This window comes from Lacerta agilis, chromosome 5 (genome assembly GCF_009819535.1).
Source record: "Lacerta agilis isolate rLacAgi1 chromosome 5, rLacAgi1.pri, whole genome shotgun sequence".
Lineage (NCBI taxonomy): Eukaryota > Metazoa > Chordata > Lepidosauria > Squamata > Lacertidae > Lacerta > Lacerta agilis.
In genome coordinates, this window is record NC_046316.1 from 71,682,344 (window position 1) to 71,754,432 (window position 72,089).

Sequence of the window (72,089 nt, forward strand, 5' to 3'; positions counted from 1 at the left end):
AGTGCATGAATATGGGTTCCTAATAGCCAGGCATCTATTTGCTCATGTCGAGCACCACGTATTACAGCCTGCAGCTTGCCCACTGCTGAACACGCTTCATTCCTCCGTATAGATGCTGTTACAAAGGCTGCATACTGGGGCCGGTCAGGGGACAGGATTGTGAATGTGTGTCATCTGACACTGACAAGGGTTACATCAGGAAGCGTTGCCAGCGATGCCTGTGTTGATGCCTGTCTGTTATTTCTTTTTTCCTAGGAGCAGCTGTGCACATCTGGTTTGTTGGCTGCAGCATCATGCACTGGGCTGGCAAGTGCGCTGATGAGTCTGCACTGGGGCGCCATCTCAACCATCCTGCCCATGTGCACGTGTCTTGGAGGTCCAGATGGCAAATGCTTTGGGAGGAGTACCTTCCCCCAGCATGTGCAGGTGTCCTGGTTGTCTAGACGGGGAATGTTGGGGGGGGGAGAATTTCTCCCTTTGATTCGTAATCGTGAGTCCAGGGAAGGCCCTCCCTCAGCAATTGTAGTCCAACTAGGCAGAATGACTTACCTGCTACTGACTGTCGAGCATTGCGTTCTGCTATCCAATCTGATTTGTATGAATTGGCGTCCCTCTTACCGGCAGTGAAGAATTTTTGGTGCATCTTTTGCAAAGGCAAGTCTGGCATGGAAGTCATTCTCTAGTGGCCACTGAGAAGGCTAGAAAACGTACTAATGGCGCCGCGATAAAAACAGTTCTTGAATTGGGGGGGGGGGGGTCAGTGATCGCTCATCCTGCTATCACGTTTAGAGCAATTCCCCTTTTCCACCATGATGGGGTGCATCTTTCCTCCTCTGGAAATGACACTTGGCTGAAAGCTATTGCGGATGGGCTGAAGGGTTGGTTAGGTATGTGAGTGGTTTGGCGGCGAGCCGGTCGGCTCTGGTGGCGGTTAGGCATTGGTTTCGTGTTCGTTGCTGGAGGGGTTATGATTGGCTGTGTCTGCCCCTCCAATGCTGCTGCTGCTGCGTGGGAATTCCGTTAAAGGAATCCAGGGGCTCGCAATGCTTTTGTCCGTATCCCCCGGTCGGGGGCCAGGGCCACGCAAGAGCCCCTGGGAGCATTTGGGAAGAGTCGTTGTGTCTGACCCCCCAGCTCCTATTCTCTCCCAAAATGCTTTCCCTTACTGACTGTCGTCAGTTCTGTCCCCAGTGGGTCAGATAGTCTAAACCAATGCCTACGCAACCACTCACATATCTTGTATTTTAATAAAGTTGTGGCCAAAATTTATCCCAAAAACCAAACCAAAATTAATGTTTCTGGTGTGAGTTATTTTACTGGAGGGTGGTTGGGGACCTCAACACGCAATGCGTGTTCTCCATCCTAGAGAGCACGGGTTGCGGTGGGGGCCAGAAAATCCACCCTTCCAGTGTGGGTTGGTTCTGAGTTAGTCGCTGTTTTGATTGGGGCATTACTTGTTGTTGGGGAGAAATTAACGTTGCAATTTTGGTTGATGGACAGTTACTGGATTAAAATCCTTGGCACGCCCTGTATTATTTCTCTTTGCTGCTTGCAACGGATCGCCCGCCCTCCCCTCCCTCGTTTTAGGCCTCTGCGTTGACCTTGCTATGCCTGTCATGGGGTGTCTGCCGTTGGTGCAGGGGCCTGGTAGGAATTTTTCCAGTTGGCTGATTGGCTGGTGCCTTCTGGTTTTCGCCTACTGCGTAGCAATTAGTCACAACTTGTAAGGTTGGCGGTTAGGCATTGGTTTCGTGTTCGTTGCTGGAGGGGTTATGATTGGCTGTGTCTGCCCCTCCAATGCTGCTGCTGCTGCGTGGGAATTCCGTTAAAGGAATCCAGGGGCTCGCAATGCTTTTGTCCGTATCCCCCGGTCGGGGGCCAGGGCCACGCAAGAGCCCCTGGGAGCATTTGGGAAGAGTCGTTGTGTCTGACCCCCCAGCTCCTATTCTCTCCCCAAAATGCTTTCCCTTACTGACTGTCGTCAGTTCTGTCCCCAGTGGGTCAGATAGTCTAAACCAATGCCTACGCAACCACTCACATATCTTGTATTTTAATAAAGTTGTGGCCAAAATTTATCCCAAAAACCAAACCAAAATTAATGTTTCTGGTGTGAGTTATTTTACTGGAGGGTGGTTGGGGACCTCAACACGCAACACTTGTCATTCAAATAAAAAGAAAGAGTGAATGAAAAACACACTTTTATGAAGGTGATATGACAGAGAAGAATAATGCTCTTGGTTTCAACTTTTTTTCTTCAAAGAATGTGGACTGAGGCATAACAATTTGCCCCACATAGTTTTCTGAGCAAATATAACATGCTTCATAAAATCAAAGGCTTCACCTCACTACAGGTCTGTGGTGGTTATCTGTACAGGGCTCAACCTGCAATGTAGCAATTGTAGAAACAATAAAGGTTGTTTCACTGCTATTAAAAAAGGTTAACAGCTGGTTTAATTTTTAAAATAAAAAATTGAATGAGTGATCACTTTGGAATGTTGATATGGTGCACTATAAAATTCCTTTGGGTCTGCATTTAGTATTTTGTTCACACAATACACTAAGTCATGCTTTGTCTTAACCATGATTTGTTCAACAAACCATGAATAATCTCACAGATGAGCAAGCAAATCATGGCTTGTTTATCCAAAGCTCCTCTTGCCTCTGTAGCTTGGAGAATTGAATGGTGGGGCCTAACAAAATGTGGTTAAGTAAGGCTGTTTGATTCAGACATGGTGCTAAACCATAATTAAAGCTACCCGTGGTTCATAGGTCAGCAACAAACCATGATTTTACATCATGGTTTGTTGCCAGAAGACATATGAAGCCAACTCCTAGGGGGCATGGGGACTTCATCCCACAAAAAATATTTGAGGGGCCCCTACAAAGTTGATGGGCATTCCCATTTAAATTGTGTGTGCTGTGTCATGTGATTGATTATGCAGGGCAGGGCTTACCTGGGCCCCCACAATATTTTATTCAAGTTAGAACTCCTGCCAGAAGACAAACCATGGGTAGTCTGCTGGGCTGGGTTTGGGCATTCAAGCAAACCACAATTTTTGGAGTTAACAAGGGTCAGTGTCTTGCTGTCTTTAGGCATGCAATGGCTTCCAATTTTGCCATATTAGAAAACAAATCATTTGTTTTGCTTTTATAACATTTAATATATATGGTACGGTGGTGATATAGGAAATCGAGTAAGGTGCAAAATGTGATATAATTTATGTGATCTAAAGAGCAGAGATACATCTGCACCATATTTTAATTTAAACTTCTCTTTACAGTAACTAGTCACAAACGGCTTCCTATTTATGCAATATGCTCCTGGTAATGTCACCTAAATTGAACAGACGAGTGGCTTCTAATAATGTATGTTTACTTCATGAATTTGTGAGCAATTACATTGCAATTATGTCTTTGTAGGTGCTTTTTTGCTGACATATAGAGCACCAGTGCCTTTTTAAGTGTAATTGCTGTTCTCTGTACCATTTAGCAAAGCTGAACCATTGTTATCATTTGGCAAATTACTCACACTTAGACCATAGGCAACTGGATAAATGAGGTGACTTTGTCACTAATGTTACAACATAAAATGCTACTGTGTAGAAATGCAAGGCAGATGTTTTCCCCCCCTGAAAGTGCAGACACTTTTAGACAGCATTTTAGGAGAATGAAAAAGAAAACACCAATCTCGCTGACACCTGATGAATATATAGATGGGTTTCCTCCAGCACAGACAATAAATTGAGGGGCTTTGCACATCTCTCAAATGAATGTAGAAATTCATGTCTCTTTGTTTATATACTCTTTGAAACTTTGAGGTCTGTTGCTAATTTCAGACTCCCAATCCAACTTTAATTGTGTGCAACAAGTCATGTGCAACGATTAGTAGCTCTGAAGGGGGAACGTACATTTTCATCTCCATCAAAAGATGCATCCAGCCATTTCAGTGGGGCCCAGATGAGCTCTGCACTGCAGCTGCCCATAGACATCTCGATGCACACCTGCATCTTCATTTCCTGCGTATAGCTAAACTTCATTCCACACGTGGGACTTTCATTTGTCTATGACCATACCTTGCACTGTCGTGCACCCAAAAGGTACATTATTGTAGTTTATTCACACCTCCTACAGGGCAGCTCCTGTTCAGCATTTCTATCAACCATGGTTTGCCCTTGATGCTTACAAGCTAGACCAGGAATGGGGAACCTATAGCCTTCCAAATGTTGTTGAACTAGAACTCCCATTATCCCAAGGCATTGGCCATGCTGACTGGTGCCGATGGGAATTGTAGTCCAATAACATCTGGAAGGCCACAGATACCCCAAACTTTCAATAGATAAAACAAAATAGAAATTCTTTCCAGTAGCACCTTAGAGACTAACTGAGTTTTCTTGGTATGAGCTTTCGTGTGCATGCACACGAAAGCTCATACCAAGAACAAACTCAGTTGGTCTCTAAGGTGCTACTGGAAAGAATTTTCTATTTTGTTTCGACTATGGCAGACCAACACGGCTACCCACCTGTAACTGTTTCAATAGATAGTTCAATAGATAGTCAAAGTCTGTGAGTACTGAGCATGCTCAAACCTCAGTTAGCAATTTGGGGTTTGTTTGTTAGCCCCTTAGCATTTTTTTTTTAAAGTTGGTTGTTGTATTTCTGTAAGCCTCCCTCTCATTTCCTGGTGGCCCCATTTTGACTTCTCTCAGCGCTCACCTCTTGAATTCACTATTAGAGGGGCAGATGTTAGTTATGGTGGAACTGCAGCAAATCAACAAAGAAACAGAATCTTAGTAGGCCATTCCAAACACGTAATTCCCAAAGAAAGAGACGACTTTCATTTCTGTCAGGATTTAACCAGTGTTGCTGGAATGCATTCTTTGGGGTGATAGACCGGAGAATCCTGTGTTCAGCCAAAGCACAGCCTCTGAACCATTTACACTTCAGTAAAGGGCTTGCATTCATGTCAACCTCTAAGGCTTGAGGGGGTTGTGATTCTTATACACAGAGAAATGTTCATTTAGCTTGCAAAACCAGTGTCCCACAGAGGTGACCATTCTAGGAAGACCAGCAATGTCACTTGAGTAAATTAATTTTGAAAGTACTGTCCTGTCACCTCATGCCTCTAGGCCAATCACTCATTGGTGGAGACAAGCTAGTTTTGGATTAAACCAGCTCAACCATGCAAGCAATAACTGCTGCATGAGAATAAACATCTAGGATTGACAGCTCAGGGGTCTTGGCATTACAGGCTTGTACCAGTCTTTATCCAGTCTGCTGACATCGTTTGTTCTTGGAAATAGAATCTGAATTGCATTCCAGTGTAGAATGATCTACAAATCTGCAGCAGAAATAAATGCAATCTCACTCTACCACCCGTCAAAGAAATATTACGTTTTTTATATAAGCTTAAAACATCTTAGTTCAGGATTGTCACCTTGAAGTTGGGTTTTGTATAATGAACATGTAGGTGCTAATATAGGTGATTTCTCCATTTAGAAAAAAGAAGGAAGCACAGTGTTTTGTGATCAATAACAAGATGAATGAACCTCCATAGCTTCATAAATACTGTTTTGCAAAAATGTACACATTATTTGAACAACCTCTAAATCTGAATTGTTAATTACCTCATCTTCTTGTAAGTAAAATAAATACTTTCATATTCAGTTGGGCTATAATAATACCTTCTATTCAAAAGATGTGAGAAGAAAAGGTAAATCAACACATTTCTGAAGATTTTGGACCTGGCTGTCTGAGAATGTATTTAATCAATTAATCACGTTAAACTGAAAGAATCATTTTTCACAGGTATCTTACTCCTTAGAGGTTTTATTAAATTTATCCCAATTTATCCTAATGCTACCAGTAAGTGTACAGTGTCAGACATATTCTGCTCTTGCCCAGCATTTGAATTAAAAAATTGATTAAAATTCAAGAGATGACAGTGTACATTATCCCATTTGATCTAAAGAAAATCTTATGGGATGCTTGAAGGAAGAAGAAATAGATGGTTAGGAATTTTTAGAAAAACTTGTTTGACACTGCAAGAACTCAGAAAGCATAAAAACAGAAATCTACACAAACACAATTATGGATTGATTAAGAAACAGGACACAGCATTGTTAAATAAACTAGCTTACTTCCCTAGAAGCTATTCATGAAGACAAATATATGGATTAACTGAAAATCATATTTGTTTATTAATTTCTGGCACAATTTACCAAGACAACATTAAGCCCTTTGCAGCAAAATCCAATTTTGGTGGCCACTAGCACAACAGCCATTGTGATAGCAGGTTTCCCATTCCTAACCAAGTACAATAGTCAAATCCAAAGGATGTTTGGGGCCAGTGGCAACATTGCACAATAGTGACCTCTCATTAGGGATGTAATCTGATTCTTGGTACCAGTTTGGATTATGATTTAGAAGATTCACTATCCATAATGTTTCACTTCTGTTCTGACTTTGCTATTTTTAACTATTCCTAATCTGGTCCTTTATCTTTATGAAAATAGTTTTAGGGTTTGCATTTTCTTTGATAATTTCAGAGGTGGCAGAAAACCCCCCAAACCAGTAATTAACACATTTCATAACTGAATATAATAAATAATTATTTGTTTTAACTGATTCTAAAATGTATTTTTAAAATGTTTTAAACTGCCCTGAGACCTTGGGGTGAAGGGTGGGTAAAAAAATGGAATAATAATGATAATATAAATACCGGTAATCTGAAAATTGGCTCCCAGTACGTTTCTGAGCACAATTCAAAGTGTTGGTGCTGACCTTTAAAGCCCTAAACGGCCTCGGTCCAGTATACCTGAAGGAGCGTCTCCACCCCCATCATTCAGCCAGGACACTGAGGTCCAGCGCCGATGGCCTTCTTGCAGTTTCCTCACTGCGATAAGCAAAGTTACAGGGAACCAGGCAGAGGGCCTTCTTGGTAGTGGTGGAACGCCCTCCCACCAGATGTTAAGCGAAAAACAACTACCAGACTTTTAGAAGACATCTGAAGGCAGCCCTGTTAGGGAAGCTTTCAATATCTGAAGGACAATTGTATTTTAATATTTTGTTAGAAGCCACCCAGAGTGCTGGGGAAACCCAGCCAGATGGGCGGGGTATAAATAAATTATTATTATTATTAAAAACGAATAAATGCATCTGCGTGTATTTGAGCCTTAGGGAGCAAATGTAAAGCTAGATCTGCCTGAATTAGGGTCCAGCAGATGTTTGGCTGACTCAGGAGGTTTCTGGGTCACTCAGCATATGCCAGTGTAACACCCTTATCCTGGCTCAGCTGGAAATACAGCATTGTATGATCTCTCTCATCTTGGTTCAACTGGGACCCAGCTGGTTGAGCCAAGCCCAAGGGCAGCTTGGTCACATGACCTGGCAACCAGGCATACCTTAAGCCAGCAAAAAGGGTAGTGTAACTCAAACTGTATTTTAATGGCTTGTTTTCCCTCTGAAAGTCATAGGCTGGACAGTCTGGATCTGGTGTACATCTTAACTTAAGCTGGCATTATTTACCCTGGCTTCCTGTACTTAAGTTTGCTCCCTAAATCGCACCAGGGTACATGAATTAGGAAACAGAGTGGAAGCAGGTGGCAGTACAATTGTAAGGATGTATATAAGCTAGGGAGGGACGCGGGTGGCGCTGTGGGTTAAACCACAGAGCCTAGGGCTTGCTGATCAGAAGATCGGTGGTTCGAATCCCCACGACGGGGTGAGCTCCCGTTGCTTGGTCCCAGCTCCTACCCACCTAGCAGTTCGAAAGCATGTCAAAGTGCAAGTAGATAAATAGGTACCGCTCCGGCGGGAAGGTAAACGGCGTTTCCGTGCTCTGTTCTGGTTTGCCAGAAGCAGCTTTGTCATACTGGCCACATGACCCAGAAGCTGTACGCCGGCTCCCTTGGCCACTAAAGCGAGATGAGCGCCGCAACCCCTGAGATGGACACAACTGGAGCTTATGGTCAGGGGTCCCTTTACCCTTTACCTAATAAGCTAGAGGAGTGTCATCAACATGAATTTATATTGTCAGTACCATTACTTTTGACAATTGTAAGTAAATTGGAAAAGGCAACCTCATATTTTACAGATGGGAGAATCCTCAGCCATGTAAAATGCATAACTTCCTATGTGAGTTTTGTAAAGCATTGCTTAGTGCCTTTGAACCAAATTGTTTAAACTAACAGTAGTAGTAGTAGTAGTAGTAGTAGTAGTAGTAGTAGTAGTAATATGTCAACACCTTGAAAAATAATAATTCTGCTTTTCTGCCAATATCACAATGACATTTTACAGGTCCATGGTGCAATGCATTTGCATTCTGTGTACAATTCCTCACCTCAAAGAGGATATTGTAGAGTTGGAAAAGGTTCCGAAAAGAGCCACTAAAATGATCAAACAGATGCAGTGACTTCCATAGGAAGAAAGGTTGCAGTGTTTGGGACTTCTTAGTTTAGAGAAGAGGCAAGTAAGAGGTGACTTGTTAGGAGTTTATAAAATTATGCAAAGCATGGGGAAAGTGGATAGATTTCCCCCCTCCTCCCTCTGTCAAAATGTATAAAAGAAAGTACTTCTTCACACAGCACACAGTTAAACTATGGGTGTCATTCCCACAGGAGGAAGTGATGGCTCTCAACCTAGATTACTTTAAAAGAGGGTTGGACCAGTTCATGGAGGAGAGGCCTATTGTTGGCTATTAGCCTTGATGGCTATGCTCTCCTCCACATTTGGAATCAGTGATGCTTCTGAATGCCAGCTGCTGGAAACCACAGGAGAGGAAAGTGATCTTGCAGTCGAATCCTGCTTGCAGGTTTCCCACAGGCAGCTGATTGGCAGCTGTGAGAACAGGATGCTGGACTAGATGGTCCATTGGCCTGATCCAGCAGGCTCTTCTTGTGTTCTTACATTCTTACATCTTTGCCCTGCTTCCCCTTAACCATATCAAACATGGAAGAAGGGGCTATTTATTGGACAACTCAAATGAATGTTGGCTACTCTGGTGTGGCTGATTGTTTGGGTGATTTTTCAAAGAGCTTTGTGCAATTCATCTCATTGTGAGCTGGAACTAAATATGGTGTATAAACTGACCAGCAGTGATGATGTCATAGTTTAGCGTTAGTGGACATGCAGGTTTAATCCTGTGAACAGTCGGTCGTCTTGACCTGTATAAGATAACTTCATAATATACCTTGAAAATAATGCATGACTGCTGCTGATGTTCACTCAGGTAACTTGACCTGTATTCTTATAAAACACAGTAGATGTCTATTATATTGTGTCTGGAATCTTTTCACAAGCTTGCTGTTGCTGTTTTAATATACATATATAATTATACTTTCTGAACTTAATCATGAATGCTGACTGAGGGATTTTCTTCTAAGTGGTTGGTGTCTCTGTGGAAGAGTTTCTGTGTTTTTGAACTGACTGCACTGGGCACTCTGGTGTCAAATACATTCCTAGCTAATGTTCTTTGGATTTTTCTTCTGTTGTACATACTGCTGTAATTTATATTCTATTGAAGAAACATAGTAAATAATTCAATTTAAAGGGCCAGTTGTTTCCCCCCCCCAGTCTGACATTTGTCACACACACTACAATTGTTGACACTTAAAAGCCTTTTCTTTTCTTTCTCTGAAACATACTTAGCAGCTTTCACCCTTTGTGTACTGAATACAGAAGACTTTTCAGGAAATGTCAAGCATGCTAACTGTTATGCCTTTAAATGGATTATATTCAATTACTGCAATTATGCAGTTACTGTAAAAAATGTAACTTTTAATCTGAAGGGGGAACATGGAAAGAACCTAACTCTGAACTTTAATTGACACATCAACCAACTATTCTTGGGATCAACAACTACTTGAAGAGCACTTGGAAGGCAATAGAAATCCTGCAGAATCCAGAATTTTGGGTTTCTTTCCAAATGCTACTCCTGCTCTATTACCTATTTAGCCACACCTTACCTATATTAAGGATTTGCAGAACTGACATTTTTGCAATTGCCACCTAATGTTCATTCTGCGCTTGCAAGGAATCGATCCTTCAGTGTGGCAGTGTCTACACTTTGGAACTCCCTGCCCATGGATATTAAGCAGACTCTTTCACAGTACTGTTTTTGGCACCTGCTGCAGACTATTTTTGTTTAAGCAATTTTACCCAGACATGTACCAGTACATCACACACACACACTCAAACTCTCTCTCACACACAGGGTTTTTCAGGGGGTACTCAAGGGCACACAGTACTGGCACCTCTTTTGTTGTTGTTAAAAAGTGTGGCACTGTGTGTATGTGTGTGATATATAGAGAACTTTCAATCCCTGGTTTTATTGTGAATTAGTTTTTTTTAAAGGGTAACTTGGTTTTAATATATATATTTTTGTGTATATATATGTGTGTGTGTGTGTGGTCTGGATGATTAAGTCACATATGAGTTCTGTTGTTGTTGTTGTTTGACAGGAACAAACAAAACTGAAGCACATTTAAGGTTGGGGAGTGAGTCCTATCAATGCCGGAAATAGCCATCGGAAATTATTTCAGCAGAAATAATCCGCTGAAAGCAAACTACCGTCTTTTGCTACAGTGTATGATAAAGCATATGTACAAATAAATAAAGTGTGTGCTTTCTCGAAATAGAAGATGTGAAACAAAACAAAGCAAAAGCTCCCTGCTCTTCACTGCAACTTTTTGAAAATCTCTAATGGTTCAGAGTCTATGTCTGACAACACTGGTAAGTAACCAAGTCGAGTGACTATTACAGCTAGTGTGTCCTGAAGGCGTTTCCTGTCAGAGAGGATGACAGTAACTTTTCCCATGCAGATTAAGCTTGTGTTTACATATTTGCCCTGGGTGTGCATTTTCATCCAGCTGTGATCAAGTAACACTGCCTGATGAGTGCCAGACAGATTTCTAGATATACAAAGCTTATGTGCCCGCCCTGTCTGCTGTGAGCATGGCCCTAAAATGTGGACACCATGTCAGAGATCACTCCTCTGTGCTTCCATTTTAGCTTTGTTTGTTTACTGCTCTACAGTTTTCAACTTGAAAGCTTACGGTGCCATCCTTGACGGCAGCAACGCTTCTGCTTCATGTAAATATATCAACGGTTGCTGAAATAAGCCGGCAGGTAATATGAAGTTAGCCCAGTGAAATCATTATGACTAGTTTGGAGTGTGTGGTCTCAGGATAGCAGCCTTTCAACACAATTCGACACATGTGTACTCAGAAATAAGCCCTATGGCATGGGTAGGCAAACTAAGGCCCGGGGCCGCATCTGGCCCAATCACCTTCTAAATCCGGCCCGCAGACGCTCCAGGAATCAGTGTGTTTTTACAGGAGTAGAATGTGTCCTTTTATTAAAAATGCATCTTTGGGTTATTTGTGGTACCTGCCTGGTGTTTTTACATGAGTAGAATGCGTCCTTTTATTTAAAATGCATCTCTGGGTTATTTGTGGGGCATAGGAATTCATTCTATTATTTTTCAAAATACAGTCCAGCCCCCACAAGTCTCTTTGCTTGAGTCTAACAGAGGAAGCCAAATCCCATATAGGCCTACACTGAGCTGGGGTGTTGGTGTTGAATTTGGTGGAGTTGTCCAGCACAGCCCACTGGTCACCTCCCAAGGAGGGGCGCAACTGTTTTTCCACTGAGACCAATCCAATTCCAACGTCCCCTTCTGCCCATGGAACAGGTGAGCAGGAAACCTGCTGGCAGTATCCCCACTGGTGTGGGCCAGAGGAAAGCCCACAAACAGTACTTCTACTATGGAATTTCTATTCGTTTTGTGGAGAGTCTGGCATAAGCCCAATTTAAATGAATAGATCCTACGGAGTATATATGATTGAGAGGTTGATTTCTTCATAGTTGAAACTGTATTCCCTTGCCAATGAACTATGAGCTTTTTTTGTTTAAGCCGTAGTTTAAAATAGCTCTGCTCAGCTTTTAATTTCCATACCCAGTAATGGTTAACTGATATTTCTTTTTAATTGTAATCTGTAGTTTTCGGTACTTTGGGAGCAATGCTTCTGTCTCGGAGAGAATTTTAATGCATGCCCAAGAGTGATTTCAAAATAACAACATAAATTTTTGATGTCACAGTTCTTGTCCCTGGAAGCATGCAACCTTCCTGTGCATAATTAAAGTGTGAGGTCAAAAGGATGACTGCCCTGGCAGGACTTGGAGCTATATATTACATGAGTACCACTTGATATTGTTGATTTTATATGAATTAGTAGCTGCTCTTAGTAAAGGAATGTGTAGAGATTCACAAACTTCTGGACTTGAACTTGATATGTTGCATGAATTTGAACCTATGATACTTGGATTCAAATCTTCACTCAATTATAAACCAGGGCTAAACAGAATTAAAATGGCATTTGTGTGTGGGGGGTGATTTTAAATTTGGGGAGCTTCATGAGGACTGAGGGGTGCGCCCTGTTTTGTATTCAGTGCAAGTGCTCTACCACTGAGCTATGTCTGAGTACCTTTTGCTAGAAAATTCACATCTCCTAGTATTCTTGCTCCTCCAGACTCTGAATTTTATAAAATATTCAAAAATTCTACTTTAAACATCTTATTCTACAACATTTATATTTGTGTTACAGTCATTGCTAAAAAATTCAAAAAGAGGTAGGATAACATATTTCCGGCCCAACTCCTTTGAACTCATGTAAATCATATTCAATGCATCAGCTTAAATTGGCCTGCGCGAACAGCTAACACAAAAATCTGTCAAATATCCTCCAATTTAATTAAATAGCTGCTGCAATTATGTATGTGACAATATCTGATCAACTTTTAATCTCTCCAACAGGGGAAAGTGTTTTAAGTCTTTCACATTATGCAGCTCTTTTAATTTTTTAATTTTAATTTTTGTATGTTCAAAAGAGGTTTCTTGCAAGAATCAAGAAAGGAAAGAATACGTTATAAATATTCTTGTTGGATTCCCCCTCCTTTTTTTGCATTAGTACACATGGAATACTTTCCTGTCAGATAACCAGATGAAACTGAATTATTAATATTGGGAAATATTTTCAGTCCGCACCAAAAAAGAAAAGAAAAATCTGAATGAAGGGGATGATTCATAAAACTGTATCATATTGTGGCTAACTCAGTGCATGGACCTTTGGTTCTTTTCTGACGCACTTAATTCATCAAAGCATGACATGCTGGGGAACGAGATGGCTCCAGGGAACATTATTGGTGTATAAAACCTTTCACCTTGAGGTCACAGGTTTGTGTCTGGACAGGTCCCTCTTGAATTAAAGACCCAGACCCCTGATAGATTTCTAGTGACCTCTGTGCAAAATGTTGGTGGGCTCAGTACAATTTTGTTAAGCAGGTGTCTCCAACATAATATCTACATCCTAAAGCAATCTTGAATCCTCATTGGCAAAGTGAACAGGAAAGTAGGATCAAATCTCCCTTTATTTTACTGGAAGAAGATTAAGATGGATTGGTATAGTGATCATTCAGCTCTTGGTTATTCATTATAGAAAAGTAATTAATTTGGCTTATGTAAGCTAGATCCTTTAATTTCAGTACGTCTACTTAAGTAAAACCACCCATAGTTCTGTGAGTGGGACTTGGAAGCTGTAACAAAGTACTCTGCAACAAATGACAATTGTTGGGATTCTTTGGGATAAATGATAGACAGTTAAAGTGGTATCAGTGTAGATCTGCCCTTTAATAAGAACATGTGTGGATTATCCTCACTTTAATTAAGCCCACAGGAAGGATCCACAAAATAATAATAATAATAATAATAATATAATAATAATAATAATAATAATAATAATAATATTATTTATACCCCGCCCATCTGGTTGGGTTTCCCCAGCCACTCTGGGCAACTTCCAGCAAAATATTAAAATACAATAATTAAAATACAAAGTAACTCTTGCCATGTATCTTTTTCAGATCAGGAAGTCAGCAAGGTTGCAGAGTGCATGCTTACTGGAATGAAAAAGACATTGTGCCCACCTCACAATGATAAGGTAAGGTCACTAAAGAAATTATTAAGTGTCCTGAGACGAGCACAGCCCTAAACACAACAAAGTTGACTTACCACATTTTGAAGTGAGTGAGGTGCCTCAGAATTCTGTCCTGGGCCCGTTGTTGTTCAACATCTTTATAAACAACTTGGATAAAGGGTTTAAGGGGTGCTCATCTGATTTACAGATGACACGAAGCTGGGATGGGTAGCTAATGATGCAGAAGACAGAATCAGGATTGAACTGATTGAAGAACTGGGCCCAAGCTAACAAAACAAATTTCAGTAGTGGAAACTGTAAGGTTCTGCACTTAAGTAGGAAGAACCACCTGCTCAGATATAAGATGGGGAACATGTAGATTGCCAGTAGTCCATGTGAAAAAGATCCAGGGGTCTTAGTAAACCACAATTTTAGCATGAGTCAACAGTGTGAAGCAGTTCTAGGCTGCATCAACAGAAGTATAGTGTCCTAATCAATGGAAGTAATAGTATGGCTCTATTCTGCCTTGGTCAAACCACACCTGCAGTACTGTATCCAGTTCTGGATCCCCCAATTTAAGAAGGATATTGACAAGCTGGAACGAATTAAGAGGAGAGCAACCAAGATGATCAAGTCTGGAAATCAAGCCTTATGAGAAATGGTTGAAGGAGTTTGGTAAAAAGGTAAAAAGGTAAAGTCCAGTCAAAGGGAACTATGGGGTGCGGCACTCATCTTGCTTTTCAGGCTGTTTGTCCACAGACAGCTTTCCGGGTCATGTGGCCAGCATGGCTAAACTGCTTCTGGCGCAACAGAACACTGTGATGAATGCCAGAGCACATAAAACACCATTTACCTTTCCACCACAGTGATACCTATTTATCTGCTTGCGCTGGCATGCTTTTGAACTGTTAGGTTGGCAGAAGCTGGGACAGAGCAATGGGAGCTCACCACTGTCATGCAGATTCAAACCACCAAGCCCAAGAGAGACTCAGTGGTTTAGACTAGATAAGAGGAAACTGAGAGGAGATATGTTAGTCATCTTCAAATACCTAGAGGGTTGTTACATGAAAGACTTACATGGAGCAAGTTTGTTTTCTCTTGCTCCAGAGGGTTGGATCTCAACCAATGAATTCAAAATACTGTACAAGAAAGGAGATTCCAACTAAATATCAGGAAAACCTTACTGATAGCAAGAGCTGTTTAACAGTAGAATGGACTCCTTCCTTGGTGGACTCTGCTTCTTTGGTGGTTTTTAAGCAGAGGTTGGATAGTCTTCTGTCATGGATGCTTTAGTTGAGATTCCTCCATTGCAGAAGGCTGGACTAGATGACTCTCAGGGATTCCTTCCAACCTACAATTCTATGATTCTACGCATTATCATCTAAAAAGGTGGGGAAATAAGACAACTAAAACAAGGGTGTAACATTACCTAACTACCTCACTAGTCGAAACAAAATAGGAAATTCTTTCCAGTAGCACCTTAGAGACCATGAGTTTGTTCTTGGTATGAGCTTTCGTGTGCATGCACACTTCTTCACTAGTGACAACTCTCAGTCCTCTTTTCCATTGGAAATTGGATGGCACCATCAAAATCCTCACCCCCAAAATAACAAATAATTCAGTCAGAACTATGGACATCCAGTTGAGAGCATCATTAGGAATAACAATTTTCTTCCCCCAGTCCTGTGTACTATCTTCAAATCAGCTTGTATTTAAGCAAATTCTGGGTAAAGGTGTTAAATAACTAAAGAGACAACTTTTATGTTTCATCTTTCAAATGGCCGTCACATTTACACCCACAATACTACATGTTTGTATCATATTTACTTGAGATATTTAAGTTCTCTACCAATTAATCATACTTGTGTATTTTCATAAATTTTACACTTAAAAAATAATCACTGAGGAACTTAATTCCTTCCTACAATAGTGTCTTCAATCTTCCTCTACTGATCTAAGACATAAACCAAATCCCATACTCCTTCATCCTGCACATCTCATTGAAAATATAATAAATTAAATGCCACAACTGACACTGGATATTGGCTGCCTTTTTCTATGGAGAATGGCTGGTGTCTGATCAGATCAGCTGCCCAGCCCCTGCAATGCCTTTCAAAAATTGGGATTAATCTCTTCATTGTCTGACTTCATGGCATGGTAGTACTGCCCTTAAAATAAAATAAAAACTTGCATAAAAAATGGTTAGTACAGCTGGTCAAAAAATGTGCTCAAAGTTTAGAATCACATATCATTGTTTATACAGATGACTGTTTGGGAGAGACTTCAATAGAAGCTGACTTTGCTAGCAAAGGAGTAGTCTTTGGCAATAACACTGGGTGATCAGCAACAGCGACTCATATTTTCCAACTGAGATCAATGTGGACTCTAATCCATTAAATGCAGACCGAAATATCACCCGACAGATATGAATAGATGACAGTGGAAATGGAGGGATAGAAAAGTATGGAGTAGTCAGATTGAAGAGCCTTGTTTCATATTGCAATCCATTTTAGTACTCAACAGGAAATCAGTCTGATTCCAGATTTTCAATTAACATACCCCAGATATGAGGTGAAAATACTTCTTTTCTTGCAAACACAAATGCTTTTTGTTCAGCTGTGTTTAGCCTCTGTTCACAGAATTGGTCCCCCCCCCTCTTCTTTTTACAGAATCTTTGGAAGCATGTTAGCAAAGCATCTTTTGAAATGTCAAGAATGGTTTTGTTAGGTATAGAAAGTGGCCGCAATCATTCAACTCATTCAGATGCCAATTTAGATATTTAAATACTAATGCCAGATGGAGGAAAGCGGGCAGGGGGAGGGAGGGGCAGAGGTGGGGAGAAAGCAGCATGTAACCCAAACTAGGAAACATGATGAGGGAAGTTCTCTGCAAGCAAATTGGGTGTTCAGAAAACAACTAGTCTTAATTCAGGATTTACAGTCAGTGCACAGCTGAACTTGGGTTGCTCTAAAAGAGGATTCGGCAAATTCATGGAAGTTAAAATTATGAATGGCTACAAGCCATGATGACCATGTTCTGCCTCTACTAGCAGAGGGGCAGTATGCCTCTGAATCACTGGGAATCACATTATTGCATTCTGCTCATACTGCTTCATTTCCAATCGGTTCATGCCCTATAGCTTTCTGGTGAAATCCTTTCATGTTCTGTGTGTTTCACTTCTGTTGAACTATTGTGCAAGAGTGGCCCTTCTGACAGCAATAACGCGGTAACAGTGTGGAATGATGTATGAATACTATAAATCCATCACTAATACACTACTTTTCCGTCAATGACATGCCACAGAACACAGCAGCCCAAAACCACCCATCTGGAGGGGCTCTAATTAGCCAATATTTAACGCTGCTGATCCATAACGTTATGATCCATAGGAATTAATTTTCATAGATGCACCTCCTCTTCTAGAACCAGCTAAGACCATTTAGATGTTCCAGGGCTTCTAGACAAAGTTGGGCATTTGTCCAGTGCTGGGAAATATTAAATTTCTTTGTATCACAAGAAACAAGAAATGGGTCAAAGGGGGATGCAGTTGAGGCTCTTTCTTACTATACTAATTGCTATGCTAATGTGGGGGCACATTTTTATGGTGGTTATATGGTCAGGAATCAAAACCCTGCCTTTCTTGACTTCTGTATCTGTGGCTGCTCAGCATGGAGATCTGAACAAACCAAGCATGGCCAAGTCCTTGAGCTCATCTAGGTAGTCCTTTATATCCTAGAACATACTTATTTTTTCATATGCTATTGTACTATTATTTATGAATATTATTCATTTATTATTCAGGTAGGTAGCTGTGTTGGTCTGACGCAGTCTAAAAAAAAAAATGTCTAGTAGCACCTTATAGACCAACTAAGTTTGTTCTGGTATAAGCTTTCATGTGCAAGCACACATATTAATTTATTATTAAATTAATAATGGGTCATGCCTTTCATACAGTGGATTTCCTGATGAACCCTAAAATAGGAAATTAAGGGCCAAACTGGATGTGAATCTGTATCTACCTTCATTTGTATCTACAGGAATCTGTATCTACCTCCATTTATTTTAAAGATCAGAGCAATTGCAAGGTTGGTTTTTTTTTTCTTAACATTTCTACTCTGTGCCATGTTATTACTGCACACTGCTTTGATTTTTTAAACACACAATTTGGGTAAAAATGTGGGTATATACATTCCAGTTGTTTCATCACTCATTTCAAACTCTTATTTGCTCCATGGGGCAAATAGGAGCTTCGGAATATGCATTTGACTTCAGCTGCCTTATACTTATATAAGCTGCCTTATATTGAGTCAGGTGACTGGTGCATGTAACTCACTGTTGTCTGCAATGACTGATGGCAGCTCTACAGGAATTCAGAGAAACGCCCCCCCCCCCATCGCTACCTGCTGATGCCAGGGATTGAACCTGAGACCTTCTGCAAGCAAAGCAGTTGCTCTACCACTGATCTGCAGCACTTCTCCAAAGTTGTCCACCACCACCACCCAGCCACAGTTTCCCAATTTCCCACCACCACCATTTGAGTTTAATAAAATACCCTTTTCCAAAAAAGGAAGGAGGGAGCTAAGGGTACTAATGCAGTCACTCATCACATCCTTTCCCTTTCCATGTGCAACAACACCTGCAAGCACACATTTGGGGTGCTGTTGATCAGGGATGGAGAACCTGTGGCCCTCCAGGTATTGTTGGACTGCAACTCCCATAATCCCTTACCATTGGCCATGCTGGCTGTGGATGATGGGAGCTGCATTACAGCAACATATGGGGTGGGCACAGGTTCCCCATCCCCTAACAATTTTTTGAAGCAATATTGATACCCACACTCTGCAAGTGTCATCAAGCGAAGAACCCTTGAAAAGCAATTGTATATTTTTAAAAACATGGTCACTATTTATGAATCTTAAATTGATTGTGCAGTTAATGAATTATGGGAATGGCATGGTGGTGGTGGGAAATCTTTGCTGAACATAGAGTTAAGGTTTGCTGATCTGGAAGCCAGGCATATGACATAGGTACATGTTACAGTATATGTTTATCCTGTCGATAACAAAACTTGAATTTTACTGCAAAAGAGAAAATTGCATGGGCAAGGAGCATAAATATTTGACCTGACTGAGTGTTCCATCTGTGTAATTCTTTGAAGTCCATGAAATAGGTCAGGTCTTGCATCTTTGCAGCTCATCCCTAATTAATAATCTCAATAACATGAATGGACATGAGCTTTGCATTGAATTTCCTTGTTTCTTTCCATATGTTCTCCTCCTACAGAAGTGTGTGGTAGACCTGAGTAGTGTAAGCCATTTATAGTTCATCAAAGACCGTAAGCTGCTCTTTTCAAGTTTTATTAACAACAAGACCCAGTTCCACACTGATTTTCCTGCTGCGCATTCAAAGAATGCCAAAAGCATTTTGGGTGGATATTAACAAATGTGAACAGTGCCAAACCCATCCCTTGCATTTTTGCAGATAATTAGTCAATCTGTAATGATTCCGAAAAGGTGGTTCCCTTTGTGATCTGTAAGTAATTCATTTTCACAGACACACATCCTGTCCCAGAATTGGCTAAGGTAATTTACACCTTACAGGGCTTCTAGACATTGTTGGCAGCAGCTCCAGTGCTAATAAATTGAATATTAGTTTTCCCCTGCAGTCGATAAAAAAATGTGAATACTATTAGTGATGTCGCTGAAATTTGAAATTGGTCAGTCCACAGGTTGAATCTGCTACGTTAAAAAATTCTCAGATGTGTGCTCAGCCCACTTCTCTAATGAATTTAAATATTTTCATTAATTCAAACCAAAATTGATTACAAGTCAATCTCTAGTTTTTGCTCATGTGTGTTCTGTACATTTCAGCATCATTTGGTGCCATCTTTGCACATGCTCAGTTGTTGATTGCTGTAAACCTTTACTTTCTGAAGGATCTGTAAACATCCCCTTTTCAATTCGGATGTAATGTTTTTACTAAAGTTATGTAACTCCTTGACTGACAAACCAATAAGTTAGTTTTAAAGTTTGGATCTGAAATTCTACCACAACCAATACATTTGAGAAACAGGAATGAGAGGTTGATCAGTGATCTGTTGCATGCCTGTCTCTCTCTCCACCAGTTATTAGACAGTGTACCTGTTCAGAACAGGGAAGCTTCTTAGCTGTGCGTATCGCAGATAACAACTGACACTTTGATAAAGGATGACAAATGGTGCAGATTGAGCTACCCCTTTCTGGACTCCCAAGGATTCCTGGGATAAGATGGCTGTTGGCATAGCAACAGTTGGCATAGTGTAATGGTCTCCCATGACTAGAACTCGCCACATCTTTTTCTTTACAAAAATAGCCATGAGAAATCCTGCCAAATTCAGGACTGTTGAGAGAGTGTTTAAAGATCTCCCGCTCAAGTTATTCTATTTTTGAATCTCTCTCTCTCTCCCCCCCCAGTGGTGCAACTAGTTAATTTTAGACCCTGAACGGTCCTATGGCCTCTTCCCCCAACCCTAGTGGGTCATGTGCATTATTAGAACTTCAACTGTAAAGCACACAATTAACATTTATCTTCTCCTCTGTCCCCGACCCTAATACCACCATTCTGTGCTTTAAAGCTGCTTCTACATGACTAATATGTTAGAGCCGAGAAGGGCAACTTCGTCCAATTGCCATCACCCCTGACCTTTAGCCTATGCAGCTAAGTCTTATGGAAACTGGAGTCCAGGAACAACTGGTGGGAGGGGGGCATAGTTTCCTCATCCTTCTCTTAGAGTAAAACCACAAGTAAGGTGTTGGAAGTGATGGGATCTAAACTCAGCTTGCTCCAAAGGCTGGTGTGTCTGTATGGGAGAGAGTAGATAGAGACGAACTCCAAGCATCCTAGATTGTCCTTCTGACCTAACCTGTGGTGAGTCTGATTTTAAAAAAGAAGTACTCTGAGCAATTTTTATTTTAAAAACTCACTCAAATCATGAGACCATTGTGGCTGCTGCCCTGACGCTGGACATGTTTACTTGTGAATGAGCACCAATTGGCTTTTAGAGATGGACAATTGGATTTATGGAGATTCGTACTTTGTGGGTTGCAGTTTAGATTTGGGTTGGATCAGAACGAGTCTGGACTGAACTGGATTAGGTCTGATTCAGATTTACAAATCAGGGCCACAAATCAGGTAGGGAGGGTCCATACACAGCCCTAATAACTGGTGTTATATGGTATGTTTTACTCTGTAGGGGAAATATCAACTCCTAGAAATACAGTAGATTTTTTTGGGGGGGGGAATATGGGAGAAGTGTTAATCTCCCCCGTTTTGTAGCTCTGATCTGATTCTGTTCTGCACCCATGCCTGTTTTTAACTACGGCCTGCCATGTGAAATTTGACCATGGATCTCCCAACATCTCACCTAGCTTGGCCTTGAGATACGCAGCTTAATAACATTTCCATATAGATTTGGTCTTTACTGCATGCATATTACATTCTTTTCACTAAAATACTCAAAGTTTTGGAGGGTCTGAACTATATGATATTGTTTGCAGAGCAACACAAATGCATTAGCCATTTTTTTTTTTAATTTCCAGACTTCGTGCAACCTACTGAGCACGACTGTTTGCTGTAGTGTTTAGTTCAGGTATCCTCACCCTCTCTGCTGGTTACTAATGTACAGAAACATATATGTATGTGCCATGCAACCCAGCCAGCAGCCTATCACCAAAGCAGTCATCTCATTACATCATAATCCATTTTGCTTATTCATGTATTTGGGCCCAGCAGGGAAGGAAGGAAGTGACTGCCAATCATAGTTTAGGGAAGCTTTTAATGTTTGATGAATTATTGTATTTTAATATTTTGTTGGAAGCCTCCCAGAGTGGCTGGGGAAGCCCAGATTGGCGGGGTATAAATAAATTTATTATTCTTATTCTTATTATATTTTGTTTTTAAAGAAAGGGGTGGAGTCTGCCATACTGCTGCTCCGCCAAATGGTAAGATTCTGCAAACTTAAAAACAAGATCTTCCTGAGCACCTAAACACCCTCTCCCATTCACTGCCACCTACCACAAACTTTGCCAATCTGGTCCCTTTCAGATGCTTTTGCACTCTTCAGCCTCAGCCAGCAAAGCCATGAATTGGGGAGGTCATTTTTCTTCATCACTAGCGACCCCTCCCAAAGAACTGAGAACTGCAGCAAATTACATGTGCATCAGTTCAAAAATCTGTTTGTTTGTTAAATTGATATCAGAAAGCCTCCAGGGGAGGGGAGTACTGTCCAAAGAGCACCCACAAAACAATTAGGAAACGGTGTGAGGAAATCTGCTCATCCCTAATCTTTTTTCACCTTCCAAATCCTGGAATTTTGTGGTAGCAGAATCCTTTTAACTGGGACAAGCTGCTTGTGACATGCCTGCCCCTACTGAGAATAGCCTCTGTCTGCATTATGGGGTGGAGTATTCGCCTTCGTATTTGATTAGCCCAGTGATCTCAATTGATAAATGTTCACAGGAATCTCTTTTGCTGATAAATATTCATTTGTATTTCATGAAGTGCTACAGAGACAGACACAGAGAGACTAATGCCAAATATTAAAAACTATTTTTTAAAATAAAAAAAGAAAGAAAAGGCTATTTTAAAGGTAAGTTGGCTATAATAGATCAGGGAACCCATGAAGTGGACGAAGAACGAACCAGCAGGGAATTAATGGAACAAATACCTCTTAACTCCTGTGAATAAAATCTTTAGAATCTGTCCCTGTTATATATATATGAGAGAGAGAGAGAGAGAGAGAGAGAGAAGAGAGAGAGAGGAAGGAAGGAAGGAAGGAAGGAAGGAAGGAAGGAAGGAAGGAAGGTCATGAAGAAGGAGAAGAAGGAGGCTGCCTTGTGCCTGGTCAGAATGTATTAAGTTCTTAACCCAAGGTACCACTGTAAATGAAGCTTTCAGAGGAACCTCCCTGGAGAGAGCATTGCACAAATTGGAGCCACTGCAGAAAAGGCCTGTTTTCATGTTAGTCACCCTCTAGACCTCCTGTGGAGGAGGCACACAAAGAAGGGACTCAGATGAAGATCTCAGGGTCCAGGCAGGATCACACAGAGAGAGGCGGTCCTAGAGGTATTGTGGTCCAGGGCTGTTTTCTACCTCAGAGGAATCAGAATCATAGAATGGCAGAGATGGAATGGACCTCAAAGGTCATCTAGTTCAACTTCCTGCAATGCAGGAATCTCAACTAAAAGCATCCATGACTGATGGCCACCCAACCTCTGCTTAAAGACCTCCAAAGAAGGAAAGTCCACAACCTCCTGAGGGAGCCACTCCACTGTTGAACAGCTCTTATTGCCACATATGCAACTTTATCCAAATTCCTTCTTCATCTATGTAGGTAACTTGAGAGTCAGTGGGTCACATTTGTTCCAGGGCCTTTCAGTTACTAACCTTAACTTTAGTCCACAATAACCAAAGACAGAACCACATAACAAATAAATAACCATGTCGTTATCACATTAGTTGCCTACATCTTCTGATTTTTCTCAGATGGTAATCTCCTTTTTACTCAAGATTTTTCTTATGCAAACTTTCTGATGCACACAGGTCTGTTAAAATAAATAAGGGCATATTATGCACAGCTGCCATAAATACTTTAAAAAAGCAAACAAAATTAAAAGATTTGTACATGTGCATATTGTCTCCCCTTGCCCTAGTTCTCTCGGTCTGTTCCACCCATTACTCAAGTCAGTTTAATTCTCATTTTCTTCCCTTGAAAGATTTCTTCTCAAAGGGTGGGCGGGACCACTTCCAGTTGCCCCTGCTGTGTGTCAATTGTTCCAGACTAGTCTGTCACTTAAGGCTCCTCTGAGTGATTCAGCACATCCTGACGCAAAGGAATATTTATTCCTATTATTACTACCACTCAGCCCAAGTTCCAACAGATGTCTCACCATTTTACAGGCAAGTAGCAAAGTTAAAACTGAATTCCACTGCTCCTTGCTCATGCACAAGTGATCATTTCGTGAGCATATCTGTATAGAGTTCTCTTCCCCCCGCCCCAAAAAAACACATAACTATGGCCCTTTTGTAAAACACACACACCATTCACATAGTTCACGTAAGTGAATGACTCCAAAACCCAGCACTTCTGAGGGTGGCGGGATTATCAAGAGAGCCACCTCTGCATATCTTAAGAGGTTGGTGGGGATGGAAGCAGTGTATCATATATTTGGTGCTTAAGTCATATAGGGCTTTAAACACTAACATCAACAACTTGAATTGGAAACAGACTGACAACCAGTCAATACAGTTGTTTTAAAACAAGGGTTGTATGAGGTCTGAATGGAAGCTCGTTCAGTAATTTGGCCCCTACATTTTGGATCAGTTTAAGTTTCCAAATTGTCTTCAGAGACAGCTCAATGTAGAGTGCATTTGCTATAGCCCAATCTGGAGGTTAGGAGAATGTGGAGTACAGTGGCCAAGTCATATTTTCCCAAGAGGGGTCAGAGATGGAAAAATGCACTCCTAGCCACCAAGGATATCTGATCCTCCAGTGACAGTGTTGGATCCAGGAGTACCTGTTCCAAGATTCAGCTTCAATTGATTGATTCATATCCAGCCTATCACTTTGTCCAAGCTCTGATCTAGCACTTCAGTCTAGCATGTTGGCACCTATCTGTGCTGGCCTCTGCAGGTGGTGGGGAGAGGCTCTGCATTGATGGCTAGAAAACTGCCACTGGTGGTTCTCCTGCTGGTAGTGGCAGAGATCCAAACCCCTTTGGATCCCCGAGGGACTAACTACACAGCCCCTTGACTGCACCAGCCTGGAGCTAGCAAAGTTTTTTTAAAAACAACAACAACAACAACAACAACAACAACAACAGAAACCCTTGAAACTTCTGCCCTAACTAGCACAAGCTGGCAAGGCTTCAGATATGGTGGTGTCTCTGCCATTCTGATCATCCCTGGCTACTGGTTAGGGTTGCTCTGTAATTTTGGGGTTAGACCTGAAAATCATATTCAGTAGACTCGTAATCTGGTGAACCAGATTCACATCCCCGCTCCTCCACATGCAGCTGCTAGGTGACTTTGGGCTAGTCACACTTCTCTGAAGTCTCTCAGCCTCACTCTCTGAGATGCCACAGAGTGTTTGTTGTGGGGGAGGAAGGGAAAGGAGATTGTGAGCAGCTTTGAGACTCCTTAGCATGGGCGTACCGAAGGGGGGGCAGGAGGGGGCAGATGCCCCCCCCCCCTAGAAGCCAGCTGCCCCCCCCCCAAAGCAGCCTTGAGTCCCTGGCAGGACATGGAAACGCAAACACGCTTCATGCCCCACCAACTATATATGTCTGGTGGCAGTTGCGGAGGAAGGGGGGAGCGGCAAAGCACCTGAAAGAGCTGGCTGGGTGGGGGGGCGCGCCAATCAGCACCCCCGGCAGCCGGGCGGATGGCGCAGCTGCGCCAATTGGCAGCCCCGGTGGCGCTCCTTCCCTCCCAGCAAAGTGGCTGCCCGTCCCCCTCCCTCCAGGCTGACTCTCTGGCAAACCAGCAGCTCGTGAGCAACAGCACCGGCAAAGCTCCTCCGTCTCCCCCACTCGCTGCAAAGCGGCTCCCCTGGCTTTTCTGTGCTTTTATCCTATGCTTTTCTTGGGAGGAAAACCCGCGGGGTTGACTTCCGAGTAAACCTGCTTGGAAGCCGCCTCACCCTCTGCTTTTGTCTTCCACAAAATCAACACCATTAAAGCTCCGCAGCAGCTACTTCCCACCTCCAGAAGATCCCGGTTTCAGCTGTGTATCCCCCACCACCACCTCACCCGTCTTTCAGATAATTCTTCCTGTTACAACCCTCTGCTCAGCTCCCGTGTTTTCCTCCTATTTTATTTTGTGTGGACCCTGATTTCCTCCCGCCCCTCATCCGTACGGAAGAGATTGGGAGGGGGTTGTTTAGGCTGTGAGGGTCAGGTATCGCGCACAACTGCCCCGGGATTGTTGAGCGAGGCAAACTCTCCTGTACATTTGCAAAGTCGTCATGATCTCCACCTCCCTCTCCCCACCCCCCCCCCCCTAGAATCCTAGAGTTGGAAGAGACCACAAGGGCCATCCAGTCCAACCCCCTGCCAAGCAGGAAACACCATCAAAGCATTCCTGACAGATGGCTGTCAAGCCTCTGCTTAAAGACCTCCAAAGGAGACTCCACCACACTCCTTGGCAGCAAATTCCACTGTCCAACAGCTCTTACTGTCAGGAAGCTCTTCCTAATGTTTAGGTGGAATCTTCTTTCTTGTAGTTTGAATCCATTGCTCCGTGTCCGCTTCTCTGGAGCAGCAGAAAAAACCTTTCTCCCGCCTCTATATGACATCCTTTTATATATTTGAACATGGCTATCATATCCCCCCTTAACCTTCTCTTCTCCAAGCTAAACATACCCAGCTCCCTAAGCCGTTCCTCATAAGGCATCGTTTCCAGGCCTTTGACCATTTTGGTTGTCCTCCTCTGGACACGTTCCAGCTTGTCAGTATCCTTCTTGAACTGTGGTGCCCAGAACTGGACACAGTATTCCAGGTGAGGTCTGACCAGAGTGGAATGCAGTGGTACTATTACTTCCCTTGATCTAGATGCTATACTGCTATTGATGCCCAGAATTGCATTGGCTTTTTTAGCTGCTGCATCACACTGTTGACTCATGTCAAGTTTATGGTCTACCAAGACTCCTAGATCCTTTTCACATGTACTGCTCTCAAGCCAGGTGTCACCCATCCTGTATTTGTGCCTTTCATTTTTCTTTTTGCCCAAGTGTAGTACTTTACATTTTCCCCTGTTAAAATTCATCTTGTTTGCTTTGGCCCAGTTCTCTAGTCTGTTAAGGTCATTTTGAAGTGTGATCCTGTCCTCTGGGTATTAGCCACCCCTCCCAATTTGGTCATCTGCAAACTTGATCAGGATGCCCTCAAGCCCATCACCCAAGTCATTGATAAAGATGTTGAATAAGACTGGGCCCAAGACAGAACCCTGTAGCACCCCACTAGTCACTTCTCTCCAGGATGAAGAGGAGCTGTTAATGAGTACCCTTTGGGTTCGGTCAGTCAGCCAGTTACAAATCCACTGAATGGTAGCATTGTCTAGCCCGCATTTTACCAGCTTCTTTACAAGAATATCATGGGGCACCTTGTCAAAGGCCTTGCTGAAATCAAGATAGGCTACATCCACATCTGTCAAAAAATGAGATCAGATTGGTCTGACATGACTTATTTTTCAGAAACCCATGCTGACTTTTAGTGATCACAGCATTCCTTTCTAGGTGCTCACAGACCATTTGCTTAATGATCTGCTCTAGAATCTTTCCTGGTATTGATGTCAGGCTGACTGGGCGGTAATTGTTTGGGTCTTCTCTCTCCCCCCTTTTGAAAATAGGGACAAAATTTGCCCTCCTCCAGTCTGCTGGGACTTCGCCTGTTCTCCAGGAATTCTCAAAGATTATTGCCAGTGGTTCTGAAATCACCTCTGCCAGTTCTTTTAATACTCTTGGATGTAGTTCATCTGGCCCTGGAGACTGTACATCTAAACTAGCCAAGTATTCTTGTAAACTAGTTAGCTGAGTTGGTTTTCCTTGTCTGGGTGTTTTGTACCTCAAAGGTTGTCACACTTTACAAAGCGGGCAGTCTTCGTCTTGCTGAGTTAGTTTTTAAATCAATTATTTCAGAAGGTCCAGTCCTAAAAAAAGCTCAACAACCCCCCAAAACTGCCAGATTTTAATTCTGAAAGTAGATCACAGTTGGCCACCCCTGGTATAAGACATGTAACTAGAATAAAAAAAAATAAAAAAATCAAGCAAATAATTGTAATAACTACCGTAATAAGCACTGCTATAATATATATAATTTTCCTAAAATTTTGGTTTCATTCGCCTTTCCGTGCTGAAATGTCACAACCTGAACGACCATGGCTTGCCCCCCCCCCTAGTTTTGATCCTGGGTACGCCCCTGCTCCTTAGGGTAGTGATAAAGCGGGGTATCAAATCCAAGCTCTTCTTACTTCTGAATAAAAGTTTATTGCCTCATCATGCATGCTTCCTGAAGTTCCTGGATTTTGCACCCAGATCCTATAGCTTCACTTTTGACATGGGATCATGGAACTCACACAGCCCTGGACAACTTTGGAAATCGGGGAGAAAAAGCAAAATGCTTGAACATCAGCATTCCTCATAACAACCTACCACAAACTTTTTTTTTTACTAAAAATCTTCAGACACGCATGCACCCACTCACCCACCCCCCACAGATTTCATATTTGATGCAAGAACTCAGATAACAGAGAAATGGTTCTCCCAAGTACAGTGTTGATTATTTATTTAAAATTGACATAAACATATGGACATATTTACTGATTGATTTCCTTCGATGCACATAAAATGTGCAGAACAAATCAGGATCTTAAAATCATGGCAATATTAAACCTTTTCAAAATATCAGATAACAATTCTGTGTGTAGTTCTGATTATACAGAAGGCAAGAACCCCCATTAGTGAGTGGCCTCACTAGATCAACCCACTGCAAAAGACTTGCTCCACTTTATCGGGGATTGCCAACATTTCACTCAAGCAAGACTGCTGATTTGTAAATTATCTATATCGTGCGGCATACAAAAACAAGTCATTGATTGCCATCAGCAAAGGCCCCTATTTAAGGGGAACCTTTTTCTTTTCTTAATGACAAGCAGTAGAGCATATTTTTGTCCATCATTTGACTTCCCAGTTTACGTTGCAGTCCTATTCATTGCGTCCCATCTGAGTCAAGCTTGCTCATGTACATAAGTAAGTGCTTGCCGGCTCAAGGTGTCAACCAGTCCATTAGTAATATGGCTGCGCTTCTGAAAATGTTTTCATGATTATAAATGAAGCTGGTAATCTGATTTAAATTAGGCAAGGCTGTCCACATATTGGGAACTGGCATTCTGTGCTGACATATCTATTTTGAAGACAGCGCCTCTTTGGGTTGCTGAGATAAAAGAGTATAAACTGGCCATTCTCCACTTGATGTAACTTCACTATGCAGCGATTTCCATCAATGTATAATTAAAAGTGGATTTCCTTTTTCCTCCTCTTTAGCCGAGGGGTTGGGGGGGAAGGGTCTGCTTAAACCTGGCTGACGTGAAAGGAACAAAGGGGACTTTCATGGGTTCTCATGCAAACAGTCTATCAGTTACAATTCTTAGTTGTTCACGCTGCCTCGCTGTTCAAAAGAAGCTGTAAAAAAAAGTCAAGCAGGGGGTCCTAGGAAAATTCAACCCGCATGCCAACTAAGGGGAAGAAAGAGAAGGCAGAGGAAGGGGGGGACCCAACCCTCTAGCTTTTGTTGTAAAAAGAACTAATGAAGCTGCTGTTAGTGCTGTCCTTAGTGACACAACAAGTCGTTGCACCCACACGCATGGTGAGAACGCTAGTCGCAGTCGCCTAGGGTAATGAGAGAGTGGGATGAAGCAGGCCGGCCAAGGAAACAAGGGGAGGCATTGCTTTCGTTGGGTTTCAGCAGAGGGAAATGCTCAATGGGCACATAATGGAAGAACCTGTGCCAAATGCTTGGTGCCAAGGAGTGGTCAAGCCAGGTTTCGACGTGTTGGCTGGGGCTGATAAGAGTTGTAGTCCAACAACATCTGGAGGGCACCAGGTTGGAGAGAGTTGTGGTTATCCCAGTTGCCTGCTTAGATCCACTTTCTTACAAGCAAGATGGATTAGCAGGGGTGGAATACCATTGTCATTATAAATTGATAATTAAATGATGATCCAGTAGATAACCAGACAGATGCTTTCGGCTGAATTCTATAGAGAGCCTCCAGTTGTTGTTTTAAGTTCATCATCATCATTAAAAATTATATACATACCACCCTTCATCAAAAGATCCCAGGGAAGTTTACAGAATAAAATACAAGATAAGACACAGTAAATAATTAAACCAAAACAACAAAGCAATACCCTCCCCCTTCCTTCAGATACATTTAAAAGGCTGTAAGATATTGATCCACCAAAGGCCTGGTTGAAGAGGAATGTTTTCACCTGGCGCCTAAAATATAATGAAGATTAATAGCAGTAGTAGCAATAATAGTAGTATTTCTACTACCACTACTGCTGCCGCCTGGTTGCTTCCAGTTGACCTGTTTATTTTGCATTTATCCCGATTTGTTTGTGGAGAGGTTTGACGCCATAGGATATTTATTGAGCATTTATTCTGATTTGTTCATGTCAAGCAGCTGGTACCCCACACTTTCCAATGCATTTCCCCCCATTTTTTTGTCGCAAAAGTCCTATTTTAGGGAAGGAGGGAAGCGTATTTGTTGCAAAAGAGCACCAAATCAGAGTTAATTGCACAATCTGAATTTGCTAGTATGAATCTGCTGGAAACTCACCCTATAATAGCAACAGCCTAGAAATAACCTCGGTCTGGCAGCTCTAATTATAGAAGGGGGAAACAACATGCCTTGAATGTTCACTATTTGCTCTCGGACAGCTTCCATTTTTGCCAGTGGAGTTTGCACAGAGGAACATCCCAATGGGTTGTCCTCAAGTATGGTGTAGTCACTGTACTGATTGGAGTGTCAAATGGGACTGGGGAGGTCTTGGTCCAATTCAGCTATGTAGTCTGTTGGGAGACTGTGGGCCAGTCACCCCCCAGGCCTACCTCACAGGGTTTTTGGGTGAGTTTAGAAAGAGGAAGAAGAGAGCCACATATCCTTGACTAGAAATGCAATTAAGTACTATGCATAATATTAAGTACCAGTAATATGTAGAACTGCGTCTAATAATGAATGGTATGAGTCAGCATCTGTGAACTGATTCTACTGGAAAGCATCGTGTTTGGACCAATGCAAAGTGGACCACGATGTTGTTGTTATGTGCAATGGCTCATTCAGACATGCAAGTCATCACATGGTGTTGCAGCAGCCATCCATTGGTAAGTAGAACAGGGGTCTGAAGACGGAGGAAACTAAACCTTTTGATGCTCGGGGCGGGAGTGGGGGGCAGGACTGGAATCAAATTGCAAATTGCAGGGAAGAGTAGTTGTTGGTTAAACATCAGGAGTGCTGGAGGTATTGGAGCAGAGGCAGGAGAGTCTCCTGACAGAGACTCTGTCCTTGACTTCTGAAATGCAGGTCATGTGTTGAGCAGAGGATGAGTACCCAGGCACCCTTAAAGGTAAAGGGACCCCTGACCATTAGGTCCAGTTGCGGATGACTCTGGGGTTGCGGTGCTCTCGCTTTACTGGCCAAGGGAGCCGGCAGACAGCTTCCGGGTCATGTGGCCAGCATGACTAAGCCGCTTCTGGCGAACCAGAGCAGCACAAGGAAATGCTGTTTACCTTCCTGCCAGAGCAGTGCCTATTTATCTACTTGCACTTAGATGTGCTTTCGAACTGCTAGGTTGGCAGGGGAAGAAGAAGAAGAAGAAGAAGAAGAAGAAGAAGAAGAAGAAGAAGAAGAGAGAAGAGTTTGGATTTGATATCCTGCTTTATCACTACCCAAAGGAGTCTCAAAGTGGCTAACATTCTTCTTTCCCTTCCTCCCCCACAACAAACACTCTGTGAGGTGAGTGGGGCTGAGAGACTTCAAAGAAGTGTGACTAGCCCAACATCACCCAGCAGCTGCATGTGGAGGAGCGGGGACGCGAACCCGGTTCACCAGACTATGAGTCTACCGCTCTTAACCACTACACCACACTGGCAGCTTCAGGAGCAAAGGGAGATCACCCTATCGTGGGGATTTGAACCGCTGACCTTCTGATCGGCAAGCCCTAGGCTCTGTGGTTTAACCCACAGCGCCACCTGCGTCCCAGGCACCCTTACAGCTCTGTAATTCAATGACTATGATGTTAGGCTCAAGCTGTTTGAAACGAGGACTCCAGAGCTGCCTCAGTCGCATATGTGGGGCCAAACTACAAGCTACATTCAGTGTGGAGCTTGGTGTTGCATCGTTTGTTAACTTCAAATAGCAACCAGAAATCAGGACCTGGATGGAGGGTTGTGATCCCCCTTTCTCCTGAGTAGTGGTGCTAATAAGAAATGGCTCCCCAGTTACCATTTACACAGATGCCACTGGCAGCTTCCCTCCTGGTGCAAATAGCAATGGGTGTGTGTGTGATTTTCATTGGGACCACAGCATGGGAGGAAAGCATTTTTAAACTCTTGTCCTTGCTTACAACAGTCTCAATCCCATTCCATGACTCTTAGTTAAGGTTTCTTTAAAAGATAACACAAAATTACTTTTTTTTTTAACCTAAGGTGCTGCTTTAACCCTTACTAATACCACGGGCCGGGACTCTTATCTCAGTGCCAGATAAACATTTTAAAGACAGACATAATCACAGCCTTCCTCACTGAAATGTTAAAATAGCAAACTGCCAGAGCATTTAAAATACGTATTTTTTCTAATGGTTTTGCCAACCGAAGTAATAGAATATTCCATACACTGCAGCTGTAAAGAGTTCACGTTTCCTCTTATAACTCTCATCATTTGAAAAGGCAGATGGGCTCCATCTTACAAACTTTACTTAGGGAAGAAATTATGATTGCTTCACACATGGTATTTCTCAAACATGGGTGTAAATTTTTTTTGGGGGGGGATGTGAACATGATGTGTGAAAATTTCATGTGTGTTTATGGGGAACAGTAGCTTCCAAACATGAATACGTATGCTGTAATATCTGCATGATTTTTATACTTCCAAATCACACAGCGGACACAGTCTCCCCACCCCGCACCTTCCATGGAAGAAAGAATTGCATCTGTGAAACTTTGCTCACACTTGGAGCTTCTGTCAGAGTAAAAGGCCACATATTTCTCCTGTGGAAAAAAAAGCTTAGGAGTTATCAGACGCAACCGACCATTTAGCAGATAACTCTTTCCATCTTGGACATCAGATTTTGTTCAGGTGCCTGCTCCTTCTTTTGGGGAAGTCAGAAGCCACCAGAATATTCAGTATGCAGATTTGGTTGCAGCCAGATCACAGAAAACAAACACCAACAAAAACAGAACAGACAAGGTAACATGAAAGATGGGAAATTTAATGCTAAAGCAAGCTTCATTTAAATATGAATGACTTTCTCTCCCCCCCCCCAGCAGCCCTTTCTCTATGTAGATCAGCTATCTTTTGTCGAGAATATGAAGCTCTCCGGAGGTCCTTTTGTTGCTTTCATTGTTAACTGTATGAGACAGAAAGAAGTTGCAAAGGCTCGTTTTAACTTCAAAAAACATCACAGTGTGGCTAGTGAGAAATAAATGCTGATAAATGCATGAAATGTCAATGAGAGAAAGAGGGAGAAAAAGAAAACTTAGCTTTTTTGCAAGTTCATCTCCCTATGGATGAGCTAAGGTTGGGAACAAGAGAGGTCTCTGTTCTTATTCAAGACCCATTTTTTACAGTAGAGAGTCAGAATTTGCTAACATTGTGATTGAAGTATCAATGTGCATAATACAAACTACTGTTGCGATGTATATACACAGTCCCTTCGGTATTTTTCTCTCCCAACCCCCTCTCCCCCTCAATTGTAAGGTGGGATGTCACAAACTCTCAGGGAAAATGCATCTCCCCTCTTTGGCAATTTACTTTGAGGAAGTCTTTTAGTGTGCTTTGTGGTATAATCCTAGCTTTGGGCATTAGGCTTAACTAAGAATGGCTCAAAAGCTGCTTCAGCTATAAACTCAATGGGTTAGGGATGGGTACCGGTAACCTTTTCTCCCCAGCTGGGACCACATTTACCGGGGAGGGAGCAATTTGTTGAGAGTCAGAGCTGATGGCACCTGGGGCTGCAGCCAGAGGTGGGTGGGGCTGAACCCTGCAATGGAGGATGTTGAAGCCCAAAGTGGGCAGTCATTCTACCTGTATTTGCTGTTTCTGCAACTCCTTTCCTCTCTTCCCCACAACCCCTTCCTTCCTTCCTCACCAGTGGGTTGCCAAGGAAAGGCAGGTTGCTCTTATTAGCAGTCTGAACGGTTTGCCTGCAGAGGTCCCTTCTCCCCTCTCTTCCATCCATAGCTCCACCCTCCTCTCCTGCTAGACTCACCCCAGTTGCATGAAAATTGGGACCACAGATCACCCTCCCCTGTATGAGGGGCACTTATATAAACCAGAGTTGTCTCTGCCACAGCCTTCTCAGTTTGCAGGGTGTTTATACATTTTCCCATTAATCATCATACACCCCAACTTTTCGGTGCATTTCCCCTTTGCTTTCCAAACCCCAAAAATACAAATTCTTTCTTTCTTTCTTTCTTAAGTACATTTGTTGTGCTGGTGCAAAAGAGCCCTTTAATCCATTCTAAATCTAAAGTTCTGGTATCCCCTATCCCAGGAGATGGGCTGTACCTCAGGTTCAGAGCATCTGCCTTGCATGCAGAAGGACCCAGCTTCAATTCCTCCAAAATATATGCTTTCTGAAACTCTGGAGAGCCACTGCCACCAGTGTCAACAATACTGAGCTAGCTGGACCAGTGGTCTGACTCTGTATAGAGTAGTTTCTTATACCTGAAGGAGCGTCTCCACCCCCACGTTCAGCCCAGACACTGAGATCCAGCACCGAGGCCTTCTGGCGGTTCCCTCATTGCGAGAGGTGAGGTTAATATAATAATAATAATAATAAATTTTTATTTATACCCCGCCCTTCCCAGCCAAAAAACCGGGCTCAGGGCGGCTAACACTAATTAAAATCACAGCAAAAACATAAACACAATCAATTTAAAATAACAGATTAAAATACAAATTTAAAAATTTAATATTAAAACTGCAGTCTCATGTTCAAATAACCCACCAATAAAAGAATGAAGCAGGTTACAGGGAACCAGACAGAGGGCCTTTTTGGTAGTGGCGCCCACCCTGTGGAACACCCTTCCATCTGATGTCAAAGAAATAAGCAGCTATCCTATTTTAAGAGACATCTGAAGGCAGCTCTGTTTAGGGACGTTTTTAATATCTAACGCTGTATTGTTTTAACATTTGTTTGGGAACCGCCCAGAGTGGCTGGGGAAGCTCAGCCAGATGGGCGGGGTACAAATAATAAATTATTATTATTATATTTCTTATGTCCCACTTTAACCCCTTCAGCAAAATACTGACAGTCTGGAGCAGGGGTCAGCAACCTTTTTCAGCCATGGGCCGGTCCACCGTCCCTCAGACCATGTGGTGGGCCGGACTGTATTTTTTTTTGGGGGGGGGGATACTGAACGAATTCCTATGCCCCACAAATAACCCAGAGATGCAGTTTAAATAAAAGCACACATTCTACTCCTGTAAAACATGCTGATTCCCAGACCGTCTATGGGCCAGACTGAGAAGGGGATTGGGCCGCATCCGGCCCATGGGCCTTAGGTTACCTACCCCTGGTCTGGAGGCACTCACATTATTCACTCTGAAAAACTGCATAGACTTTCTCCCCCCACATCACATTAATTCCTTCCCCCACTCTGGAATATCTCCCTGATTTATCTGAGAGTGTGTTGTACATGGAAACAGGGTTTTGCACAGGGATCATATGCTTAATGGTCAAAATAGTTAGAAAATAGCAGGGGGAGAAATTGGTTGTAACAACTGGACTGCACGCTTCTTGAAAATTTGCTCCTTCACATATTTTTTCCAGCACTATCAAGTACATTTTCGGTCATGCACAGAGCTCTGGAGGGAGAAAGATGCAGAAGACTAGTGGGAAATGGAACAGTGGCAATGGTACATTCTCACACATTCATTTAATATGTTAAATAATGGGACATATTATAGGAACTTGAAAATAGCGAAGGGCTGGGGCGGGGGAAGGCCAGATTTAAAAAAAAAAATACTCTGGAAGGGTCTCTCTTAATTGAGTTGTAATCAGTTAGTATTGATCATTAAAGGCTCTCTTTTACGAGCCTGATGATGGTAAATGACGATAATGACCGCAGTAGCGATGATGGTGATGACTCGATGCTCAGCATTTGGGTCATAAAGGAAAGATGAAGGTTTGTTACAATATATTTGATGATAATTACGTGTTTCAGAATATGGCCTGAGCGATATAGAAAAGGGAGTAAGGAGCTTTCCAGCCTCATCCTCATATGCGTGTGTCTGAATCTATATTGAAATATGCATTTGTCGGTGCGTATATGTGTGAAATTACTTTCGCACACACTGATGTTTACTATAGAATAAGAACACCTAGAACTGGGTGAAGGCTGACATTTACGTACGTATGATTTGAGTTCAAATCAGTGCACACAAAAGGTACGCCTTCACCTCCTCGCCAGATTTGCTTGCATTTAGGTAGCTGCCCACTTTGCCTGGGGTACATCAGAGGTCGGGAATGAATTTCATAGATTCATCTGGGATTCTCACTTAGGGATGACGATAGTCACTTAATTCCAGACACCCACTGTAGTATATACAATTAAAGGAAGGGAGTGGTGGAAGGATATGCATTACATACAGGTATACCTTTTCTACTGCATCAACCAATTGTTCTTTTTCACTCAACAGCTTTCCACATGCCTTATCATCATCATCATCAACAACAACAACAACATTGTAAACAACACAATAATCATATCTCAGCAGAATAATTTGGGGCGGGCGGGCGATTAATTCCAAGGCAAGAGCGATAAATAGGAAAAACCAATTTAAAATGTGCATATTTACAAGAAAGTGAGGAATGGGTGGGTCAGGACTCCACACTGTCTTGTACATGACAGCTCAGCTAATTTGATGGGCCGTGATGTTAATTTCAGGTTTGCTTTAATTTGCAAACATATCCCCCCATCATCATCCCCCCCCCGTTTGTTTGTTCCCCCACTTAATAGCGGAAACCAAAGGAACTTTCCGACCAGCATCAGTAGTTTGTTATCTGAGAACGTTTGCCTTCTCCAATGTAAGAACATGGTTGTTTTTATTTCCAGGAGGAGATAATAAGACTGAAGCAATAATAAAATGTAGAAAGGGGAGGGGGGAGGAGTCAAAGCAGCTTGCACAGCACAGGAAGTTCACAGCCAGAGACTTAATTTCCCACACAATGTACTGTGCAATGGGCCCATTAACATAGAATGAATAGGCTCTTTAAAGGTTCCCCCCCCCTTCCCAGATATGCAGCTGCCTCTGAATGGTGATATGTTAATAAGGCACTCACATGCCTATTCTTCAGGGTACAGCTCAGCATTCTCTACCTAGGTAATCTCCATATAGGAAAAGCGATTAGGGGGTTGTATCTGCTACCACACCTTCAATTATATTAACACCTGCACAGATAATCCACACAAAGTAAACTGGCAGGGGGTCAGTGGCCTAAGTACATCCCCCCCTCCCCAAAGCCATATCTCAGATGAAGGGAGTGTGGGGAGGGAGAAGAAAAGGAGGGCAGGAGTGGAAGAGGGGGAGGGGGGCATATGTAGAAAGAAAAGAAAAGTAAAGTCACTTCTATTACACATCAGTGGGAACATTCTGTTGGGGGGGAGGGGGGAGCTGTCATGCCTAGGAAATGGTTATTTCTTCAAACGACTGACAGCCTGTAGTGGCAACTCTAAATGGAAGCCCAAAGTCCTCCATTGTTATGCATGGCCCTCATGTAGATACATGGGGGTGGATTAAGTTGGCTTCCAAAGGGCCTATTGTGCTCGGTGTTAATTTGCAGCACTCTTGACAGTTGAGGTTGAAGGGTTTACAACCTTTCTGTTTACTTAGATGCAATGGGTCCTAGGCTTGTTTATTTCCCTCCGCAGCCCCTTAAGGAACGGTAAAAGTTACATTTGTCTTTATTAATGACGACCGCTCCGCCAAAAGTGGCAGAGGTGGGGAAATAACGGCAAACACTTGTGGGGTTATTAATTGCCGTCTTTTGTTCTTCCCTTCTTTCCCCAGCCACCATATTCACTGCCCTAGAAGCTGCTTCTAATAACTCAAGCTTGCTTCCAAGAATTTCTTTCTAAGCACTTGTTAAAAAAAAAAGAGAGAAGCTAACGAAATGCAATCTTTAAAAAAACAAATAAAACCACATACGTTTGTGCAAGTATATGTTTGTCTAATGTTCTGATATCATGAGCGCTTACTGTCATTAAAAAAAAACCAACACCAAATATTTGATCATTTTGCATTTATTGCTGGAACCAACCCTGATGTTTACAGACAAAGGGCAAGATATTCATTATAAAAATACATAAGATAATGAAAAGAATACAGTCAAAACTGTATAGCTTCTTATCTGGAGCCTCTATTGTCTCCAGTAGTAGTAATCTCTTAATTTACACCCATCTTCTGCATTGCTGGGGCTACTTATGTTCCTTTACTGTATTCATTTGGCTGCTCCTCTTCCCCCAATATCATGTCCCTCTATTACACATTTACTTTTACAAAAAAAAGCCCACTTTGAATGCTACTTTTGTCATGCTAGCTTTCTAGCTCTTGAGTTGTTGATTTCCGGGAGAAATTAAATCTACACCAACAATAGGCATTTACATAAAACTTTGCTTCCTAGTGAGATCTATGCTCAGGAGAGTCTAATGGCTTTTTATTTTAACTTGTCAGGGATGTCAAGAAGTGTTAGTTTTCAGTACTGAACCAAGAACTCAAAGTAATGTGCATCGTGTACTGAAGGCATGATCCTAATCTGAAGTAAAGGCTCAGTTGAATAATAACAATAATAATAATATCAAAAACTGTATGCTTGAATTACTCTGGTTATTTGCTCCCCTTCTCCCTTTACATGAAAGTCAGCCAACTGTACACTTTGTATTATAATAACACAAAAAGAAAATAATGAAGCATCAGGCTTGCTGTACTCGAGGTTATATTGGCTATGCCACATAGACAATTGACTCAAAACCGTATTTGTTAAGTGTGAATGGGAGACAAACTGGCATAGCCACAGGGTATTACTGTGGAAAATATTGGTGACACTTTCCATTTTAATTTTTTTGTTGATAAGTTATCTCCCTTAGTGCTCACTCCAGTGATAGTAGAAACCATGACTTCAGCACAATTTTGTCCTCAATGGGATAGTCATACCTGTACTTCAAACAGGAAAGTCCAAATCCATTTCCAGTACACAGAATTATCACCAGTATTACATCACCCCATTTTTAATGAGATCTTATCCTTTTCGTATCAATTAATTGGTACTATTACTACAGTTACGAAGTACTTTTTACAGGCCTTTTTTCCAGCTGGAACTCAGATGCAGAGAAGTTCTGCATTCTTATGCACACATACCTGGGAGTAATTCCCACTGAATGCAATGGGGCTTACTCCTGAACAGACATGCATGGAATTACCTTGTTAGGCTGCAGTTTTATGCATGCTGACTTGGGAGTAAGACTCATTGAACTTAGTGGGATTTTCTTTCGAGTGGGCCTGTATGGGGATGTCTTGCTAATTTGCAAGTGCTTTGCATTCCATATTGGGTTTGTGCTCATAGTATCCCCTTGAGATAAATCTCTTGTTGTTTTCATTTACAGATGCGATGATGTCAAAAGTCTTTAATGGTTCCTGCACACTTTTGTTCTGGGTCTGTCCTTCCTTGCGAGGAGGGGAGGAAACCCTGTTGCAACAGAAAAATAAAGTATCCTGCCTCCATCCATTCGTCTGTGACCGATCATGGACTTAGGGGACTCAGAGTCCCATGGGAGTTAGGCAGCAGAAGCCAAACTCCATTTTTTACATCAGAGAGACTTGTCAGAGGTCACACAATGTACATCCAGGGGGAAAGTGGTGCTTGAATGCCAGTCTCTCAGATCCACCTCTGCCTGCTTCATTTAGTGTGTGCATTTTCTGATTTATGCTTACAATTAGTATTAATATGAATTAATACCCATAGTATAATGTAGTCGCCCACCCACCAAAGGCCAGCAACAATTCTTCTAAGCAAGCCATGTATTAAACTAACTACTAAACTCAATTGTCTATAAGCTCAGGAAGGCACATGGGGAATAATTTGGGTTTTGCTCCAATCTGGTTTACCTTATGGGAGAGTACATTGACACAAATACTGGTGCCATTATGTCTCAAGAATCATAGAGCTGGAGACGGCCTTGTAGGCTGTTTAATCAAACCCCCTGCTCAGCGTTGGAAATCCAGAGCTAGAATGTCCCAAGCAATGGTCATTCAGACTCTGCATGAAGACCTCCAGCAAGGGAAAGACCTCCACTCCTGTAGGCCAGGGCTGGGGAACCTTTGGCCTTCCAGATGTTGCTGAGCTACAAGTCCCATCATCCCTGATACCTGGCCATGTCAGCTGAGGGTGGTGGAAGTTGGAGCCCAACAATATCTTGAGGGCCAAAGGTTCCCTAGCCCTACTCGAGGTGTTTGGTTCCATTGTCAAACCATTATTACCACCAGTAAGTTTCTCCAAATGTTCAACTAAGGCTGTGTTCACCCTCCCTTTTACTGTGAACTCAATGCATTTCCAGTGCTGGATTTCTAATGTATTCATGTGGCATTATCCCAAACACATACATCTCCTGCACTGGTGTTTGATATGTTGTTTTTCAAACCAGCTTCCCACTGATGGGAGTTGCTGTTCCTAATTTGTTTGTGAACACCTTTGCACAGGGTAAATACATATCCCCTCCCCCCATCAACACCTCCTGGTGTGTATGCAAACAGAAATGAACTGAAGCTGTGCTCATGTGAACAGCTGAGGGGTGGGAAAGAGCTGCGAAATGCATAAAAAAACAACTGCACTGCGGCACTCTTAGACAGTAATGGGAACACATCCTATGACACTGGGAACCAAACCTGGGAAGAAGCATCATGGTAGGCAGTGTAGTTGGGGAATGACCAATGTGAGAGGTTCTGGAGTCCCACCTGGTCAAGGTACAGTGAGGGGAATTCAGTGCTATCTTCAGCTTCCAAACGGTTGCAAACCACACCACATTGAATGCATTTCAGTGATCTACCCCCAAACTTGGCAGATCAAAGGGGATAATAGTGACCAGGGTGCAATCTTGCCTTGAATTGCCCCATCAAATTTACTAGAGCTCACTTCTGAGTAGAGTTGCTCTGTGGGTCCTTATTACTTAGCTAAGAGCTGTTGTTTAAAGAACTCCAGAATCGTAACAGAATTTCCCAAAGTCACCTAACGCATGATAGAAGCTCCCTATGCTTTCCTGAGCTGTGTTGTGCTGTGTTTGTCTGCATTAGGAATTGTAATGTGGGCAAAGGGTAGCAGCTCTGAGAGGCAGGGCTGACAAGCTTATTTTTATTTTACTTTTGCAACTGTGAAAACATTATTTTTTTTTTAATCAGTGATCTCATCCCTAGAATGGTTGATAGAATTTTATCGGTCTGCTGACCACAAAACCTTTGCAGTCACATGAAGTGCCTCCTGTCTGTGTATTTTTCTAGCATTAACATACATTGTGTATGTGTATATTTCTCTAGCAGAGGGAGTATTTATGTAATGGGTGAGTTATGAACTTACTGTATCTTAAATCCCGTTCTGTAAAGACTTCTGGACAAAGAGCTGCTGAGCTCCCGCTGCCCACCTCACAGGAAGATAAAGAGAAGCAAAATGGAAAGAAGAATAACAGGCCTGGTTTTCTACATCACTGTTTCATTAATATAATCTTTAATACATATTTATTTGGTGGCGAATAAATAAATAAGAATGAATTAAGTTCACCACAATCCAAGCAATATGAGAACCTAAGTAGAGCCATCTAGACCAGCATCCTGTTTTCACATTGACCACCCAGATGCCTGTGGGAAACCCTGAAACAACTTGGATAAAATATTGTGGGGGGGAAGGTAAGCCCCACCTCACATAATCAATCACAAAATGCGGTGCAAACACTATTTGAATGGGAATGCCCATTAACTTTTTTTGGGGGGGCCCTGATCCCTCAAATATTTTATGTGAGGGTTGTAGGGACCTTGGCCCCTAGGAGTTGGCTCCTATGACCTGAAACAGGACTAAAAGACAAGAGCACTCTCTTGTCCTTTGACTTTCAGCAACTTGTGACCTGGAGCATTACTGCTTCTGACAGTGGAGGCAGAGCATAGCCATTGCAAGGGTAATGTGTGCACAGAAAGAGGTCAGGATTTAGGGTTGCCACCTGTCCCGTATAATACAGGATTGTCCCGTATTTCTTTTCTTTCTTTCTTTCTTTCTTCTTTCTTTCTTTCTTTCTTCTTTTCTTTCTTTCTTTTTTTAAAAAATATTTTTATTTAAGATTTGCTTGATTTACAAAGGTAGTGTGATGTCTCTCTCGTATTTTTCCATATAACATTTTACAAATCAATTTTTGTTGTTGAGACATTAGGAAGAAAAGGGGGAGAGATGTGGGTGGGATGGGGTGACGATGTTTTTATATTACTTAATATGAGTAGGGTTTGGTGTCAGCGTGATTGTCCCATATCTATCAGGTATTGATAGAATTTTGTCCAGTATTTCAGGTCTTCTCTTCCTCTTCCTCTCTCTCTCTCTCTCTGACAAGTGAGGGATCATCTCCAAATGCAAGTGTTTGAAAGGTTGTGTGAAAGGTCATGTATTTAAACTCTGGGTAGCCAAGCACAGACAGATTCACAAATTCATGTCTGTATGCACACGTGTGCGCGCATGTGTGACAAATTCCAGACAGGCCATCCTGTTAAGCTGCAATGGATTGCTTTGGAGTCTGCACCAGACCGGGGGGGGGGTCGTCTTCCAACCGCCCTGCTCCACTCTGTCCAGTATTTGGCCAGAACAAAGGTGGCAACCCTATGTGGACTGGAGAACTCCTTGGAAAAGGGCATGACAAAGGACATTGCTCAGTTGCTCTCTCCATTTTCCCTCATGTTAGTTCTCCCACCAGTTATTCAGATCCCAAAGATACAGTTTAGGATGGCTGACAAGTAGATGGTGAAATCTGGTCCCTCTCCCTCTATGCCATCAGAAGCAGATATACGGGAGCGCGAGTGGTTTGCCCACACTGGGCACCGAGCCAAGAAGTCATCACAGGGAGCGCCACAGCAATGACTTAGAATGGAAGGTGAGAGGAGAGACGGGGAGAGGGGAGGCTTAGACTTTTGACACTGCACATGGCAGCACTGAAATTTGAAGGGTTGTCTGGTCCAAGTTGAGAGCCAATGTGGCTTAGTGGTTAGGCAGTTGGACTTGGATCTTGGAGACAAAGGTTCAGTCCCCAACTCAGCCATGAAGCTCACTAGGTGACCTTGGATCTTGAGCCCGTCACTGTCGCTTAGCCTAGTCTACCTCACAGGGTTGTTGTGAGGATGAAATGGGGAGAGGGAAAACCATGCACACTGGCACCTTTTGCTCCTCAGAGGGAAAAGGTGTGGCAGTAATCTAACAAACAAATAAAGTTCAGTTTAAAGATGAAAATCATAAGAAACACGAGCGAGGCCTGGAAGATGCTTATCCAAAGTCTGCACCTCAAAAGAAGACCAAGAAGGCAGATACATACATCAGTTGGTCATCATCTTCACCCCCTGAACAGCAATCCTAAATATAGAAAGACAACATAACATATGCCAGCTTAAATTAAACAGGCGTAAATTGCAACTATTCTAAATTCTATTTGGGAGCAGAGACAGAAAATCAGGATTCTAACAAAAGGACTGTTGGAGATGTAAAGAAGGGGAAGCTACCTTTTATCATATGTGGTGGGAGTGTAGGAATATTCAAATATTTGGGGAAATGATATACAATGAATTGAAAAAAATGTTTAAAATGACTTTTATAAAAAAAAACGAAACCAAAAGCCTTTCTAATAAGAATCCTAGGACAACTACTGAAAGAAAAATGAACACTGTTTATGTATGTGATGACAGCAGCAAGAATTTTGATAGCACAGAACTGGAAGACTGGAGAAATACCATCAAAGGTACAATTGCAAGAGTTGGCAAAGTTAACAGATAAACTCCGTGAAAAAGACAATAGTGACTTTGAAAAAGAATGGGAACCTTTTGCATCATATTTGCAGAAACAAACAAACAAGCAAGCAAGCAAAAAACAAAGAGTCATTGGCAGGATTTAAATAAACATTTGCAACTTTATTTATAAAAAGCAAGGAAGTTGAGGGAAGTCAGCAGGGAAGGGAGGAATGGAAATTTGAATGTAATGTATTGGTTACAGATATTGTTATAAGAGGGAAAAAATCTAATAAAAATGATTTAAAAAAGAAAAAAAGAAAATCAGGATTCTAAAATGACTGGGGAACCTCCACTGATACCGAAATTTCCTTGCTTTAGAAGACCAAATGTCTCCATAATGGAGGGTAACAACAGCGGTGATGAAGAGGATGGTGCAGCTAACAGAGGAGGCTCACCTGGCATCTTCATTGCATATCTTTGGGCACCAGGCGAAAGCATTCCTTTTCTCCCAGGCCTTTGGCTAATTAAACTGTGTGGGGGGCATGGTTTTTGTTTCGTTTGTTATTCTGTTACGCATTTTGTGTTTTTCTGCTGTAAAGTGCCCTGTGATCCATGGATGAAGGGCAGTACAGAAATTTAATAAATAACAATTTGTGGGGCATAGGAATTGGTTCTTTTATCCCTTTTCAAAATATAGTCTCCCCCCCCACAAGGTCTGAGGGACAGTGGACCGTCCCCCTGCTGAAAAAGTTTGCTGACCCCTGGGTTAAATTGATGTCTTGGAAGCCCGAGTTGTTTGGCAGCTGTGTTGTGAAGGAGCCACACACTGCCTTATTAACTGGCTCTGTTTCTTGGAGGGAAGGCATAGGGTCTTTTCTGCCCTCTTGGTGCTAGGAAAATGAATATTGTAATGCCTTTTCTGCAATAAAACCCTGGCCTGTATTTAATCCAATTGTTGCCATTATCAATGGAAAGTTCACCAATTTTGCTGTAGTCATGAGCAGGAAGGCCTGCTAGCCTAAAGAAAGGCACAACATTTCCAATGGTTCATTTGTTGAGGGATATTGGAACAGATTTGCTCCATAAAGGGATACTTCGATTGCAGTGGCACACAGCTCTAGCAACTGAAGCCTACCGTACTTGTCTCGCACTCTCTGCTGCTCCTACAGGCAGCTTGCAAAAGCGAGGGGTTTTTTTCCCATGCGGTGCATCTGAGAGACAGCTGACATCCCTGGCGAGAGCTCTGCTTTCTGCAGCATCCCCCTCCCCATACATAAAAAGACACAAGGAGCAGTGGCAGGACTGACAGGAAGCCAAGGTAATCTTAATATTTATATCACGTGTTTCAGGGAAAGGTGCAGGGATAGCTAGAATGTCAAGGAGGTAGGCTAAGTCAATGCTGAGAGAGAGCCATTGAAATGAACATGGAATATATTCTTTCTAAGACAAAGGGGCTGGAATACAAAGAGCATGTTTGGGCACTAGATTGGGGGACTAGTGCTGATGGAATGAATGAAAAGTTTGGGGTGCAACTGCATTTGTTGTAATGTTTTATTTTCTTTGTTTGTTTTTATGCCAGGTGCAAAATGTTGGCGAGAATGTTCAAAGCTGGAAAGGATTCTGTTCCCCAGGTGACAGTTATTAACATGGCTAGTTTTTTTTTAATCTCCTAAAGAGATAGAGAAAAATAAATAAATAGAAAATACCTGTTGTATTCTCTAACAGGGGCAATTTCATTAAGACTATGTATTCTGGGGTGGGTGTGTGGAATGATTTCCTTATTTTTCTACTTAATATACTTGACCTGCAGCTGTTATTTCCTAGTGTTGTGAAGTCTTAACTGGGTCTAAAGATTGGGACATCTCTTCCTAATGTATTAAAACTCTGCATGTTGTGCCATGTGTCAGGCTTACATTCTGCATCCTAGCAAACAGAACTATTGCTGCAAAACCTCATGTCATGATGCACAGTGCTAGTCTGGGGTCTGACTGAATTGCAAGGATTCAAAGGTAATATTCCAAACAGTCACTCACTCACGGTTGCCCAGCCGTAACATTGCTAAGTCCTTTGCAATTGCTTAATGACTGTCAAGCAAAAGGTGTTAGATTTGGTTTAGAAAGAGGTTGCCATATATCAGTTGAACACAGCCGTCAATCCATGACTGGCTTCAGATTGTTATCCATGTGACTCAGGCATTTCAGAAGCATCTTTTTCATGCAGAGATGATGACTGGCAGGTTTTCTACTATCCTTCCTGGGAAGTTTCACAAAAGAAACTAGGCTTGATCTAAAGTACACTCAGAAGTCAATTGGAGTTACCCACACAACCGCAAACCTTCCCCCTCCCCAAAAAACTTTTTAATGTTTTCACTTGAAAATAACACCCTTTGATATGCAAATTCTCTCCCCCCCCCTACTCACCTCAAGTGATTTTTGTTCATTTCCTCCCATTTGCCATATAGTACAAGGAAATAAGCAGAGAGATTAAATGATGGAATTAAGAAAATACAACATGCATGTAGAAGAGAAAAGATTCATCTGCCAGCCAAATTATTGTTTGTGTTTTTCAATGAGGACCATTGGCTAGTGCTGCACGTTCTTCTATTGTGAGCTGTGCACAAAACTCACTCTTGTACTGGATTCCTCCCCCCACCCCCACCCCAAGTGCGATGAGCCAGAAATTCAAAATTGGATAAAACTTTTTTTTCCAAATACTTAGTAACTTGCAGAATAAGCCTATACATTAGCTTCCCCAAGTTTGGTGTCCTCCAGTTGTAATTCCCATCAGTCCCAGCCAACACAGCTATGGGACTTGTAGCACCAGATTGGGGAAGACTGTTATACACATTTGGCCAGAAGGACGTCACACCATGTCATTGAGGTTTACACCCAGGAAGGTGTGATTCAGATTGCTGCCCCAAGGATTGGCAGGATCACATTTTGATGGCATGCTACTCTCTCCATTTCTTCGAGCACACTTATTTGTTGAGAAGCCGTAGGGTGCAACCACACATCGTTTTTACGGTGCTGAACATCCTTCATCTGTGTGCTTCTTTCACTTGCTTGCTCTGTGTGCAGGGGGGGGGGCATCTTTTCCAGCCTCAACAGGCATCACTATGCCCCAGTGACTCAGCTCTCAACAAGAAAACAATATTTTCGCAGCAGTAAGTTTACATTTTTATCCTTACCCAACTAATTGTCCTTGACTGGTTTTGGGACCCACGCTTACTGTTTTGGTGTGCTGTTTAGCAGGACACCTGAAAATGTGTACCTGCATGCATATATTGGTATCCACATGGCTGGTAACCTCAATTGTGTAGAGTTCTATTTGGTTTTTGGTGGGTACTAACACATGAACTTCTTTTCAGACCACAGAATAGGTGCAAGTTGGAAGTACGAGTTAAAGGGGCCGCCACACCTCAGCTTAAAAATAACCCTGAGAAATACATCAGCATCTTAATTATATCTCTGTTATGCAGGGGTGGCCCAAGATGTTTTGGTGTCTGAGGCAAAACGTCCCACCCCACCCCTGTGATGAGGGTGGGTGTGAAGGTCTGTAAGAGCTTCCCTGCAACGAAAAGTCCTTCCAAAGCCTCAGCTCTGAGGGCGGCGGCCAGGGGGGGTGGGGTATAAACTCTGCAAAGGCTTCTCCTGCTTTTCCTGGTGGGTAGCAAGGATCCAGAAGGGGTTTTCCTTAAGGCAAGAAAGTGTCTCTGTGAGGGGGAGGCATTCCTCAAAGCTAGCTTTGCTATTGGTCTCTGTCCACCCTAGGGGCGGGGAATACCAGCAGCAAGGCTGTGCACCAAAACACCTCCCTCTTGTCAAGACTCAAGTGAGAGGAGGCTGTTCTGCGAGGCTTTGCTGCTGGTCTCCCTTTACCCCTGGAGGTGGGGGAGACCAGCAAGCAATGCTGTTCAACAGAATACCATGCCATTCTGCCACTGCTGCAGCCTCCCTTAGCTGGGTTGCTTCTCTGGTGGCAGCAGAAGTGGTGGGGTGAGCGAACATGGCACCCTCAGCGAGGACAAAATTTGGTACCCCCTAAAACTGTGTGTGTGATCAGACCAAAGGTCCATCAGTATCCTGTTTCCCAGGTGATGGACCATTCTCTGGGAAGCCCACAGCATCACATTTATTATTTGTTATCTCTTTTCAATAATAATAATAAAAATATGTAGGTGATGTGAAATGCATAAAAACTAAAAAAGGTTAAAACACAACAAAAATACAATTAACAAATCAAGCATAAAAGACTAAAATGCCAGCTGTAGCAACAAAACATTTTAACACTTAAGAAAACTAAAAACCGCATCTCAAAGGAGCTAAAATCTCATGGGAGCTAAAAGCAAGCAACATCAATTAGAAGAGACTAATATCAAGATGATATTAAATTATTTTAAAATGATATTAGAAGACCCGGGGAGCTGGGTGGGAAACACACTTTTACCTTGTTCTGAAAAGGTCATAGTAGGTAGAACAATCCTAACTAAAGGAAGCTGGCACAACTCACCCTATTCCAAACTCCTCTGGGAAAGGCTACTTCAGGCTGCGCTGACAGGTGAGCATTGGCTGGAGTTTTGAGGACTGGGCCGTAGGTCACATTACTCAGCTGAATGGTGTTTGGAATAGGTGTAGGTCTCTCCTTGACTTTCACCCTCACCAATCCCATGGAAAACCGCTTTGGGAGTGGACTTAAAGCCCAAGATTGGGCAAAGTCCAAATTATCTCATCCTAGTGGATCTTGTTTTTCCATTATGCTGAAAGGTGGGTGCCCAGCATGCCTCTCTAGGGTGTGTGTTCCACAATTGGGGGTAACTGCTGAAAAGGCCATCTCCTTTGGTAGGCATCCTCCATACTTTAGATCGAGAAAGGCCATCACATTGAGGTAGTATTTAGCCATTTCAACCAATAGCCACTGGTTTCTGTTGAGTGGGATCTTCAGCTTCACTTGGGCTGGACGGCACCCATAACAATCCATTTCAAATGGAAAAAGGGATCTCTCTAGGCATCTCTCTATCTGTATCTGTCTTTCCTATCAAGTTATATTATATAGATATTAAGTGTTATTATACATTTTCTACATGACAGTAGTACTTCTGTTTATTTTCTACTTGCGGGGGAACTTGACTTTAAAACAACAACACAAAACCCTTTTGTTAGGCAAAGGAGCAGTGCTCATCCTCTTAATACAAGCATTTTAACCAACTGCTTCTCATGCAAACCACTCTGTGTAATGCAGACCTTTCACTTGCACAAGATAATCTATCTTCAAAGCTATAAATCCAGGAGTCTTCAGCCAATCAAGCTGCCTAATTGGTTGAACATTTACAAACACTTGATAATTAAATTTGTGTTAAACTATATAAAAGGATTTATGTCCCACTTCTTCCAGATTGTTTTCCCCCTTTTCATTTTGCAAGAGTGAGCAGCCTCCTTCGGAAATTCCTTCTGCCTGATGCATCATTCAGGTGGTTAGATGCATCACATTATGTCAGTAATGTCACATTAGTAGCTCATTCCACTATAATGGGCTTGACACATCATTGGAGAAGCATATCAAGACTCCCAAATTTCAGACAGCCAAGTCTGCTTCATAACCAAAGGGCCTTAATATGGTGGATTTTAATTAGACTCAAGGTTTTTGGTGTTGATGGTGGTGTTTTTGTTAAGCGGAAGAGTGAGAGAGAGCAAAAGAAAGAGGCAAGATTTGTTTTGTCCTGTTCATTCACACACACACACACACACACACATACGGTAAAGGTAAATGGTTAAGTCCAGTCAAAGGCGACTATGGGATAGATAGATAGATAGATAGATAGATAGATAGATGATAGATGATAGATAGATAGATAGATAGATAGATAGATAGATAGATAGATAGAGATATAATTTACACACACATATACACACATATGCTGGTTCACATGTGGTTTGAAAATTATGAAGTTTCCTTGGAAAATGATGAGACACACACACACAAAAATACTTAATTGCCCATTTCAGATTGTATGTATATGTATTTATGGGCGTGAAAATATTATTCATTTCATTAAGGTCATTTGTGAAACAGAGCTCCATGCTAAACATTTGCTCAGGAAGTTTCATGTATTGCAGCAGAAGCACTCACCAAAGTGACCTGTGCCTTAACCATCTTTCTGGTTAATGTAAATGCTTGCTGCTGCCCCTTATGTGCAGTACTCATATCCAGAACATATAATCTTCCCATGAACAAGATGTGCAACTTCCTTCTTTTGCATGCTAACTAGAAACCTTGAAAGAGGATGAGTTAGCTGAATACCTTCCCTTGTCACTTGTGCAACAAAGGCAGCAAGGAAGGGCAAGAAGTGGTGTTTTTGTTTTGTTTTGTTTTGTTTTGTTTTGTTTTGTTTTCTGGAAGAGATTAGGGCTGCAATGTTAAACACACAATAGAGAGCTAGCCCTGGGTCATCTGCAGTGGGCCACAGATCACTTGACCCTTCCCCCTTTTTTGAAAATTATTTCTCCCCTCTTTGCTTCTAGGGTGGCTGGACACACTTCAGTTTGCAGCCTGGCAAGACCCTAGTCAGCCACCATCTTCATTTACCAGAAGCATCTCTATGTATAAATTTTCCTCTGGAAATGTGCATCATGGGCCTATGTCTCGAGTGTTTTAAGTCCCCAGAAACAACCCTGTGTCTTACCACCACTTGTTAATATTATCAGAAGGGACGAGAGAGAAATCAGTTAGCATTTAAATGTATTCTTACCTAATTCTCACTTTCCAAAACAATTCGCAAACTGAAACATTGAAATTTGCATGTTAGTACTCCAGCAAAGTAATGTGTGCAAAAATGCAGTGGATGAAACTGTGTATGTCACATCTATAAGTAAAAATAACACAGAAGAATGCATTATATTGGCGGAAATTGCTTTGCCAAAATGTGTATATTATTCACAGTAAACTGCTAATGAATTTTCACGAGGTTTTTATTTTCACAAAACCGATGTGGAAAGGTGTAGAACCAAACTTCAGTTTGGAACAAATAACAAAAATTTTGATTGGAGAACAATCAAAATTGACATATTTGTCCACCTCTAGCTATCAACCACTTATATCTGCGTGCAAAATATTTTTACAGGCCTGCAGTAAGAGTCCTGAAAAAATATAGAATGAACTAATGTAAGGAAATAATGAAAACATAGTATGCTGCAGGGATGGGGAACTTTTTTCTTAGACCAAGGACGGGTGCAGCAACACATGCAAATGGACTAGATGACCCTCTGGACTCCTTCAAACTCTACAATTCTAGGATTCTATGAAGTAGGTCTGGTTAAGAGTCTGGCCTGAGAAGGGAGTGTGTGGATGAAAAGAGTGTGGTTTGGGGAGAGTCCCAAGGGCCAGGTAGAGAAGACTGGAGGGCCACGTTTCATCTCTGGGCCTGGTATTCCCCATGCCTTGGAAAATTGCATTAATTTTTCATGGATAATTTGGGACAGATACAACTTATCTACTGACATTGTACAACATAAATGCCCTATATCACTCCCTGTTTTGTGTGTGTGCGAGAGAGGGGTGGGTGGGGTGGGGGGAGGAGAAGGAGAGAAATAGTCCACTGACAAAGTTCTACAAATAGATAGTGTGAGATCCTTATTTCTCCAGATGAGCAGGTATTTATACAAACAGCCTCACCACCAGTTAATAGAAGTGAAATTACTTACTTCCTCAGAGGCAGGACAAAAGTGGTCACACAATCGGTGCTCCATGTGCTCCCTTGGAATGTGGAAGAGGAATGAATGAAAAAGTCTACAAAGAGATTGTATTTCCCAATTAGTTTCTATAAAATGCTATGATGAACATCAAAGATGACATTTTCTCCAAATCTCATGAGATACCAGTGAATACTTACCACCTGAATGGAGTGGTAATTGCAACATTCCCATCCCAAAATGAAATTTAGAACTTAATGCAGAATTTTTGCTTTATATTTGCGACATAGTTCTGAAGTATAGTAGAAAGTAGAACATAACAAACCAAAAAGTTGAATGCCAGAGTGATTTCTTTTTTCTTTCTTTCTTTCTTTTTTCTTTCTTTTTTTAAAGTAGCTTTCATGTTGACCTCTACTCTCTAGAAAAGTAAAATCTGTTTCACATCAGAAGCTATGGGGACAGAAGAATACATGGGAAACGAATAGTCATGGCAGTTTATAGAGGACCAGTTAGGTTTCCTGAAATCCAGGGGGATTCATGCCGTAAGCAAAGAGCAACAAACAGCAGGTGATAGGAAGGATTTAAATGAAAACAAGAATACTTTGAACTCAAGATGCTTTCATTCATTGTCTGCACATTTTCCAACCAAAGGGTGCATTTCAAAAACAAACAAGCCAGTGATACGAAAAAGAAAGAAGTGAGAAAAACTGTACATCCCAAATATTCTGAGTGCTAATAAGTGAACTATATATACCGTATTTTTCCGTGTATAAGACTAGCTTTTCCCCCTTAAAAATAATGTCAAAAATTAGGAAACATCTTATACACACTGCCATCTCCCCCAATTTTCTTAAATATGAGTCCTCAAAAATATGATGCATCTTATACAAGGGGGTGTCTTATACACGAAAAAATATGGTATATGTATGTGTGTGTGTGAATATATATATATATTCCTGTGCGTGTACACACACATGCATATATATCAGGATATATATGATATTACACTAATAATATAATATAATATAATATAATATAATATAATATAATATAATATAATATAATATAATATAATATAATATAATATGATATAATGATCTAAATAGCCACTAAGGTCTGCATGTGGCAGTTTACTGCCTGTACACATAGTAGCTCAGAAACTAAACTTCAAACTTTAAATCGCCTAAAATATAAAGTATGTTCACATACTTACAGAGTTTGGCATTTTATAGGGTTTCATCATCAGTGCAGTTTTACTGTCAATGGGCATATTATGCAAACTGGATAATTTAATATTGTCTGCGGACAAACGGCAGCTCCCTCGGCCAGTAAAACGAGATGAGCACCGCAACCCCAGAGTCGTCTGCGACTGGACTTAACGGTCAGGGGTCCCTTTACCTTTTTACATTAAAAAAACCCACCAGCAATCCCTACAGAATACCTAAGTTTTATGTACCTGTTTCAATGCTGTTCTGCATTCCTCTCCCCTCCTTCCTAATATATATCACTTTCCTCCGTACTGAATGTCTCCCAAACAGCAGCCTTTGTCGGCATTGATTCAGAACATCATCATCATCTGCAATGAGGTGATAACACCTGTATTTATATCTGTCAAGGGACCGACTCTGGACGATGAAAACAGCCACCATCAAAAGTATAATTCTTTGCCATGGGTGTATATCAGCATTTTTCTTAATTATTTTTGACAGTTTATCTATCGCAATATGAGCTTTCACAAGTGACAAAAATAACTGGGGTGGGGAGGGACATGTTTTATGAGCCACAGTCAACAAAATGCATTTCCTGTTAGATATTCCCATTAGAAATCCGGAGAATCTATATGGAGACAAAGAAATAGTACACATAGGTACAACAGGGCTGCATTTATCTTTGCCAAGGTATTGGTCAGCTTCAACATAAAAATAGCAGTTGCATCAGGGATAAGCCTAGCCCTTCAGACTTTGTGAGGAAGAGAAGAGGGGTGAAACGTGAAAGAGTTCAGAAAAAATAATATATACATCTTGCAAGCAGTAGTGTAAGGGTTCAGCTCTTCTTAGGTTGCATGATGAGAACCTTTGAATTGGATCAAGCCCATGATCCATCCTATCTTCATTTATGGTCAGTTGCAGATGCTAGAGAGGAAATGTAGAAAACTACCAGCAAGGAAACAATCTCATGCTCCTTTGCTTTCTGGTTCAGTGACAGCTCCAGCAATTAAGCCCCAAATCTTAGAGCATAACTGAATCTTCTGTTGCTGCAGCAGCTGGAGAACAAGATACACCTCTAAGGGACTCCTTGCACTCTGCCACCAAGCAGCACCACATCGCAACTTGCTCTTTGCTTGTGGCAGACTCTCATCTCGATTACATGGATCAGTCTTTGCGAATTAACAACTGGTTATCATTCTTTGTGGACTGGACTGGAAAGACTTTTCATTCCCTAGTGAAAAGCAGCAAATTAGCAAAGAGAGGTCTCCTCAAACACAGTTATGATGCCCACTAGTTGCTTCTAAAGTCTAATTCTATGCACATACACCAAAGATATTGGGTCAGACAGACTGAGGGGTTGCTTGTTCACACAGTCAGTTTTGTCTCCACGCAAAGGCTCCCTGAGGCTCCCTGGGGATGCATTCACACACGGCAAATCTCCCATACGGACTGGAATCTCGACTGATAACACTTGCACTTTTTTAGCAGCAATTTCTGTAATCACAGCAACACAATTTGCAGCCACCGTGATAACAGGAATCATTCCTGAGAAGTAGCAGCTGCCTCCATTGAAAGCTCGGTTAATATGAAACATTCTCTGCACGATGCATCCCTGGAGAGCATGGTGGAGAGACAAAATTGACCGCGTTGACCTGCCTGGAGTCAGTTATTTCATTTCAATACAACAGTTTCCTTTTTAACATGTCATGGAAAACACGGAGTTAACAGCATTGACTCTCTCTCACTCTCTCCCCCCCCCCCTCACACACATACACAGCAATTTTGTAATACTTTCCAAACTAATATTATCAGACAGACCCTTTTGTCTCTGACCTTCTGTTCTCAAGGCAATCCAAAACAAATCTGATCGCTATAACAAATATTTTCATATGTCCCTCTTCTGCAGAATTACAGGGTTTGCAACATTTTCTTTAATGAACAGAGAGTGGCAATGCTTGCTGTTTTTTTGTTTTGTTTTGCTTTTTAAAGCGGGAGCGAGAATAAGGAAAGGGGGGTTGAAACAGCCTATCGAGTGGATGTTATTGCATTGCGAAAGTGGGGAAATGCGAACTAGGAAAAAGGATGTCAGTTATCATCCCAGAACAGAACATCCATGGGCAAACTCACAAATGTATGTGAACCACTCAGTGTCTTCAAGCCACAAGATTAGAATCAATTTTTTGGGGGGGGGGGAAGAGATAAGGCCATTGACCCCGCCCCTTCCACCACATCCTTGTCTCCTGTTCCCACTCCACACATTGTAGAGTGAATGTCTGCTGCCAGGAGCCTGCCATACACAAGTGCACATAATCAGGATTCTAAATTGCTCAGGAAGACTACATGAGCAGAGAATGTATGGTCGCCTAACCTCAAAAAAGGATATTGAGAAATTTTCAGAAAAGAGCAACCAAAAAGACCAAGGGGGTGGAGCAACACCCCTATGAGGAAAGGTTGCAATATCTGGGACTTTTTAGTTTAGAGAAAAGGAAAACAAGTGGTGATATGAAAGAAATTATATAATGATGCATGGCATGGAGTAGATAAAAGGTTTTTCTCCCTCTCTCATAGAATCATAGAATTGCAGAGTTGGAAGGGACCACGAGGGTCATCTATAGTCCAACCCCCTGCAATGCAGGAATCTTTGGCCCAACGCGGGGCTCGAACCCACAACCCTGAGATTAAGAGTCTCATGTGCTACTGACTGAGCTATCCCAGCTGGAGCACTAGAGTTCCAATGAAGTTGCAGGTTTCCCACAGGCATCTGGTTGGCCACTGCGAGAACAGGATGTTGGACTAGATGGGCCATTGGCTTCATCCAGCAGGCTCTTCTGATGTTCTTGAGGATCTTCATGGCAAACATGCAGCCCCCAAGATGTGGGGAGCAGCGGGGACAGGTAATGAGGGTACGAAGGAGGGTGCTGGACTAGCTTGTGCCTCATGATCCCATGAGGGTGATGACAGCTGAAGAAGGCTCACAGCCATTATGGATTGGTGGCACAATCACACTCCCTTCCCCATGCATAGAAAAAAGGTAAAGGTAAAGGACCCCTGGACGGTCAAGTCCAGTCAAAGGTGACTATGGGGTTGCGGCGCTCATCTCACTTTCAGGATGAGGGAACCGGTGTTTATCTACAGACAGCTTTCCAGGTCATGTGGCCAGCATGACTAAACCTCTTCTGGCGCAACGGAACACTGTGACGGAAGCTAGAGCTCACGGAAACGCTGTTTACCTTCCCGCCACAGGCATACCTATTTAGCTACTTGCACTGGTGTGCTTTCGAACTGCTAGGTTGGCAGGAGCTGGGACACAGCAACAAGAGCTCACCCCATCGTGGGGATTCGAACCACCGACCTCCCGATCAGCAAGCCCAAGAGGCTCAGTGGTTTAGACCACAGCGCCACCTGCGTCCTGTTCCCCATGCATAGAGTGAACACGCTGAGAAGATCTGAAAGGGGCTCGACGTGTCTTTTACAATGAAGCAAGACATACCTTTTGAGAGCATGGTTCTCTGGAAACTTTTCCCATCCGTGGGCAGAGGTCAAGAGAAGGAGTAGGCCTCTCCAAAGGCAGCAAGGCTGGTTTCCCTTTTGAAGGAAGTAAATTTATGCATATTACCATCTAACGGTGAGGGATTTGAAAGACCATTAAACCCAGAAAAATAGTAATTGGTGCACTTCCCCCCCAATGCAAATTAACACAAACACACACACACACACACCATGCCCAGAATTTCATTTCAGTGTAACATTGTGAAAGATGGAACAACATATTTGAGAAGACAAGGACAGGGGGTCTTTTTGGGTGCCTGTTGTATCTCACAGAGCTGCCCTTGAGAGCCCATGCGGCATAGCTGGAGACAGCTGATTCTCCCTGTCCATTGAATCCCTACTCCCTATGGGGACTGACTTGTCTGCTAGAGCGTGTTCTCCTTCATGGAGAGCACGTGTTGCGGTGGGGGCTAACAAGTCACCCCTCTGCTGCTGGGCGGGTTAGTTTGGATGGCCACTACTGTGATTGGGCTCTGGCTGTCATTGGGGAGATTCATATGTTGCAACTTGTTGATGGACAGTCCAGAGCCTATAAATGACCCTGCACTCAGCGTCGGAGCCCTCCTGGCTTCGTGCATCGGATCGCCCGCCCTCCCGCCCTGTTATTAGGCCTCTGCATTGACCTTGCTATGCTTGTCATGGGGTCGTCTGCGTTGAGCAGGGGCCTGGTAGGAATTTTTGCCACTTGGCTGATTGGGATGTTGCCATTTGGTTTTTCGCCTACTGCGTAGCAATTAGTCACAACTTGTAAGGTTGGCGGTTAGGCATTGGTTATAAATTGATTTAGGAGGGGCAGAGTTGGCTGTGGTTGCCCCTCCTATGCTGCGGGTGGATGTCAGTTCTGTCCCCAGAGGGACAGATAGTCTTAACCAATGCCTAAGCAACCACTCACTTAATTTGTATTCAATAAAGTTGTGGCCAAATTAATGCCAAAAACCTAAAACTTACATCTGGTGTGAAGTGTGATTTACTTGAGGGGTGGTTTGGGGACCTCGACACGCAATTAGGACAAATATTAGCTAGTTAGACCTCTGATGGTGCTTTTGTGGATGGAGACACATGCCCCATGGGATTCTTACAGGAACTGCAAGTGAACCATACGCTGCTGTCAGTCGGGAGAAACATCTTTGATAAACTGAAATACTTCTAGAAATTGCTACAGTAAATGGCCATTATTCTTAGCTCTCCATTGAAAAATGATACAGCCTGAAGTCAAGAAGAAGAAGAAGAAGAAGAAAGTGGGGTGGAGGGGAGGGGGAGCCCACAGGCTTCCCAGTGAGAAAACCCCTTAATCCTGACTACAGTATTTAAAATGAAATTTACTTATCTCTTACACAATTTGAACAGCGTCTTTTTAATTACAGCTGATTGTTAAAGGTGGTGTTGTGCAGCCCTTAAGATTTAAGAGGAAGACATTCAATTGCTGGAACACATCCTCTGGTTACCAGTACTACAATCAAAAGCCCATAGGTATCATAGCAGAAACGATCGTATAAAAAAGCATTAAAAAGCATTTATTTAAGTGAGAGCAAGCATGGAATCCTTCCCAAGAGCGTGGGGGGTAGGGGCAGAGAGGGAATCTCTCTGTGTGTTTTTGGAGACACAACAACAACCAAACCATGAAATACACAGTTGAAACGTTTGGGATCACTGTGAAAAAGTTCCATGTTCACTTGTTAAATAATGCTCCAAGGCAGACTAAAGCATATGAATGGTTCTTTCACAGGTCACAGATTCCATTCAGTTGTTGGACATTGTTATTATCCAACCGAAATAGACAGTCCTAATTAATATTCTACACATACCTGGGAGAACATTCTTAAGGAATCCATCTTCTGGTGGCTTGGGTATATATATATATATAAATATACACATACACATACATATACATATATATATCCAGACACACACACAAAACAAACGGCAAACATTGAAAACTGAGACTAGTTAATGTACTGTAAACACAGTGATACTATTAAAAGTTTAATTTAATAAAGACACTACCACTAAATAGACTTGTTTACCCGGTTTTCCTTGTCTTTTACTACCCAACAGTTCTACCGTGTATATTAAAGTTGAACTGTGAAGTCATTTTGCAAGTAATTATATTCTTGGCACTTTTCTGAACATAATATAACAATTACCACAGCAACCGCATTTTTATTAGGCTCCTCTGAGGGAGAAGTGGATTACTAGAAGGGACAGAAGGCGCTTCTAGACAATGCTAATATTTGCTCTATATCAGATGGAGGAAGCAGCAGCCTGATATAAATTTGGATCAACGTTGGAAGGACAGCCATAATTCTGCATGGTGATTCCTGCAAGAAAGATTTTATACAGGCAATACATTTCAGAGACATAGCAGTGCTCTTACAACACCTCTTCTCCCTCTTTCGATGCTACTAATATAGAGAGATATATAGTGTTGTACTTGTTGTTTTCTTGGGGGGGGGGAACCATTAATTGTGTTTTTGATAACACAATTAAGATATGAAAATTAATAGTACACATTCATTTCCCTTAAAAAAAATGTACCCAGCAGTATATAAGGTTCTACATTTTCTTGTAGCACTGTTGAGCTGCACTTATCATACTTATGCAAGTTGCAGGATTGGGGCAATTGTCATAGGCCTTATGGAATTGGTGGAAGGTTATCCAGTACAAATGAATAAAAATTTCAAAGTAGCCTTGGATATATAGGAAATTAACTCTCTGATGAAAAGTAAGCATGGGGAGAATTCTAGACCTCTGGAAAAGCCACTATTAAAAACTCCCAAATAAGTTTTTTGTGCGGTTTTCGGACCACAGCCCTTCTTCTCTAATTGAATCGAACTCAACAGCACCTTCTCCTTAAGAGGTCTAACTAACCTTGTAGAGTTGAGAGTGTCAATGAGAATATGGATAGGAGACATCTAGTAGAAGCATAGAAAAGTGTCTTGTATCTAATTAGCTGAGTAGCTCTCTGGGATTTCAGGATTGATTCCCTCCCAACAAAATTATTTATTTATTTATTTATTTATTTATTTATTTATTTATTTATACCCCGCCCATCTGGCTGGGTTTCCCCAACAACTCTGGGCGGCTTCCAACAGAATATTAAAATGCAATAGTCTATTAAACATTAAAAGCTTCCCTAAACATACTTCTTCACACAGAGCATAATGGAATTTTCCATTAAAAAATATAGGCCTCATTTGCACTATACATTTAAAACAATATCCTACCATTTTGAGCAATCATGTCTTCCCCCCCCCCCAAAGGATCCTGAGAACTGTAGTTTGTTAAGGGTGCTGAGAGTTGTTAAGGAGAGCTATAATTCTCAGAGTGGTTTAACAGTCAACCCTTCTTCCTAGTGAGGTATGGGAATTGTAGCTTGTGAGGGGAGTAGGGCTCTCCTAACTACTCTCAGCAAACAAACCGCAGCGCCCAGAATGCTTTGTGAGAAGCCATGGCTGTTTAAAGCAGGATGATACTGCTTCAAATGTACAGTATACAGCCAATAGGGCCAATGGGATGGCAACCAACTTTGTTTGCTTTAAAAGCAGATTGGACAGATTCATGGAGGCGGAGAACGAGATCAATGGCTATTAGTTACAATGTCTACATCAGGGGTCAGCAAACTTTTTCAGCAGGGGGCTGGTCCACTGTCCTTCAGACCTTGTGGGGGGGCTGGTCTATATTTTTTTTGGGGGGGATGAACAAATTCCTATGCCCCACAAATAACCCAGAGATGCATTTTAAATAAAAGCACACATTCTATTCATGTAAAAACACCAGGCAGGCCCCACAAATAATGGAGAGATGCATTTTGAATAAAAGGACACATTCTACTCATGTAAAAATACGCTGATTCCTGGAGCATCTGCGGGCCAGATTTAGAAGGTGATTGGGCCGGATCCGGCCCCCAGGCCTTAGTTTGCCTACCCATGGTCTACATATTACCTCCAGGATCAGAAGAAATATGCCTTTGAATACCAGTTGTTGGGGCGCGATGATGTGGAGAGTCCTGTTGCACTCATGTTGTCCTTGTGAGCTTCCCACAGACATCAGGGAGGTGGACTTGATGGGGCTTTGGTCAGATCCAGCAAGGCTCTTCTTATGTTAAAGTATTTCTGCTCTCAGGGTTGATTCCTCATTGGCTCAGCAACAGTGGAAGAAAAACAAGAGGCAGCCACTCCTGATAGGTTGCCCCATGTCCAAGACTAGCCGTATCATTAGCCAAACTGAACCCTTCTCCTCAGGGAGCAGATGTTCAGAGGCAGCTGTAACTGTTCCTCAGCTGTTTCCCTATGGTGGAAGAGAGAGCTCTGGGTCCTACTTGGTCTATTTCCCCCTGCAAAACAACAACAACAACAACAACAACAACAACCCTCCACTATTTCTGTTTCTCTGAAGTGTGACAGTGGATGTTGTCCCATTGCCAGTGTTGAAATATGATTCAACCATCAGTCCAGTTGGCATCTGTACATACAATAGGCTGCCATCTTTGGCATCAGGCAGCAAGATATGTTGGGCCAGCCCAGTGTACACCTGCTACAAGTGGGAGACTGCTAGAATCTTATTTGCTTCCCATGCCCTCTTCTAGGAAGCACACAGAGGGAGAGACCACTTCTCATTCCTTGCCAAAGCTTCTCTACAACACCAAGTGTCAGTAGCAGATGGAAAAGGTCAGACCTTTCTGTTTTCCTTACTTTGAACTCTTTTCTACCATTGATGTCAGTGGGGTTTTATTAGCTGCTAGAGTGGGCCCTGCTTCAAGTGATACCCTGAAGTGCCCGAAAGGTACGGCAAGTATTTTAAAAGTGTTCATCCTAGGTCTCTGTGAGTTTATGTGTGCATTTGGATGCCATTTTGTCTCTACCTTAGACAGTACAATGTCTTGGTACAGCACTGCTAGCCATCTCAAGCATCCTAATGCCCCCCTCTCTCTGGCCCTGGGGGCTCTCCCAAGGCCACACTCCCTATTGGTTGCACCTCATACTAACCCTGCTTTTTCTTGAGTGTCTTCTCTTTGCCTGTCTGGAATGTGCCCTTGAACACGCATAATGCCTCTCTCTTCCCTGGATGGAGCATAGAAAGGAACGTAAAGAGTTTGTGCATTAACGAGCCTACAATGAGTGTAAAATCTGCATTCATTGCTCTGTTCACATTTGCCCTTGCCATGTGCCCCTCCCAAAAGATTGCCCAGAAAGGAATGTGCCTCTTGGGTTGAAAAAAGGTTCCCTATCCCTGATTTAAAACATGTTGTACATATATTTTCTGTCTTCTTATGTTCAGTATTTATACATAGTACAGGACCTTAGACCGCAGGCAACATGCTTTCATTTGCCAGGACTAACAAGTTTGTAATTATCTAAACACACACACACAATCTGGAATACAGGGAGGACAGATTACACGTTTAAAACAGATAAATTGATAAAGATACCATGAACAAAAACAGGAGCAAAATTTGGCCACAGCGTGGTTAATAATCAGTTCTGCGCTCCCACTGTTTTAGTACATTTAGAATTCAGGGCACTATTGCACGGCAATGCCTCACTGTTGTTCTCATCTTACATTTCTGTATTGCTTGCATAAATGAATGACAGTGTATGACTAATTATCACATCTATTCTCCATGCATGCATGGAGGCAGTATTGTGGGTTACTCCCACACATAAATCCTCCATTGTCAGTGGCAGGCTAGACATTATTTTAATCTACAGTATGAAGCTATTTTATTAGAGCAATAAGCCCACGGTGGAGAGAAGTACCTCTTAACAGAAAGGCAAATATCAAACTATCTGCCCACTGAAATACTTCGGCGTGTATGGCAGTTCAGCTGAACGATTACTGCCTGAAAATGGCTGTCAAGTGTTTAGTATTTACACCATAATATGGGGAAATGCATAAAAAATTCCCATCAAAATAAATAGGCCCATTTATTTCCAAGACGTAGAGGGAGGCTAAGTTTCTTTGTCCTGCCACTTCAGAGTCCCCTGATAGCATTTTCACCATCTTTATTGTCTCTTAGATATAGATCCTCCACTGCTTAAGTATCGGGGAAAGCTCCTGGTAACAAACACCTAGACATATAGCAGATGCATAAGTGCATCTTGGGATAAATACATTAAAGACAATTAACTGCCATCATACTCCTCAATTACAATTTCACCCGCTCCTGTAGTGTACACCTGTGGCTTGTTAGTGACGCAACTCATCTTTTAAAGCAGCACGGCGGTTCAAAGGTGGCTGTGCGAAATCTGTGCTTCCTTTGCTGCTCAAATATCCCTTCGAATACCTGTTCAAACAAAAGGAAGAAGTACAATAAACTAGCTTTACCCAGCCGTTTCAGAACAATTCACTTGGCAGTCATAGGTTCGTAGAACCGGAAGGTAGTCAATTTTGTCCTCTTCTTCATGCCCCCCCCCCAGTCCATGACAATGAGACTTTATCATGTGAACCGCCCCAAGATCTTTTGATGAGGACCAGTATATAAATCCAATAAAGGATAAATTAATAAACAACCACCAGAGGCACCAACAGCCATGTCACAAGGCCCTGCAGGTCTACCTATGGCATATCCTAAGACCTTGAACTGACCTCATCCAGACCAGAATATAAAACTTTGTGTTTGTGTGTTTCTTTGTTCTTCCTTGCTTTCCTCCCCCTTTTCTTTTATTTGTTATTTTTCCCCTCTCTCTTCAGATAGTAGCTTTGTTTGGTTTTTATCTAGACTGGTGACTGGGAGTGGCCGCTGGGACCACATAACACCGGTCCTGAGAGATCTACATTGGCTCCCAGTACGTTTCCGAGCACAATTCAAAGTGTTGGTGCTGACCTTTAAAGCCCTAAACGGCCTCGGTCCTGTATACCTGAAGGAGCGTCTCCACCCCCATCAATCAGCCCGGACACTGAGATCCAGCACCGAGGGCCTTCTGTCGGTTCACTCACTGCGAGAAGCAAAGCTACAGGGAACCAGGCAGAGGGTCTTCTCGGTAGTGGCGCCCGCCCTGTGGAACGCCATCCCATCAGAAGTCAAGGGAATAAACAACTACCTGACATTCAGAAAACACCTGAAGGCAGCCCTGTTTAGGGAAGTTTTTAAACTGTGATATTTTAAATGTATTTTAATGTTTGGTGGAAGCCGCCCAGAGTGGCTGGGGAGACCCAGCCAGATGGGCAGGGTACAAATAATAAATTATTATTATTATTATTATTATTATTATTATTATTATTTGCATTAAATGCGGAAAACCTTTAATAAAATTGAGTTTAAAAAACTAGACCAGTTATCAGATGCTCCTGAGACAGGAAGGACTGGTGCACCCATTATTCATTGAAGGGACATTTTGCCCCTCAAAGAATTCTGGGCACCAGATTTTCTTAAGGGTTCCTAGGAATTGTAACTCTGCCAGGGGTAAACTACAGGGGGCAGAATTCTTTGATGAAGGTCTTCCTGAGCACTGCCATGTCCCAGGGATGGGGAACCTGTGGCCCTCCAGATGTTGTTTATTCCCATTCTTTTCAGCCCTAGCCAGCTGAGACCCCGGCACAGAACCCCTGCTACTGGCTTCCTAGCCCAGTGTAGTAAAGACATATTGAGTGTTGCCATATGTCCTCTTGTTCCAGGACATGTCCTCTTTTTCATGGGTAGAGTCACCACAGCAATCCATAATTAATAGCAGAAGTCGACAAATGTGTCCTCTTCTTTGCTCTTCAAAATATGGCAACCTTAGAAGGTGCAAGAGAATGACACTATTCTGAGCTGTGGCAGACTTGATAAAAAGCCTGGGCCAAGAGGAAACGCTAAAGCTCATGCCCAAATCCGATGGTGCAAACCACCCTTCCCTGGTCACCAGGTTGGTCATTTGATGAGTGGAGGTAGAGCAATAAACTAGCTTCCTCAGCTGCACAGGTCAGCTGAGACAGGGTGGGGTGGGGGGCTCTGTGTTTGTGCGTGAGATTATGGTCTGGTCACACTCACCACTAGCATTTAACCCCTTGAGGGTCCGTCAACGGTGAATGCAACCCTTTGGCCAAATCTGATTAGATGCTGGTCTAGTCCATTTTTCTGCTAAGAGAAACTTTATTTTGTAGGTGGGAGTACTTGACTCATATCTCAAAGAAGGTAATGTGGAGATGGGAAAGATACAGAAAAGAGCAACCAAAATTATCGAGATGGGGTGGGGCAGCTGGAGCAACACTGGGGGCTTTGCAGTTCAGGAAAAATGGGGAGTAAAAGAGGGCATGATAGAGTTGTATTATTAAATAATCCACAATGAGGTGAAAGTGCTCTCTCAGAGAAGCTGAACAGTTGGAGATAGACAAGTACTTCACACAGAAATTAGTAAAACTGTGGAACTCACTCCCACAAGAAATTATGGCCATCAACTTAGTTGGCGACTGTGAGAGCAGGATGCTGGACTGGATGGGCCATTGACCTGATCCAGCACGCTCTTCTTACGCTCTTACGTTGAAATAAGGTTAGGTACATGAGAGGATAAGGGTACTAATCACAATGCCTATAGGATCCCTTCAAGATCAACAGCTGTATGCATTTCAATACCAACTGCTGGGGAATAACAAGAGAGGGAAATCTTGTTTGTGGGTCTCCCGGACAACAGATTGGCCATTATGAAAACAGAATGCTATACAGATAGGCCTTTGGTCTGATCCACCAGGGCTCTTCACATCTTTTGGACATGCTGAAGAAAAAAAGGCACATGGTTTAAAGACAATATAAAAATAGGGGATTACTGTTTCAAACAGGTTAGAATAAGTCAGCACGTGAGACCATAATGTAGTCCATAAGAGTTCACCATAATATTGTAGACCAATTATTTTATAAGTTGTAGAATAATCCAACAGTTACAGGAGTATAAATTTTATTAGAGCAGAGCTTTGTAACATACATCACTTTTTAATTTCCAGGGTTGGGAATTCATTAGAGGCCTATCTGAAAATGGCATGGATCTATGCAAAAGTACAATTAAGCCTCCAGCTTTACAAAATGGATGTTTATACAAGTTAAAGAAACTACTGGAGAGCTGTTCTATAATCACACTTAAAGCCATAATGGTTCCTGGAAGGATTATTCTTTATTAAATATGCAATTGGCATTTTTCACTAAGCTCTGTACGGGAATTTGATAGAACTCTCTGTAACGGAAAACATGACAAATAAAAACATTGGACAAATGGGCCTGTATCTCCTTTCAAATAAAGCAAATCTTGCATTAAAAAAGCATTTCCTACTTGATATGCCAGTGGAATTAACACTACCGAGTTGCCAATAGTGATTTATTCATTAGAATGTATCATATTCTATCAAATCATGTTCAAATCTTTTAAATCCTATTTCTGCTTCTTTCCCACGTGATGCTTTTAACACCCATGAACTGAGACTCAGTTACCAAATATTATTAACTAGTACTGTGCCATATTTTTCCCAGAGTTTCCCCACCCCCCTTAACCATTCTCTAGCAATTAATGGGAAAATAAATTGTGTCCTAAATTTATAAAAGGGGACAAAAAAACCTCTGTGAAATTCTCAAGGGTGGGCAGCAGGTTACCTTACTTTCCAAGTAGCCAAGGGGCGGGTTTGTGAGTGCCCTTTCTTTCATTCTGCAAATCATCAGCACTCTGCAGCTTTCCTGGGTGCCCACACTTCCTGAAAACCCTGTGATGTCTTCAGATGGGCTTTCCTATAAGCATCAGAAGGTGTGGGAAGGCTGCCAATTATGTGCCTGAAAGCAGTTCGTAAGAAGCCTTCTTTCTTCTAAAGAAACCAGAGGGGAAAGATTTATTTAAAGAAGCTAAAAGGAAGGATGCCCTTTCATTGGAACAAAGGGAGGTACGTAGATCAGAGGCTGCATACATGCCATACATTGAAAGCACCTGATTTTCACCCCCAAGGAATCCTGGGTACTGTACTTTATCCAGTGGTGGCTGGTGCCCATTGGGATTGGTGGGGTGGAAGGCAGTGAGTTCACACAGCAGAGCCAGAGACACTGACTTGTGGAGCTAACAAAGATTAGGTTTGTCCCCACCCTTTCCCCTGCTGAGTTCTACAAAAAGCAGCCCTGAAACTAAGGAGGAAGAGGAAGCCACCAGTTATGTGGGAGCTGGCTAAGGCGGGGCACTGACTCATTTGCCCTAATGGACCAGTTTACACTGAGTTTACCCCCCCCCCCGTAGCCCAATAATTCCCAGCACCCTTAACCAACTACAGAGGAAGTCATGTGCTTTCAATGTGTGGTGCTTACATAACCTTAAACCAGGCATGTCCAAAGTCCAGCCCACCGGTCAGTTTAATCCGGCCCCTGTGGCAGTTTATTTCCTGCGGTAAAATTCCAAAAAAAAAAAAGGCTCAACAACTCTGGGGTAAAATCGGCCCTCACGCATGTTCACTTCCTCAAATCTGGCCCTCTTTGAGAAAAGTTTGGGCACCCCTGCAGCTTAAACCAACCCCTGAACTGGTCTAAATCTCTGTCTAAAATCATAGTCCGGGGGTGCAGCTGCCCCCCCATCAAGTAAATAAATAAAAAATACTTAACTAACTGACCAATTGAGTCACAGATAGCTCAGTTCTGCCCCTGCCCCCTGCTAAATCCTGGCTATGTCTGATTGAATTCATTAGGATTTACCTATGATAACACATGGTTGGGATTGTGCTGTTAAATTGTTGAAATTGAAAGTCTGGTTTATTTATAGATTGTTGGTTCTTGTTGTTGTTTTGAGAGGGGGGGAGAGGAAGGGGTGTAACAAAAAAAATATTGGAACAAAGCATGCATAAGTCTGTACATTTTACATACTTCTCATTGCTTATTGATAAACGCTATTAAATAAATGTGTGGGGATGGTTGCGATTAAGAAGGCATTATAGGCAAAGGGGAAATGCCAAAATGAAGCTGAGAGAGAGAGAGAGAGAGAGAGAGAGAGAGAGAGAGAGAGAAACCATTAACTTTGGTGATCTACAGTATTAGGTTCTCTTAAAACTTCAGTACCATAAATTTTGACAAACTGAACAGTGCAATGATATTATTATTAGAAATCATCCAAACATTTTTTTTTTTAAAAAAAGGTTTTTCTGAACTTTACTCTTTTAGTTGCCAGATTTGTCCACAGGATTTTGACAGGCAAAGCTTCAGTTCCAGCCATTTATAATTCTTCATCAAACTGCTGTAACCATGTTAATGTGCTTTGGGATAACTGCTCCTTAATGACGATTAAGAAGCCTCATCCGGGTGCCTATTGTTTCAGCAATTCTATTGAGGAGTTGAGCAAATTAACATCAGCGGCATTTACATAGTTCAGTAAAACAGAGCAAGGAAGAAGTAGCGACAGCTGAAGCCCGAGTTGAAATCTCATAATAAACTCACAGTATATTCGCTGTTTGTACTTCCTGCTCTGCAATTGAGGTGGTCCCTAAAGACAAAGCAGGCTGAAGATTGGTCCAACAACTCTACAAGGGAAGTCTCAAGACTCTTGTCAACCTAGCTGTCTAAATTACTTAAACAGGACTCAAAGGGATTTAAAGGGGACAAACGACATGACAAACAATTATATTCTAACACACTATTTATAACAATGCCCTTTTAGATTATTGTTCCACCCAGACTGTCACATCGCTGTAATCCAGGGGATGAATCTTGGGACTTGCAAGTTAGATCGTGCACAGCTTGTAGGCATTTAGAAAAAAAATAGAAATAAAGAGCTGACATTCAGGAAATATAGAGCATCTCAAGGATAAATTCTGCTGGGATAAGCTTAATTTATCAATGTCAATAACAACGGTGAACACATCGCAAGAATGCATGCATATTAATTGAAAATAATTCAGATTAAATCACTGCAGTTTGACATTTTGAGATAGGCACTTTATCTTTTCAAGAAAGAGAGCACTATAAAATCTTTAATCTGAAAACACATCTTAATTGCATGTTATCACCTCCTAATTGCTTCTATATTATATTAAACATTTTGCTAATTACTAGCCTGATCATGGTGTAAATAGCTCCAGGCTAGGGTTTTACATCCAGCTGCAGACAACTGGGCACAATGAAGCCCAGAATAAGACTTGATGATTTGGTGTTGAATCATGGGCTTCCCATCATTATCGGTAGCTATCACGTTCCTCTCAAGTTCCCATGTGAGATGAAGAAAAGGAGGCAATCATGTAGATCAGAAATTGGGTTGCCTTGCAGATGCTCTAGTTTTATTTGTTATTCCCTTATAGCATTCCCAGGAAGAGGCAAAAGCTTCCTCCTACTGCCTGTCTTTTCTGCTAAGACACCCAAATTCAAAGGCCAATGGTGTCCAACAACATGTTTTGAAATGGACATAAAAGAATGAGGCTCTTGTAGTTATCTAAAGGTAAAGGTAAAGGGACCCGTGGCCATTAGGTCCAGTCATGTCCAAATCTGGGGTTGCGGCACTCATCTCATGTTACCAGGTATCTAGCTGGCCATTATTACCAAAAAGATGCCAGACGAGATGGGCCTTTGGCCTAATCTAGCAAAGCTTTTCTTAAGTATTTACCGTACTTTCCTAATCTAGTCTGATGATATGCATATTTACTTAGAGGAACACACACTACTGTTACTACTATTACTACTACTACCAACATCATCACTGGTGACAGCATCCCATTTAGAGAACTCTCTTCCAGCATAGGTCTGACTGTTCTCCACTTAGTGCTCATTTTTTTGCCATAATAGCAGAAGGTTCAGCCCTTATCAGTTGCACCATGCAAGAGAAGCCAAATGGTCATGGAGATGCAAATTTTGAGAGCAGTGGAATATGAATCAGATTCTGGCGATTCTGAATTTTATCAATATATTTTGGCAGCCTTTCATCAAATCCAATGACCATTCTGTGATACCTATATTCTTATATTGTAATATATTTACATACCTGTGTTTGACCAGATCGCAGGAGATGTCTTCACATTCCATGATATAACATTGTGCACTACCACAGGTCCCACGCACACAGCAAGCACTATGAGTCTCACATGACTTCAGTCAAACATGCATTGTAGCATGCTGTGACATACATACTTGCCACAGCTAAATTATCTTTATTTGATGGACCACAAATTCCATTTAGCAGTGTAGGTCTGACAGACAATGCAATATGCCAAGATAAGATGAACTTGATCACGAGTCTGCAAATCCTGAAGGGAACTATTAGCACATTTTCCCAGGGAGACTGAAAACAGTACAACTGCTGGCAGGATATTTTTTGTGTTACATATTGTCAGTGCACTAAGGCTTGATTCATGTGTAACATGGTAGCAGTGCTGCTCCATACCAGACCAGTAACCAAAAGAAAAGAAGAGTCCTCTGGGTCAGGCAAATGATGTTCCTTCTTCCCATACCAACAGCATCATTGGCCCCCAGGAGGAGCAAAGCTGGCATGGGAAGAAACCATAGCATTAATCCAAACCAGTGTTTGATGGGGCCAATTTGCAGTCCTTGCAGTACCTGCCTGAAGGCTAAGCAGTGATGAATGAATCAATGTAACTGGATGAAGAATGTAAAACAGAAGTGAATTGCTTAATGCTCACCACACTCACTCAGAAACATGGCCCACATAAAGGTTGGTGGATCCTGGTTTATGGAAAAATCTTGATGTTGTCATAAGCCCCGTGGAGACCTGTTGACAAGACTGGTAGGAGGGGAAGGGGAAATGGGAGACATTGAGTGAACTGGATCCAGGAGAGGGGCTGAGTGGTCTCTCGGGGGATATCCCTGCCCTGCCACTGTTGGACCTCCCTGCAGAAAAGGGAGAGCTACCTGCTCCAGCTCCTTGCATTATGGTAATGAGATTGTTTTACTGAATATTTGTCAGGTAGCAGAGGAACCAAGCCCCACGGCACGTGGCCAGGAATGGACAAGACAAGGGAAAGTCTTTACCATCTGCTTTTATTCAATATTCACATAGAGAGGCTTGAGAATGTGGCCTCTCGGAATAACGGTGTTGCTCCAAGTAAATATCCCCCCCCCTTCTCTCCCACTTCCTCATTCATCATCTCTTCTATGGGTGGGGCTGAGGGCCCTTTGCTCCTGAGCCCTTTGCTCTCCTATTTTTAAGGCTCGCCAGGTTCTGGGAGATGGTGGGGCTGGGATGCTTTCTAGTGATAACGTGTCAGCCAGCTGCTCCGGCTCTGCCTCCTCCTCCTCTTCTTTCATTATTTCCCAAGTTTCCCCCTCATCTTCCTCAAATCCCTGTTGTAATTCTGAACTGTCTTCTTCTTCTCTGGAAGGGTCAGGCTGGGGAGGCAGTCTTCACCATTCCTCCTCTGCCCTGTCCCTGACAATATTTTAATTATGGATGTTCATAGCCTAATGTTTGTGTCATTGGCTTTCATTCTTGCAAACTGCTTAGAAGTCTGTTTTGGCATTAAGTGGCATATAAACAATAACGACACCACCACCATGTGGAAGGGGCAAGAAAACACCTCATCTCTCTCAACCTAATCAGCTTTAGGGGCTACCGCATGATAGCCCCAAGCGCTCTGCCCTAAGCTCACTGTGGATACGAATGTGCTAATTGAACAAATGGCCTTATGTAGGGCTGTCGGGGTGGGGGTGGGGAGAAATAGCCACATTGCCATGAAAACAGGTGACCAGTCAAGCACAGACCCATTCCGCCAACGTATCCTAAATCACACAGGATCTCCCAATATCATCTTCCCTCATCTCACGTCATTGTCCTCTTTCTTCTAATGAACCCAGAGGTTTTATATTCTTTCCTGCTAGTCATGCATGAGGAGCAAAAGATGCCACTGACCACTCTCCAGTGCCACCTGGGTCTTTCACAAGTTGTTCTGGTCAGCCAATTACTCCTCCTAATAGGGGTTTCCATTGCAGTTGTCAAAAGCAGACAAACGTGCCATTGATTTCAGTGAAAGGAGCAGGCCTTTTTGCTTACTCATGCCTGCCCAGAGTTTTCCAGGCGACAGTTCTGTTCAATTCAAAAGACAGATTCCAAACTTAATGGCCATTAGCTCACAAGTTTCTGAAATAATCATAAACTGCTTCATAACTAAGAGGGGGGAAACTTCTGGGTATAATGAAAGCTTCATTAGTAAAAATGAACTAATCATAGCTCTCCAAGGGGAAATTCTTTCTGTTCAGCGAACATTAGCCCCCGTTGCTGCACATACTTAATATAATTTATATTATTGTTTAAATACTACATAAATTTTAGATACTTTTCAAATGAGTTAATGGGCCATACTTTACCATTTTAGTAGCATTTGGATCATGAATTACTGTCTATTGTGATAACATATTTAAATCTGAACGAGGTAACAAAAACAAGAAAATATTGTAGCACTTGAATACAGTGTGGTTTTTAAATTCTTCCAATAAGGACTCCTTCCCTCCCCCCATCCATTTTGCTTTAGAGGTTCCTTAACTTTGCTTTTATCCTCATGTGTTTTATGTTTGAAGGTGACATCCTCAGAGCACGCAGTAACTTAACTGCAAGAATATATTAAGGGAAAGGACAAAGTTATGCAATTCTCCAGGGAAGCAGAGCTCATTCCCAGCATTCCTTTCACCCAAGAGTGCCCACTGCAAGCCTTTCATGTGTTTGTCTTCAAGGATAGCAACATTCAGCTCACCACCTCCTAGCACAGGAACCCCCAAACTCGGCCCTCCAGATGTTCTGGGACTACAACACCCACCACCCCTAGCTAAGAGGACCAGTGGTCAGGGATGATGGGAATTGTAGTCCCAAAACATCTGGAGGACCGAGTTTGGGGATGCCTGTCCTAGCATTTCTCAAGTGGAAGGAATAACTTTGGGTCAACTATTCTGGTTTGGAGTCTCCTCCTATGCCAGCTAATATCAAGAGTCCTATTCAGTCATAGGGATGGATGGATGGATGTCAATTTTGCCTTTTCTG

The 72,089-nt window shown here is 42.3% G+C and overlaps 1 long non-coding RNA gene across 1 annotated transcript; it reads right to left on the bottom strand.

Moving 5' to 3' along the window:
• Positions 1–28,058: 28,058 nt before the first annotated feature.
• On the bottom strand, positions 28,059–51,606 carry LOC117046334. Its single transcript, XR_004426566.1, has 2 exons — positions 51,443–51,606; positions 28,059–28,093 (listed from the first exon to the last, which is right to left on the bottom strand). It is a non-coding gene; the product is annotated as an uncharacterized LOC117046334 (long non-coding RNA).
• Positions 51,607–72,089: the final 20,483 nt, after the last annotated feature.